General features: G+C 47.7%; 1 protein-coding gene across 5 annotated transcripts; it reads left to right on the forward strand.

Moving 5' to 3' along the window:
- Positions 1-11,801: 11,801 nt before the first annotated feature.
- Positions 11,802-55,001, forward strand: LOC120986229 (cAMP-dependent protein kinase catalytic subunit alpha). Of its 5 annotated transcripts, none has more exons than XM_040414676.1 (11): positions 11,802-11,949; positions 20,728-20,835; positions 38,956-39,017; positions 39,642-39,770; positions 42,268-42,366; positions 43,531-43,613; positions 43,710-43,836; positions 43,930-44,025; positions 48,070-48,192; positions 49,987-50,151; positions 51,263-53,503. In XM_040414676.1, the coding sequence occupies exons 2-11, from the start codon at positions 20,790-20,792 to the stop codon at positions 51,386-51,388; spliced, it is 1,056 nt and encodes a 351-aa protein (XP_040270610.1). In that variant the 5' UTR covers positions 11,802-11,949; positions 20,728-20,789; the 3' UTR covers positions 51,389-53,503. The 5 variants fall into 5 exon arrangements, 4 of the variants coding, with proteins under 4 accessions (XP_040270610.1, XP_040270611.1, XP_040270609.1 ...); XM_040414677.1 differs by having other exon boundaries at positions 11,803-11,968; XR_005775657.1 differs by lacking the exons at positions 11,802-11,949; positions 20,728-20,835 and adding exons at positions 38,542-38,860; positions 54,990-55,001 and having other exon boundaries at positions 51,263-52,181.
- Positions 55,002-72,089: the final 17,088 nt, after the last annotated feature.

The following is a 72,089-nucleotide window of genomic DNA, read 5'->3' on the forward strand; positions in this document are numbered from 1 at the left end:
CAGCAAATTACATATAACAGGCTTAGAAAATGCACATTTGTGAGGAATATTACATAAAATCACATTAGATGACAAGGCACATGTTACCAACAAATAGTAGCGGGGAAAAAGAGTTTAACATAACTCTGGGATGTTACACTTTTAGCTACCTTTACACTAAGCATGTTTTTGTGTCTTTCTGAAAGCAATATATTTTTTATTTTTCTGGCAATGGTCCTCAGTAGGGGCTCGTTTTTTGCAGGATGAATTGACTTTTTCATTGGTACCATTTTGGAGTACATAGTACTTTTTGATTGCTCGATATTACTCTTTTTGTGAGGCAGGATGACCAAAAAATGACTGTTCTAGCGCAGTTTTTATTTTTTTCATAGCGGTCTCCTGATGGGGTAAATCATGTGATATTTTTATTGATGTCACTGTTATGTGTAACCCCTGCAGTGAAAGCAGTGTGTAAGGGTGTTACATATGTACTGTATATACAGTATATATAGATACTGAGAAATACACCCAGTATATAGGACATCAGTAGTGTTGAGCAATTCCTCTTCACAGGATAAGAGCAGATACAGACACACATACATACATAGAGGCATATACACACATACATAGAGGCATACACACATACATACATAGACGCATACACACATACATACATTGAAGCACACACACACATACATAGAGGCATACATACATACATACATACATACATACATAAAGGCATACACATACATACATACATACATACATACATACATAGAAGCACACACACACACACACACACACACACACATAGAAAACATCTGTAAGTGGGTAAGTAACTGGCTCAATGATAGAAAACAGAGGGTGGTTATTAACGGTACACACTCAGATTGGGTCACTGTCACTAGTGGGGTACAGTACCTCAGGGGTCAGTATTGGGCCCTATTCTCTTCAATATATTTATTAATGATCTAGTAGAAGGCTTGCATAGTAAAATATCAATTTTCGCAGATGACAGTAAACTGTGTAAAGTAATATACACTGAAGAGGACAGTATACTGCTACAGAGGGATCTGGATAGATTGGAGGCTTGAGCAGATAAGTGGCAGATGAGGTTTAACACTGACAAATGTAAAGTTATGCACATGGGAAGGAATAATGCAAGTCACCCATACATACTAAATGGTAAAACACTGGGTAACACTGACATGGAAAAGGATCTAGGAATTTTAATAAGCAGCAAACTAAGCTGCAAAAACCAGTGTCAGGCAGCTGCTGCCAAGGCCAATAAGATAATGGGTTGCATCAAAAGGGCCATAGATGCCTGTGATGAGAATATATTCCTACTACTTTACAAATCACTAGTCAGACCACACATGGAGTACTGTGTACAGTTCTGGGCTCCTGTGAACAAGGCAGACATAGCAGAGCTGGAGAGGGTCCAGAGGAGGGCAACTAAAGTAATAACTGGAATGGGGCAACTACAATACCCTGAAAGATTAGCAACATTAGGGTTATTCACATTAGAAAAAAGACGACTGAAGGGAGATCTAATTACTATGTATGAATATATCAGGGGTCAGTACAGAGATCTATCCCATCATCTATTTATCCCCAGGACTGTGACTGTGACGAGGGGACATCCTCTGCGTCTGGAGGAAAGAAGGTTTGTACACAAACATAGAAAAGGATTCTTTACGGTAAGAGCAGTGAGACTATGGAACTCTCTGCCTGAGGAGGTGGTGATGGTGAGTACAATAAAGGAATTCAAGAGGGGCCTGGATGTATTTCTGGAGTGTAATAATATTACAGGCTATAGCTACTAGAGAGGGGTCGTTGATCCAGGGAGTTATTCTGATGCCTGATTGGAGTCGGGAAGGAAATTTTTATTTGCCTTCCTCTGGATCAACTTGCAGGATAACAGGCCGAACTGGATGGACAAATGTCTTTCTTCGGCCTTATGTACTATGTTACTATGTTACATATACATACATAGAGGCACACACACACACACACACACACATACATACATACATAGAGGCATACACACACACACATACATACATACATACATAGAGGCACACACATACATACATACATACATACATAATGGCACACACACATACATAGAGGCACACACACACACATACATACATACATATATACATACATACATACATAGAGGCACACACATACATACATACATACATAGATAGAGGCACACACACACACACATACATACATACATAGAGGCACACACATATATACATACATAATACATAGAGGCACACACACATACATAGAGGCACACACACACATACATACATACATACATACATACATACATAGAGGCACACACACATACATACATAGAAGCATATACATATACATACATACATAGAAGCACATACATACATTGAGGCACACACATACATACATAGAGGCACACACATACATACATAGAGGCACACACATACATACATACATACATAATACATAGAGGCATACATACACACATACATACAGTACAGACCAAAAGTTTGGACACACCTTCTCATTCAAAGAGTTTTCTTTATTTTCATGACTATGAAGGCATCAAAACTATGAATTAACACATGTGGAATTATATACATAACAACAAGTGTGAAACAACTGAAAATATGTCATATTCTAGGTTCTTCAAAGTAGCCACCTTTTGCTTTGATTACTGCTTTGCACACTCTTGGCATTCTCTTGATGAGCTATAAGAGGTAGTCCCCTGAAATGGTCTTCCAACAGTCTTGAAGGAGTTCCCAGAGATGCTTAGCACTTGTTGGCCCTTTTGCCTTGACTCTGCGGTCCAGCTCACCCCAAACCATCTTGATTGGGTTCAGGTCCGGTGACTGTGGAGGCCAGGTAATCTGGCGCAGCACCCCATCACTCTCCTTCATGGTCAAATAGACCTTACTTTCAAAGTTTTCCCAATTATTCGGCTGACTGACTGACCTTCATTTCTTAAAGTAATGGCCTTTTTCTTTACTTAGCTGCTTTTTTCTTGCCATAATACAAATTCTAACAGTCTATTCAGTAGGACTATCAGTTGTGTATCCACCTGACTTCTCCTCAACGCAACTGATGGTCCCAACCCCATTTATAAGGCAAGAAATCCCACTTATTAAACCTGACAGGGCACACCTGTGAAGTGAAAACCATTTCAGGGGACTACCTCTTGAAGCTCATCAAGAGAATGCCAAGAGTGTGCAAAGCAGTAATCAAAGCAAAAGGTGGCTACTTTGAAGAACCTAGAATATGACATATTTTCAGTTGTTTCACACTTGTTTGCTATGTATATAATTCCACATGTGTTAATTCTTAGTTTTGATGCCTTCAGTGTGAATCTACAATTTTCATAGTCATGAAAATAAAGAAAACTCTTTGAATGAGAAGGTGTGTCCAAACTTTTGGTCTGTACTGTATATATATATATATATATACATAGAGGCACACACACATACATACAAACATACATACATACATAGAGGCATACATACAAACATAGAGGCACACACATACATACATACATACATACATAGAGGCACACACATACATACATACAAACATAGAGGCACACACATACATACATACATACATAGAAGCACACACACATACATACATACATACATAGAAACACACACACACACATACATACATAGAGGCACACACACACACACACACACACATACATACATAGAGGCATACACACACACATACATACAAACATACATACAAACATAGAGGCACACACATACATACATACATACATACATAGAGGCACACACATACATACATACATACATACATACATACAAACATAGAGGCACACACATACATACATACATACATACATAGAAGCACACACACATACATACATACACACATACATACATAGAGGCACACACACACACACATACATACATACATAGAGGCCCACACACACACAGACATACATAGAGGCACACACACACACACACACACACACATACACATACATACACACACATACACACATACATACATACATACATACATACATAGAGGCACACACACACACACAGACATACATAGAGGCACACACACACACACAGACATACATAGAGGCACACACACACACACACACACACACATACATACACACATACATACATACATACATACATACATAGAAACACACAGACATACATAGAGGCACACACACACACACAGACATACATAGAAGCACACACACATACATACATAGAGGCACACACACACATACATACATAGAGGCACACACATACATACATAGAGGCACACACATACATACATACATACATAGAAGCACACACACATACATACATACATACATACATAGAAACACACACACACATACATACATACATACATAGAGGCACACACACACACACACACACATACATACATAGAGGCACACACACACATACATACATAGAAACACACACACACATACATACATAGAGGCACACACACACATACATACATAGAAACACACACACACATACATACATAGAGGCACACACACACACAGACATACATAGAGGCACACACACACAGACATACATAGAGGCACACACACACACACACACACACAGACATACATAGAGGCACACACACACACACACACACACACATACATAGAGGCATACACACACACATTTGTACACTTACAGACTGGTGCGGCCGCTTCTCCATGCTCTCCTCCCTTGAATCTTTTAGGTCTCTCAGCACTCCTGAATACAGCGTTGTCTAGGGACAATTGTGCATAGCGTTTTGTCATGTTTTTTGCGGCAAATTGCAAAAAAAAAAAAACACACGACAAAGCCACAATGTAGAATAAACCCCACAATTTATGTCACAATGTGACATAACTGTGTGCAGGAGTGCAGGGCTGAAGGCTAAATCCCTGCAGTCCTAGCAGAGCACCGCCTGAGGCCACCACCTTACATTGCCTCATCAGTGGTGCGCCTCTGGGTTTAGTAGGCACAGCAAGAACCCTGTGAGCCCCAGTGAGCTGAGCTGAGAGAAGAGGAACAAGGGTGCATTCACCCCTTTCTGCCCACCATACCCTCCACATACGTTACTGGAGATGCCACTTTTCATTTGAAGACTATGAAGAATGCAGCGGCCAGGAATCAGCAAACAGGAGTTCAGAAGATACCCCATTGCTCTGTAATATCGAACTCCAGCAGACAGCTCCAGATCTTTGATCAGGACAGCCAAGGAAGGAGATTCAGCCTGGATGAGAAATGGGCAGGCAACACATCTCCATTGTATGCACATATGTGCAGAGGCGGTTGAAAAATGAATTAAGGTTTTGTGATCCTGGTAGAGTATCCACGGTAGGTAGAGCATAAAGGAGCACAGGAGCATGCAGGCCGTAACTTCTGCTTTTGTTCCTCTGGTTCTCCTCTTTGGCCATTCTGGTATTTTTTGGAGCTGATTTTGAGGTGGAAATGCAGCGGACTACTGGTGACATGGGCCATAGGATCCCTTTAAGATGTGATACATGTAATTTTTCGTGACGCCAGTTGCATTTCAGCAACAAGGGACTGGGTCCCCCTAAGTAGATAGTAATGGTGAAACCCAGTGTAGGGATGCCAGAGTGGGGCAAGGGTTGCCTAAAATGGCTGTTTAGGTGTTGTGGCCTGCACTTGTCACGGTGCTCCTACCTGGATATCCTGGAAACGGCGTTGTAGTCTGAAGCAGTGCAAATAGGGTTGTGAAAGAAGTTGGTGAAATGAATTCAGACTTGTATTGAAGTAGTTAATGAATTCAGACTTGTATTGAAGTAGTTAACAGCTTTACTTGGCATAAACTCTCATCAGGGAACAATCTTCCAACTTTATCTTGGTTACCAGCAAGCTTTGCCATGAAGTTCTGGCAGGCAAACAGTCTCAGCTCTGCTACATCTGTACTTCTTCAGCTCTGCTATGTTGGCTGGATTAAATAGGAACTTTTCCTTTTGCTGCTTTCTGCTGCAACATCTCTCTAGCTTTATCTTGATCTGTATCTTGTCCAGGGAAATTTTCCTCCTGGCTTCTGAGGTCTGTAGAATGGGCCTCTATACCCAGCAGAGCAGAGCTAGACTGACTTTTGCAGGGCTCGTCCAGCAGAGACGAGGACCTGCTGCTTCCCCATACAGGGGCTACTCTGAACTAACTCTAACTTGCCGAACTCCTCCCTCTCTAGAGAGGGCTAGAATGGATAGGAGGCTCCACTCTAGGAAAACTAGCTCTGCCATAATTGCCGCCATCTGCTGGTAAACCAGGTACATTGCACTTTAACCATTACAAAATCATAAATACAGTTACACATTGAGTAGGACCTAGCAATAAATGCACATGATGATACAGGGTGCACCATTAAAGATAGTGATGGGGCAGAAAGAGTGGTAATGCCCCCTAGAGGGACGTTACAGAAATTATCGAAAATCAGCGGCAAAAAAAACTCTGTGTCAACTGGCCCTTAGAGTTAGATGCTACAGCAACGTCTCTGTGTGTTAGATATTCATGAGATGTGGGCAGCTCCCTCCCACCATCCATTGACTGCTTTTTCCCTGTGTGCAGCAACGGGGAGAAACTGTCAATCAGCGGTGGGAGAACAGGAGGGCCTGCAGCTCTGGCATTGCACTTACACAAAACCTACCTAGTAATCAGAGGTAACAGGCACAGCTGAAACCGCTGGGGCAGATATATTACTTTCTAAAACACAGGCAGCTTAAAGGGATTTTCCGAGAGATTTTTTATTAATGACCGATCCTCTAGATAGGTCATCAGTATTTGATCGTGGGGGTCAAACCCCCAGGACGCCCGCTGATCAGCTGTTTGAGAAAGCACCAGCGCTCACAGTAGCGCCACAGCCTTCCCTCAGCTCACCAAGCACAGCGCCGTACATTCACTGAGCTGTACACAGACCGCACTGCGCTCCATAGGCAGTAGACCGCTGCAGCCAATTACTGGCAGTACGATAGTGGCGGTCTATCCGTGAGGTGGGCATTGCTCTTTTATGTTTGGACAGCACCCTTAGCTTTAATAATTTGTAGATGCTGCTCAGAAGCTCTCTCAATACCTCTTTGCAGCAGCTGAGGTGTGTAATATGAGGTTCTGCAGCAACTGAGGTGTCTATCAGGAGGTTCTGCAGCAGCTGAGGTGTGTATCATGAGGTTCTGCAGCAGCTGAGGTGTGTAATATGAGGTTCTGCAGCAACTGAGGTGTCTATCAGGAGGTTCTGCAGCAGCTGAGGCGTGTATCATGAGGTTCTGCAGCAGCTGAGGCGTGTATCATGAGGTTCTGCAGCAGCTGAGGTGTGTATTATGAGGTTCTGCGGCAGCTGAGGTGTGTATTATGAGGTTCTGCGGCAGCTGAGGTGTGTATCATGAAGTTCTGCAGCAGCTGAGGTGTGTATTATGAGGTTCTGCGGCAGCTGAGGTGTGTATTATGAGGTTCTGCAGCAGCTGAGGTGTTTATTAGGAGGTTCTGCAGCAGCTGAGGTGTGTATTATGAGGTTCTGCGGCAGTTGAGGTGTGTATCATGAGGTTCTGCAGCAGCTGAGGTGTGTATTACGAGGTTCTGCAGCAGCTGAGGTGTTTATTAGGAGGTTCTGCGGCAGCTGAAGTGTGTATCATGAGGTTCTGCAGCAGCTGAGGTGTGTATTATGAGGTTCTGCGGCAGCTGAGGTGTGTATTATGAAGTTCTGCAGCAGCTGAGGTGTGTATTATGAAGTTCTGCAGCAGCTGAGGTGTGTACTATAAGGTTCTGCAGCAGCTGAGGTGTGTATCATGAGGTTCTGCAGCAGCTGAGGTGTGTATTATGAGGTTCTGCAGCAGCTGAGGTGTGTATTATGAGGTTCTGCAGCAGCTGAGGTGTGTATTATAAAGTTCTGCAGCAGCTGAGGTGTGTATCATGAGGTTCTGCAGCAACTGAGGTGTGTATTATGAGGTTCTGCAGCAGCTGAGGTGTGTATCATGAGGTTCTGCAGCAGCTGAGGTGTGTATTATGAGGTTCTGCAGCAACTGAGGTGTCTATCAGGAGGTTCTGCAGCAGCTGAGGCGTGTATCATGAGGTTCTGCAGCAGCTGAGGCGTGTATCATGAGGTTCTGCAGCAGCTGAGGTGTGTATTATGAGGTTCTGCGGCAGCTGAGGTGTGTATTATGAGGTTCTGCGGCAGCTGAGGTGTGTATCATGAGGTTCTGCAGCAGCTGAGGTGTGTATTATGAGGTTCTGCAGCAGCTGAGGTGTTTATTAGGAGGTTCTGCGGCAGCTGAAGTGTGTATCATGAGGTTCTGCAGCAGCTGAGGTGTGTATTTTGAAGTTCTGCAGCAGCTGAGGTGTGTATTATGAAGTTCTGCAGCAGCTGAGGTGTGTACTATAAGGTTCTGCAGCAGCTTAGGTGTGTATCATGAGGTTCTGCAGCAGCTGAGGTGTGTATTATGAGGTTCTGCAGCAGCTGAGGTGTGTATTATGAGGTTCTGCAGCAGCTGAGGTGTGTATTATGAAGTTCTGCAGCAGCTGAGGTGTGTATTATGAGGTTCTGCAGCAGCTGAGGTGTGTATCATGAGGTTCTGCAGCAGCTGAGGTGTGTATCATGAGGTTCTGCAGCAGCTGAGGTGTGTATCATGAGGTTCTGCAGCAACTGAGGTGTGTATTATGAGGTTCTGCAGCAGCTGAGGTGTGTATTATGAGGTTCTGCAGCAGCTGAGGTGTGTATCATGAGGTTCTGCAGCAGCTGAGGTGTGTATTACGATGTTCTGCAGCAGCTGAGGTGTGTATTATGAGGTTCTGCAGCAGCTGAGGTGTGTATTATGAAGTTCTGCAGCAGCTGAGGTGTGTATTATGAGGTTCTGCAGCAGCTGAGGTGTGTATTATGAGGTTCTGCGGCAGCTGAGGTGTGTATCATGAGGTTCTGCAGCAGCTGAGGTGTGTATTATGAGGTTCTGCAGCAGCTGAGGTGTTTATTAGGAGGTTCTGCAGCAGCTGAGGTGTGTATTATGAAGTTCTGCAGCAGCTGAGGTGTGTATTATGAAGTTCTGCAGCAGCTGAGGTGTGTACTATAAGGTTCTGCAGCAGCTGAGGTGTGTATTATGAGGTTCTGCAGCAGCTGAGGTGTGTATCATGAGGTTCTGCAGCAGCTGAGGTGTGTATTATGAGGTTCTGCAGCAACTGAGGTGTCTATCAGGAGGTTCTGCAGCAGCTGAGGCGTGTATCATGAGGTTCTGCAGCAGCTGAGGCGTGTATCATGAGGTTCTGCAGCAGCTGAGGTGTGTATTATGAGGTTCTGCGGCAGCTGAGGTGTGTATTATGAGGTTCTGCAGCAGCTGAGGTGTTTATTAGGAGGTTCTGCGGCAGCTGAAGTGTGTATCATGAGGTTCTGCAGCAGCTGAGGTGTGTATTATGAAGTTCTGCAGCAGCTGAGGTGTGTATTATGAAGTTCTGCAGCAGCTGAGGTGTGTACTATAAGGTTCTGCAGCAGCTGAGGTGTGTATCATGAGGTTCTGCAGCAGCTGAGGTGTGTATTATGAGGTTCTGCAGCAGCTGAGGTGTGTATTATGAGGTTCTGCAGCAGCTGAGGTGTGTATTATGAAGTTCTGCAGCAGCTGAGGTGTGTATCATGAGGTTCTGCAGCAGCTGTGGTGTGTATCATGAGGTTCTGCAGCAGCTGAGGTGTGTATCATGAGGTTCTGCAGCAACTGAGGTGTGTATTATGAGGTTCTGCAGCAGCTGAGGTGTGTATCATGAGGTTCTGCAGCAGCTGAGGTGTGTATTACGATGTTCTGCAGCAGCTGAGGTGTGTATTATGAGGTTCTGCAGCAGCTGAGGTGTGTATTATGAAGTTCTGCAGCAGCTGAGGTGTGTATTATGAGGTTCTGCAGCAGCTGAGGTGTGTATTATGAGGTTCTGCGGCAGCTGAGGTGTGTATCATGAGGTTCTGCAGCAGCTGAGGTGTGTATTATGAGGTTCTGCAGCAGCTGAGGTGTTTATTAGGAGGTTCTGCGGCAGCTGAAGTGTGTATCATGAGGTTCTGCAGCAGCTGAGGTGTGTATTATGAAGTTCTGCAGCAGCTGAGGTGTGTATTATGAAGTTTTGCAGCAGCTGAGGTGTGTACTATAAGGTTCTGCAGCAGCTGAGGTGTGTATTATGAGGTTCTGCAGCAGCTGAGGTGTGTATCATGAGGTTCTGCAGCAGCTGAGGTGTGTATTATGAGGTTCTGCAGCAACTGAGGTGTCTATCAGGAGGTTCTGCAGCAGCTGAGGCGTGTATCATGAGGTTCTGCAGCAGCTGAGGCGTGTATCATGAGGTTCTGCAGCAGCTGAGGTGTGTATTATGAGGTTCTGCGGCAGCTGAGGTGTGTATTATGAGGTTCTGCGGCAGCTGAGGTGTGTATTATGAGGTTCTGCAGCAGCTGAGGTGTTTATTAGGAGGTTCTGCAGCAGCTGAGGTGTGTATTATGAGGTTCTGCGGCAGTTGAGGTGTGTATCATGAGGTTCTGCAGCAGCTGAGGTGTTTATTAGGAGGTTCTGCGGCAGCTGAGGTGTGTATTATGAAGTTCTGCAGCAGCTGAGGTGTGTACTATAAGGTTCTGCAGCAGCTGAGGTGTGTATCATGAGGTTCTGCAGCAGCTGAGGTGTGTATTATGAGGTTCTGCAGCAGCTGAGGTGTGTATTATGAGGTTCTGCAGCAGCTGAGGTGTGTATTATGAAGTTCTGCAGCAGCTGAGGTGTGTATCATGAGGTTCTGCAGCAGCTGAGGTGTGTATTATGAGGTTCTGCAGCAACTGAGGTGTGTATTACGATGTTCTGCAGCAGCTGAGGTGTGTATTACGATGTTCTGCAGCAGCTGAGGCGTGTATTACGATGTTCTGCAGCAGCTGAGGTGTCCCAGATCCTCCCCATTAGCTCGGCCTGGTCGCTGCCCTCAGCACACAGGACATAGAGCTCGGCTGCCGCTCCGGGGAATCGCAGTGTAGTCCAGTGAACGGTACCGAGCTGCAGAACCCTGCACCGCCGCTGCTATATGTACCATGTAAGGTCGCTCCACTCAGTGCTGTTGTGGAACTACAAGTCCCAGCGTCCACACCAGATGCCTCTTTTGTGACAAGGTCATTGACGTATATTGTGTGTGACATCACAACCATACGTGACCCACATTTATCACAAGGGGTCGGTGATAATCCCAAAATACGGAACACTCTTACGTTCTGATCCTGCCATTATTACATCCCAATACAAACATGATGTCATCACTTCGGCACTCCTGCTTCTGTGAAACTACAACTCCCAGCATGCACACTTGCTCAGCTGTCCTTGTAACTCCCATAGAAGTGAACGAAGCATTCTGGGAAATGTCGTTTCGGAACAATGGGAACGCCTGAGGCTGCTGATCCCTGAGTTACAGGGTTAAACAGGAATGTCTCCTTTAAAAGGCGGGGAGTAACCGTTGCTATAAATAGACCGCTGACGTCCGCCACAGCTAAGCCCAATCAATGACACATCCGAACACCCCGCCCTCTCCCCTGTCACTCTCTCGCGCTCTCAGCCATTGACGATTTACGGGAGGCGGAGCTTTATGATTCCCACGCCCTCTCATTGGTTTCTACGCGGCGTGACGTCACGTTCGCCGTCTCCTGGGTGACAAGGGAGGAGGAGGAGGGACAGTGGGCCGGAAAGAGGTGTCAACAGTGGAGGGAAAGAAGTCCTTGCTGGTTGGGTGATTCTGCTGAGACCTGGGCGGGACCCTGGCGGCCATTGGTTGACGTCTGTTGAATGACGCCAAGTGGAGGCGTGGCCAGCAGGTGAGCGGGGGTTCCTAGAGGTATCGCATAGGAGGAGGAAAGAGGCTCCGCGGCCTGCGGGTCCTAGAGGTGACGGGGGAGTCTGCTTACGGCTCCGGACGTGTCAGCGCCCCAGGGAGAGACCGCGAGGTGCGGACGGTTAATTACGGTAAAGATAGGGGGAGGGAAGGCCTGGGTGCTACGTCCTAGCGGGGGGAGAGGCGGGAGGGGGATTTGGCTTCTAATGGGGCCTGAGTTGTGCGGCCTGACAGCGCCGAGGACTGGATGACAGGAGGCGGAGGCCTAGGCTGACAGCCGGGGGCGGGCGGCTCGGGCCTGTCCTCCATCCCCGACCGCTCTGGGCTGTGTGTATTATCGGGGATCGGCCCTTGCTGCCCCCCGTCCATTCTCCCAGGTGATGGCCTCTGCCGGCAGTCCTCTCCCATCCTCCTCTCCTCCAGTGACCAGATACATGGTGGGGGTCTCCGGAAACCGCCATATAACTGTCCTAGATGAGGCTGCCCTATAAGTGGGAGGCTTTAGATGGCAGACAGCACGGCGTGTGGGTATGGCGGTACTTTGTATGGCATTTGTATGATGGTACTGTGGGAATGGCGGTACAGTATGTCAATGACTGTATGGCGTGCGTACGATGGTACGGTGTGTGTATGGCGTGTATATGACGGTACGGTGTGTGTATGGCGTGTATATGACGGTACGGTGTGTGTATGGCGTGTATATGACGGTATGGCGTGTGTGTATGACGGTACGGTGTGTGTATGACGGTACGGTGTGTGTATGGCGTGTACGTGACGGAATGGTGTGTGTAAGGCATGTGTACGGTTTGTGTATAGTGTGTGTGTATGGCAGTCCGGTGTGTTAATGGTGTTCATATGACGGTACAGTGTGTGTATGACGGTACAGTGTGTGTATGGCGGTACAGTGTGTGTATGGCGGTACAGTGTGTGTATGGCGGTACAGTGTGTGTATGGCGGTACAGTGTGTGTATGGCGGTACAGTGTGTGTATGGCGGTACAGTGTGTGTATGGCGGTACAGTGTGTGTATGGCGGTACAGTGTGTGTATGACGGTACAGTGTGTGTATGGCGGTACAGTGTGTGTATGGCGGTACAGTGTCTGTATGACGGTAAGGCATGTGTATGATGTATGTATATGGTGTGTGTGACGACAGCAGCGCCTGATGCTTCATATAACACACCCGCGTTGCCCTCGGTTTTGGTAGGTTTCGATCATGGCGTCCATCATGCTGCTGAAAAAAAATGACGCTATTTTTGCCGACAGATGTGACAGAGGCTTCTAACGAAACCTCAGATGTAGAAGTGATTAGTGTTGAGCGAACTTGAGTTCGGGTTATCGAAGAATCGCGTTATGGATTCTAAATTCTATTATGGTCCGTGGTAGCGGAATCCATATCTGGTTTCTTCGATAACCCGAACTTTAGACGCCGAACTTAAAACACAAGCCGTGACCCCAGCCTAAGGCCTCATGCACACGGCCGTTGTTTGGGTCCACATCCGAGCCACAGTTTTGGCAGCTCGGATGTGCTGTGTCCGCATCCGTGGCTCCGTTCTGTGGACTGCAAAAAAAATATAACCTGCCCTATTCTTGTCCGCTCTTTGCGGACAAGAATAGGCAGTTATATTAAAGGCTGTCCGTGCCGTTCCGCAAATTGCGGAACGCACACGGACTCCATCCGTGTTTTGCGGATCCGCAAAACACACAATGGTCATGTGATCTAGCCTAACCCTGTAGTACATAACATATCACTGTACTGCAGAGCTGTATTCATAATTCTGCCACTTGTCCTTGGAAATGATGCCACTTTGTAGAATGTGTATCACTGGGCAGAACTCTGAAGTTTTTTGTGAATACAGCTCCGGGGGTTAAAGGGATTGTCCTATGAATCCAACTTATCCATAGCATAGGGGGGGGCGAGGGTCTGCTGTCCGCTGTGAGTGCCACCCTTTCATGCCCTGAACGCTCTCCAGCCCCGCCCCTCTACTCCTTGTGACAGCTCTATCAGTCTCCTGATTGGATTTCTGAGGGGAACTAAACAGGAAAGGGATCGCCCCTTACGGCACGGTGACCGCAGTGGGGGGGGGGGGGGGGGTGGTGTTCATGAATTGGGATTCTCAATCATGTGACCTGCTTTACCATAATCCCAGGTTTGAGGGGTCAAAACTGATGAGAAAGGTCAGACGGCGGCAGCATTCCGAATTTATCGCCGATTTCACCATATGCATTGCAAAGGACGAAATCTACAAAGGGATAGGCTCTCCGATCTGTCATCCACAACCCTCGTCCGTTCCGCGGCGAGTGGATGAGATTTTCAGCAAAACGGTAAAGGAGGGTCAGCTCTTCTGCCAATGCTGTCTTGCACTGCTTAAAGGGCTTGTCCAGTACTATCCTCAGGATATCTGATCGGCGGGGGTCCGACACCGATCGTCTGTTCTGCAGTAGCTCTGACACCCAGAACCATTCACTACAGAACACTGACGTGTAGGTTGTTAGACCTCCGTGTCTGTCCGTTCCGTTTTTTTTTTTTGTTTTTTTTGTGGCTCGTATGCGAAACCATTCGCTTCAATGGGGGCGCAAAAAACCCGGAAATGACTCGGTGTGATTTATGTCCACATGTCCTTTCTGCTAAAAGATAGAACATGTCCTATTATGGTCCGCGTTACGGACGAGGATAGGACTGTTCTATTAGGGGCCGGCCATTCCATTCCGTAAAAATACAGAATGCACACGGCCGGTATCCGTGTTTTGCGGACCCTCAATTTACGGACCGCGAAAAATCAAACAGTCGTGTGCATGAGCTTTAAAATAAATGGACAACCCCTTTAAAGAATACCTCTCCTGACGTGTGTATTTCAGTAACTACTTGCATTCCCCATGTAATATCAATTCTGGAGAAATCTATTCTTATGACTTATTTGTACTATTCCTCAATTATTCCTGCTAGAAGTTTGTTAACTGGGCATTTTGTTACCAGTTTGGGGGGGGGGGGGTGTCCCTGTCTGAGCGCTGATTGGAAAATGTCTGACTGTGCAGGGACACAACCTCACCGCTAAAAGAACACCCTTTTGGCAATTCATTCTTTAACTTCTAGCAGGCATAATAGAGGAATTGCACAACACAGAGTGATAGGAATAGATGATGCAGAATTATTATTACATGGAGAATACAAATAGTTAGTAAAACAGAGCTGTCAGTAGAGGGCAGACGCCCCCACAAGACGAGCCTCCGCTGTCAGATGCCGTCCATGGCAGGGTCACTAGTTGTCGACCACCGTGTAGGTACGAGGCGCGGTCCTGGCGATGGCGGGGGAAGGAGGTGACACGGTTTATTATGCAAACACAGATCATCCAAGCGGCTGTGACGACTGTCCTTGTTGGAGTGAGCGTCGTGTTGTCCTGTTTGTGGTATAAATAAAGCTTATTGATAGGCGTGTTAGACATGCTGACACTTAGGATTAGATCCTGGGGGGCAGCCGGGACCTAGAAGGATCAGCAGGAACTCCGGACCAAGCTGCTGCACAACTCTTTGTGATCTCTTCATTTAACTTTATTTATACTGCCCAAAGTGAACACCCCAGGCAGAAGTGATACTGCGTTGTGCCTAGTGCCGAGCTTGAGGAGGGCGGGGCATGACACATAGATTTAAAGAGCACCAGTGAGAGAGAGCTTTTGTTATGCCCCGCCTCTTCAGGCCCTGCACTAAGTATCACACACTACATCAGTTTTGCCCGGAGCGTTCCTCTAAGACGTCCAGCTGCCATTAGAACCACACTTAGAGCTGATTTTGGATGTGGGGGTCCTGGTGCCTAAGACTATTTGAGTAGGGGGACCAAACAGTGGGAACTGATGCTGGAATCCCATGGCAGCGGTGGCGGACCAGGCCAAGGGCAACCACTGCGGAGCAAACATCTGGCTGATCACCGCCGGGCCGACTTGTTCCAAAAAGGCTTAGCTTGATGAGACCTTTTTCTTAAAGGGAACCTATCAGCAGGATTAACCGTATAAAATGAGACATACTGCCTGGTAGGGTTGTTTCTGCTGATTAAAATGATGCCTATTTTGTGAAAATCGGTTGTGAACTTCCCTCCCAAAAAATAAATGTATTCTTTATGCCAAATGAGGGAGTCACTGGACCAAGGGGAGTGGCCAGCAGAGCGGATAGATCCCGCCCCTCAGTGTACCGAAGCCCTTAGTTACACAAAGAATAAAAGTCTTTTTCTCTTGGGAACGCCACAACCGATTTTCACAAGACCGGTCTCATTGTAATCAGCAGAATCAACCCCACTAGACAGTGTGTCTGGTTTAATAAGGTTAAAACTGCTGACAGCTGCTCTTTAAATTAACTATAGCGGAAGGCCCCAAAAGCCTCTAGTAGCCATCAGATTTTGACACTTGTGCTATACAGTATAGTGTTTATTTATCAGTGTAGTGCCCCTTTAGGCAAAGAGAGAGTATAGGCGTGCTCAGACCCCGTCACACCAAGCACGGACCACGCCAAGAACCACAGCGTAACTAAAGTAAAAAGAGAAAAAGGTCCAGATCGGTTAAAATGTTACCTTTATTTTTCAGTGCAGATAAAAGCCAGTTACAGTCCAGTCTACATGTTTCGGATCAGAGACAATAGCGATCCTTCCATAGTGCCCCTTTAAGGGCGGATGATTGTTTTAGGAGCAGGGTGCACATGTGTGGCAGCGCCTGATATATGACGGCTCCGTTCTGGGGACTGCTAATAAAGATATGTGCCCGGTCTCAGATCACGTCCTAGAGATGTTCGCAGCTTGAGGGGTTGTCAGATCTACTTCGTTATCTTCTGTAGATGTCTATGAAACTCCTATTGTCTGGAATTGGATTCTAGAGTGGTCAAGCCCCCCCCCCCCCCCCCCAAAGTGTATAATCTTGAGGTTTGGGAATTTCTTATCCCACGAGGTAGGTAGCCCTGCGACTATAAAAGCTCTTATTGCCGGCCTGTAAGAAGAAGTAGTGTGAATAATCTGGATATCTGGACAGCGAATACTCTGGATTGAATTATAGCCTCGTGAGAACCTGATTAGAAGATCCAAAAGTCAAATCCAATAAATAAAAAATGTGGCAGTGCTGCTAGTTGTGAGAGTAGGCCCGTGGAGAGTGCAAGGACAAGGAGCTTCACCAAGATGTGTATTACACTAGGCCAGTGATGGTGAACCTTTTACAGACAGAGTGCCCAAACTGCAACCAAACACCCACTTATTTATCGCTAAGGCCTCTTTCACACTTGCGTTGTCCGGATCCGGCGTGTACTCCATTTGCCGGAGGTGCCCGCCGGATCCGTAACAACGCAAGTGAACTGAAAGCATTTGAAGACGGATCCGTCTTCAAAATGCGTTCAGTGTTACTATGGCAGCCAGGACGCTATTAAAGTCCTGGTTGCCATAGTAGTAGTGGGGAGCGGGGGAGCAGTATACTTACAGTCCGTGCGGCTCCCGGGGCGCTCCAGAATGACGTCAGAGCGACTCATGTGCATGGATGACGTGATCCATGTGATCACGTCACCCATGCGCGTGGGGCGCCCTGACGTCACTCTGAAGCGCTCCGTCAGCCGCACGGACGGTAAGTATACTGCTCCCCCGCTCCCCACTACACTTTACCATGGCTGCCAGGACTTTAGCGTCCCGGCAGCCATGGTAACCATTCAGAAAAAGCTAAACGTCGCATCCGGTAATGCGCCGAAACGACGTTTAGCTTAAGGCCGGATCCGGATCAATGCTTTTCAATGGTCATTAATTCCGGATCCGGCCTTGCGTCAAGTGTTTAGGATTTTTGACCGGAGCAAAAAGCGCAGCATGCTGCAGTATTTTCTCCGGCCAAAAAACGTTCCGTTCCGGAACTGAAGACATCCTGATGCATCCTGAACGGATTACTCTCCATTCAGAATGCATGAGGATAATCCTGATCAGGATTCTTCCGGCATAGAGCCCCGACGACGGAACTCTATGCCGGAAGAAAAGAACGCAGGTGTGAAAGAGCCCTAAGTGCCAACACGGCAAATTGACCTGAATACTACAGTCCAATAGTATATCTTCCATGTACTTTATCATTTACCTATAATATCCTGCCTACATTCAGCGCGCTGCCTGTGCTGTTCAGAGTGCACCCTGCGCTGATGAATGGCAGGAAAAGTCTAAGGCATATTGGCACACCATAGACTTTTCCCAGGGAGCGGGTGCCCACAAAGAGGGCTCTGAGTGCCGCCTCTGGCACCCGTGCCATAGGTTCGCTACCACTGCACTAGGCGGTAGGGATCGACCGATTATCGGTTTTGCCGATATTATCGGCCGATATTGAGGATTTTGAACGTTATCGGTATCTATTTTGCCGATATACCGATAACATATTGGGAACACAGAAAGCGCTGCTCTCAGCGCTCTCTGTGTTCCCTCCGCAGCACAGGGGAGAAGGAAGCAGTGTCTCCTCCCCCTGTGCTGCTGCTGCTGCTGCTGCCGCTGCCGCCAATGAGAGGAGAGAACATAAGAGGAGGGGAGGGGCTGTGGCCACCGCTCCACCAATAAAGAGAAGTCTTTCATTAATTCATATACAGGAGGCGGGAGCTGGCTGCAGAATCACATAGCCGGCTCCCGACCTCTATGAGCTGTAGCTGCGGTCCGTGGTAGTTAACTCCTCAGGTGCCGCGGATCGCAGCTACCGCTCATAGAGGTCGGGAGCCGGCTATGTGATTCTGCAGCCAGCTCCCGCCTCCTGTATATGAATGATTGAGAGACTTATCTTCATTGGTGGCGCAGTGCGCCCCCCCAAGCCCCCCAGTATTATTCATTGGTGGCGCAGTGCGCCCCCCACCCCCGTATTAAAAACATTGGTGGCGCAGTGCACCCCCCCCCCCCAGTAATCATTGGTGGCAGTGGCCACAGGGTCCCCTCTCCCCTCCTCCGATCTGAGCCCCAGCTGTGTAAGCCTGGGGCTCCGATCGGTTACCATGGCAGCCAGGACGCTATTGAAGCCCTGGCTGCCATGGTAATCTCCATGCTGCTGTGTGCACAAAGCAGCAGGGACAGTGTGAGCTCCTATTCATCCTGATAGAGATCTATCAGGGTGAATAGGACAAGGGTTCTAGTCCCTAAGGGGGCTAAAAGTTAGTTAAAAAAAAAAAAAAATATTAATTATAAATGAAAAAGATAAAAAAAATAAATAAATACACATTAACAATAAACCAAAAAAATACACATTAACAATAAACATATAAATTTTCAGCAGATTTGTGTAGGAAATTTTTTTTTCTCAAAAATGAAAATTCCCAGAATATCGGTATAAATTATCGGCTTTCGGCCTGAAAGTTCACAAATTATCGGTATCGGCCCTAAAAAATCAATATCGGTCGATCCCTACTAGGCGGTGCCGGCGTTTACAGTGGACTGGGGTCTGGGCGGTGCCGGCGCTTACACTGGACTGGGGTCTGGGCGGTGCCGGCGCTTACACTGGACTGGGGTCTGGGCGGTGCCGGCGCTTACACTGGACTGGGGTCTGGGCGGTGCCGGCGCTTACACTGGACTGGGGTCTGGGCGGTGCCGGCGCTTACACTGGACTGGGGTCTGGGCGGTGCCGGCGCTTACACTGGACTGGGGTCTGGGCGGTGCCGGCGCTTACACTGGACTGGGGTCTGGGCGGTGCCGGCGCTTACACTGGACTGGGGTCTGGGCGGCGCCGGCGCTTACACTGGAATGGGGTCTGGGCGGCGCCGGCGCTTACACTGGACTGGGGTCTGGGCGGCGCCGGCGCTTACACTGGGGTCTGGGCGGCGCCGGCGCTTACACTGGCCTGGGGTCTGGGCGGCGCCGGCGCTTACACTGGCCTGGGGTCTGGGCGGCGCCGGCGCTTACACTGGCCTGGGGTCTGGGCGGCGCCGGCGCTTACACTGGCCTGGGGTCTGGGCGGCGCCGGCGCTTACACTGGCCTGGGGTCTGGGCGGCGCCGGCGCTTACACTGGCCTGGGGTCTGGGCGGCGCCGGCGCTTACACTGGCCTGGGGTCTGGGCGGTGCCGGCGCTTACACTGGCCTGGGGTCTGGGCGGTGCCGGCGCTTACACTGGCCTGGGGTCTGTTACTAGAAGGAGTGTTGGAGCTTATGGCATATAGTTACACATGGAACTCAACATTAACCCAGTATGCTCCCTCTAGTGGTGACTACAGGCAACCAGAATAATTTTTTTTTTTAAGGATGTTGGCTTCAGACAAAGAAAAAAAATCACTTGGACACCTTTGGTTCAAAACTCTGCCAATTTTAGGAGTCAAATGATCTTTTTGGCCTGCATTTATGACTTAGTCCCCCTCCGTAAGACACGTGGATGTCATAGTCGGGGCCACTACTCCATTACTCAGAGAACAGGTTCTACGCTGGAGGATTCGGCTTGACCACGTGTTACTTGGTTCCGTATGCATTTGAATGATGCCAGGTAATTCTACAGTGCAGGGGTAACGGACGTAAACCTGGACAGCTGTCACTGGTGCTGTCATTTACATGCGGGGTGCCAGTAAAGCTCTGGACATCAGAGTCTGGTCTCTGCAGGTGCTCTGGAGTCGCAGAGTCCTTATTGAGGGGTGTAAAGGGGTCCTCTGGAACTTTAACCAATCCTTAGCATAGGTTAGAAATGTTTGACTGTTGGGGACCAACCTTTGGGGACCCATAGGCGCAGCCACCAGTATAAACCATTCATTGTGCTTATTGATAGGTTGGCACCGCACTGATCACCCAAAGAATAGGACATCAGTCCCAGAGGACCCCTTGGGGTGCATGTGTCCCCTGCGAGGGTATTGATACGCTACCAGCCCCTTTGTGAATACATGTCGATGCAGAAAGGTTCATCTTGTTTTCACCATTGATGACCGTGCACTTTGTCTTTCTAGGTCCTACAAATATAGGTGGGGGGCGCCTGTCCTGATCCTAGAGGTCCTGCCCGCCCCCCACCATGGGCAACGCCGCTACGGCCAAGAAAGGTGGCGAGATTGAAAGTGGTGAGTACACCCTACATCTTTTAAGACCCAGCTGTCGCCTGGAAACGTCTGCTGTAGTTCTGCGGAAATGGCATCCGTAGGTGTTTCCATCTGACCGTCTTAAGTGAACTTGTGTTGGTGGAAGGCGTTTTTGTGTGAAATCGAAGATCAAACTGTCTGTCTGGTACCCAGCTGTAGACCAAGCTCTCCATCGATGTCTGGATCCACATGTTAAATAGTAATGATGACCTCAGGATAGATCATCATTATCACATCGGCTGGGTCTAGCAGTTGATATACGAGGGTCCCAGGAGTCGGACCCCAACCGATCTGATATTGATGACCTATTCTCAGGATTTCCAGGATATGGCCCATGAGACCATTGGGTTGATCCATATACTGAGAACAGAAATGAATGTGTGCTTGTTACCAGTAGACCATCTCCTGCTTTCAAGGCCAACCTCGGTGTAACCTTGTCTATGTTCGGCCATGTTGAGACTGTACATTTGGCTATTAATGTCTGTTTTTGGCCACGTGTGACGGTTTTACAGAGGACACCAACTGGTGGAGAGGAACAGGTTTTTTTTCACTTGTTTCATGATCAGGAGCCTTTAAAGGGGGTTTTCCAGGATTTTATTTTTTTTGATCAAATCTTTTTATTTGAAATCAATTTTTCATTTTCCGTATGAACATGGTGAACAACACAGAGAAACTCTTCCCAACATCCCCCACTCCTGCACTTGTATGGCATATCTCACTTGTAAGTATACATAGAAGAGAGATTTAGGCAGGCTAAACTCCTGTTGCAAAGCAGTAAATTCTTTAAGAGAAGTGCCTTCGAATAACTGACACAGGCTACTTTCACACTAGCGTTCGGAGCGGATCCGTCTGATGTTTCATCAGACGGATCCGCTCCGATAATGCAGACGTTTGCATCCGTTCAGAACGGATCCGTCTGCATTATTACTTAGAAAATTTTCTAAGTCTGAAAGTAGCCTGAGCGGATCCGTTCAGACTTTACATTGAAAGTCAATGGGGAACGGATCCGCTTGAAGATTGAGCCATATAGTGTCATCTTCAAGCGGATCCGTCCCCATTGACTTCCATTATAAGTCTGGACGGATCCGCTCGCCTCCGCACGGCCAGGCGGACACCCGAACGCTGCAAGCAGCGTTCAGGTGTCCGCTCACTGAGCGGAGCGGAGGCTGAGCGCTGGCAGGCGGATGCATTCTCAGTGGATCCGCCTCCACTGAGAATGCATTGGGGCCAGACGGATGCGTTCGGGGCCGCTCGTGAGCCCCTTCAAACGGAGCGCATGAGCGGACACCTGAACGCTAGTGTGAAAGTAGCCATAGTCTGTCCAGACCAAATTTCCTCCATGTCCTAGCGCTGGAGACCTTATTAAGTTCCTCATACATGATATTTGGCCATATTGGAGTAAATTTCGTATACCCCACAATACCTGCCATGTTTCTGGTCTTCCACCACACCATATGTATCATACCCAATATCCCGTATCTTCTCCCTACTCCTTTAAAAGTGCCATCCTCTAGCGCTGATAGGAGGCACTCTCAAATGTTTAACTATCCTACCTGTCTTATTAACCTGTTCCTCCTCACCCCAACACCTCATGTGCTGCATTTGGGCCGCCAAATAGTAAACCAGGGGATCAGGGACGCTCAGTCCTCCTTGAGTCTTGGGTCTACATAGGGTACTCAGTTTTATACGAGGAATCCCCTTCTTCCAAATCAGATCCCTAAAGATTGCATTGACAGTGTAGTACACCTTCAGTGGAATCCACATGGGAGCATTATGCAGCACATAGAGAAGCTGGGCCATAAGAATCATTTTAAGCAGGTTTGTTCGGCCAACAATAGATAGAGGTAACTTAGACCATGACTGTACTTTCTTCCTGAACTTATCCAGTAACGGCATCACGTTCAGGTCTATAAAGTCCCCATTATTTCTGGAGATTAGCATCCCCAAGTATTTGAAATTCAACACGATCTGTAGCCCCCCGGTCATGACAGGATCTACCGAACCATCCCCAGCAAGCGGCAACAGGATCGATTTTGTCCAGTTTATTCGTAGGCCCGATATGTGTCCATAACTGTTAATAATCTCCATTGCAGCTGGCAGGGATGTTTCCCAATCATCTAAAAACATGAGCAGATCATCTGCGTATAAAGCTACTTTTTCGGTTACCGACCCGTATCGAAATCCCTTAACCACCGCGGATGAGCGTATTGCCTCCGAGGGCTCTATTGCCACCGCAAACAATAACGGCGACAACGGGCAACCCTGTCGGGTACCCCTCTGCAGTTTAAATGAGTCAAAGATGTATCCGTTGACCTGTATTCTAGCCGTAGGGCATGCGTACAGCATTTTGACCCAATCAATAAAGACCGATCCCACCCCCATCTTTTCCAATACTAGGAACAAGTACTGCCATTCCACGCTGTCGAATGCTTTGGCCGCCTCGAGAGACACGACCGCCGCATTCAAGGCGTGAACCTGGCCCACCTGAACATTTAAGTATAGTCTCCGTATATTTTTTCCGCAGTCGACATGTTTGGCATAAATCCTGCCTGATCTTTGTTTATAATGACTGAGTTAAGTCGATTAGCCAATATCTTAGCCAACAACTTGACATCCACCTGTAACAATGAAACAGGCCTATATGATTCCGCCTCCTTCGGGTCCTTACCCGGTTTTGGTATAACAACTTTAATCGCCTCATTCATTGTGACAGGCAGCTTCCCCAACAGCCGAGCCTCATTAAATACTTCCAATAACTGAGGCAATAGGATTGGGGCAAATTGTTTATAAATTTCGGCAGGTAGGCCATCCCTCCCTGGGGCTTTATTGTTAGCCATATCTCCCAGTGCTACTTCCAATTCTTTTAAAGTAAAGGGGCTGTCTAGGAGTACTCTCTGATCCTGTTCTAGAGTGGGCATTCGTAGGGGCTGGAGGAAATTTTTGATGTCCGTTTCCATGGCTACAGTTTTAGAAGAATATAGGTCCTGATAAAATCCTGACAATACCTGGAATATTTTTTCAGTGGTTACTTGCACCGTACCATCCGTGTCACGCAGCGCCGCCAAGTAATTAGACTTCTGTTGCGCCCTAGTAATCAGAGCCAACAACCTGCCCGCCTTTTCCCCTTCCTCATAATACGTTTGTTTCAAGAAAAAACGTTTATTACGGGCATTACGGAGCAAGCGGTCATCCAACTGTTGCTGCGCCTCCCTCCACTGAGATTCATGCTCTGGTATAGGGTTTTCTACATAACTATACTCTGCTGCCTCTACCGCCAAAAGTAGCTTTCTGGTTAGAGCAGGTTTTCCAGGATTTTCATATTGATGGCCTATTCTCGGGATCGGTCATCAATATGAGATTGGCGGAGGTCCGACTCCGGGCACCCTGGACCTCTGGTGAGCAACATCCCCATTGACTTGAATGGGAATGGGCTACGCCTAGGCCACGTGACTGATGAACGTGATGTCACTGACCTAGGAAGAGAGCACTACGGCCTCTGCATACATGGGATCAGTAGGGTGGCCATCAATATTAAATTCTAATTCTTGGAGAGCCCCTTTAATCGGTCCCATACCACTACTTGCATGATGGTCAGACCAGGTGAGTTTTGCTCCCCCCCCCCCCCATGTTATAACATGGCCAATGCTAAATTACTTAAAGTTCCTCACCACTGGGTTTTACTTCAGGGGGTTGTCCTAGAATGAAAACGTATCACTTGTCCACAGACTCGGGTCTCATGCACATGGCCCTTGGCGTTTTTGCCGTCCGCAAACTGCAGATCCACAAAACACGGCCGTGGACGTTCCGCATTTTGCTGAATGTTACACCCTGGCCTCTGTTAGAACTGTCTGTTCTTGTCCCCAAAACGGACAAGAATAGGACATGTTCTAATTTTTTTTCTGCAGGGCCACAGAACGGGACGTGTGGATGCGGACAGCAGGCGGTGTACCGTCTGCATCTTTTGCAGCCCCATTGAAACTAATGGATCCGCATCCGATCGACAAAAAATGTCAAAGCCACGGCCGTGTGCATGAGCCCTCAGGTATAAGCTCTAGGTTGGTGGGAGTCTGCCTGTTGGGAGTGCCGAAAACGGCCGTGCGCAGTGCTCCACTATTCCTGCAGTCCCATAATTGGAGCATTAGTGTGCATGCGCGACCGCCGCTACTTGTCAATGGGAAACATGGGACACCTGTTCTCATGATCATGGCGGTTCCAGCAATCAGAGACCCACCAGTCAGACACCAGACGTCCTGGGCTCGCCACCACTATCAAACCTACAGCAACCAATCAGAAGGTAGTTTACGAATTTCCAGGGTAGTTTAGGAAATAAAAGCCGAGCTCCGATTGGCTGCGATTTTCTTTTCCGACCATTTATTGAGTCACAGCATGTCCTGAGCTTCCGTGCAACAGGACGGTGCCTGGTGCACCTCGTGTGCAATGTCCCCACATGGAGGGTCCAGTATTACACTGTGCGGGTGGCACTTCCTGCGCCCTCGCTTCCTGCCATTCACGTTTCTTTGTGTGGGAGTTGGGGGCGCTGCCCATCTGAGTCCTGGTTATCAGTGCGAGAATTAACGAGCGGTTAAGGTTCCATGCCGGCCATCGGGTCTGGGGAGTAATTGAGGGCGGTAGGCAGGATTTATGGTTAGGGTGCCGGAATGTAATGGGTTAAAAGCAGGGCCACTCGATGGAAGGTCCGGACGTTTACAGGTGAAGGGGAGAAAAAAAAAACAGCCAGGTCCTGCGTCAGGAATGGGTTAATGGCGCAGCAGGTCACTTGTAATGAGCTTTTATCCCGGGTTAATCCCCTTTAGCGGTTATAAATAGCTAGCCCGTCCCCTCATAACAGGGTCAGCGGTGGGCTGTTGCGTCTCTTCCTGCCCCCCTCTTCTTCCTCTCACCTCCTGTCCAGTGCTCTGCAGAGCGTTGCACCCAGTGCCAGCGGATGCTCCGTCTCCGTAGCCGATGCTCTCCTCCACCGCGGGCATCTTTCGGCGCTGGAAACTTTCCACGACGCTCAGCTGCTCGACCCCTGCCCTGGATCGAGAGAGCTGGGATCAATACGGTACTGCTCAAGCTTTAGGTGGAGGACCGGTCACTATGGGGGTCCTCTACAGCACAGGCCATGCTGAGGGGGGTAGTATTGTGGCACATCCTCTGATATCTACAGGGTTGAGATTGCAGACCTGCCCTGGGGTGGTCTCTGCCCACTGATACCAATTGCTTTAGTCTCTGGTCTTGAACGATAGGGTGGTCTCAGCCGTTACTAAGAAGGTCCATGGGTTGTAAGGACTATATGGGTCAGGATAGATCGTATATTTCAGAATGCAGGCCGACATTGCAGAGGACGCCCTGTGTGCCCTTCCTGCAGCCGAGCATGCAGGTGTTCTTCCGAGTGCGTGGGCTCTCAATAAGGAGGGGGATAAGCCAGTTTAAGACGCCTGTAGCGGCGACTTGTGTCTCTGTCGGGCAGAATAATTGATGCACATTGGATGGTCGATCAGAGTTCTCTGACTCCGTTTATGGTCGGGGATTCCTCGCTCTTTTTTTGGGGGGGGATCAGCAGATTTCTGCACTCATTGCCAGACCCTGTAGTATATTATAATCAGACATTGTCTGACAACCTAATACTAACTCCATGAGAGGGCAGATGGGCATCTGCCAGGCTCCTGGTGCCATGTATCTCCTCCAGGGGTTAAAGGCTAGGTCATCAGTATCTGATCGGTGGGGTTCGGACACCTGGGACCCCCGGCGATCGGCTGTTTGAGAAGGCAGCGACACTCACAGCAGCACAGCGGCCTTCTCTCAGCTTTTCCTAGGCCAGTGACGACACGTCCATCGGTCAGATGGCCTAGGAGCAGCTCAGCCCCGTTCAAGTGAATGGCGCTGAGCTGCGATACCAAGCACGGCCACTATACAATGTACGGCGCTGTGCTCGGTGAGCAGGGAGAAGGCAGCAGCGCTCACAGGAGCGTCGGTGCCTTCTCAAACAGCTGATCGGTGGGGGTACCAGGTGTCGGACCCCACACCAATCAGATACTGATGACCTATCCAGAGGAATCTTGGAAAACCCTATGTCCGATCCTTGTCCTTAGCCTCCCCCTAACATCTGGTGACTGTCTGGAGGGCCCCTTCCAATGGTTGATAATGGCCTCTCTTCCTCCTTGTCTAGGGCCCACGTACCTGTGCACTTCTGGCGTGATAACTTTTAATTTGCAGCGTGTGACTGGCCATGGACATGAGGTCATTGTCAGCCAAGGTGTACCGTGTTTTTGGCCCATGCTTGTAATTCGTAGTCGTCCACCAGAGGTTTCATTTTTGGATCCGGCTCACCCGGGGCCCCTGTGGGCACACGTCCATGAAGCTGTTTGCTTGTGTCCTGGTGGCAGGTAGACATACAAGACCTCTGTAAGATGTGGACCCAGCAGATGGTATGTGCAGAAGTCAGGGCGCCCTGCTTCTATCTACTGGTAGAGGGTCTGCCTGAGGGTGTAGGGCCCCTTGCAGGACTGAAGGCTGAGGACAACCTGTAGACAGCCCAGGTCCACCTCTGAGTGCGCACTGATAAATCTGAATGACAGGGTTTTTGTTGGGGTTTTTTTTTTTACCCTGCCCCACCTACCTGGTGAATTAATCTTATAGCTGGAAGTAATAGGATAAGGTGTGGTTTGTCCTGGGGCTGAAGGGGTTACGGCATCCGGTTGGTGCCAGGGGCTCTGCGTGTCCCGTGTGCGGCTCCGTCACTAGAGTCTGAGGAATGTCAAGGATTTTCTGTGTAATGTAAACTTCCCAATAATCCCAGGAATAGGGGTCAGCGGCTGCAAGACACATTGTACTTGTAGATAGCACATCAGATCTGGGGCGAGCCCCCCCCCCATCAGATCTGGGGCGAGCCCCCCCCCCCAACTCCCGGACGAAAGGCCAGCGGTGACAGATCTGACCTGCAACAATGGGTTTTAGGGAATCGTGGGGGCTGGATATATTCTGTATGTGGTTGAGGTGCCTCATGTTCTCATGTTAGATCCCATATCTTTATGGGGTTGTTCGGAAAACCAGACAGCCCTCTGGATCAGCCCGTAATAAGGAACTGGCAAGTACTTACCTCGTACGTGCCGCCACCGTGGTTCTCCCAGCTGGGCTCTATTAACTCTGCTGCCTCAGTGATGTCACATGGACAACACGTGATCACTGCAGCCAATCACTGGACTCTTTGGTGCACTGCTGAGGTCAGTGATTGGCTGCAGTGGTCACACGTTGTTGACGTGTCGTCACCTCTGCAGCCAAGCAAATAGAGCAGGGTGCACAAAAATAGAGCCTGGCTGGGAGAACTGGATCTGCCAGGTAAGTACTTGCCAGTTCTTTATTGCAGGCTGATCCTCAGAGTTGTCCCGTTTCCTCCTGAAACCGGACAACCACAACCAGTTGCCACTTAAAGGGGTTGTCCTGTCTGTATATTGGTCCCCGCTGTTCTGAGGCAGGATCGGCGTTCTCTCCTTACAGCGTGGTGTCGGCCACAAGCAATGGCGCGGTCACAGCTTCTGTGCGTCGTGGGAATTTATACTATTTTAGTAAATACTTGATTCCCTATGAAATAACATCCTCATCCGCATTTTTTTTGCAGACCCGTTGACTTCAATGGGTCTGCGGTCTGCCCTTTGCGGACAGCGTCTCTCTTTTTGTCTAAAACGGACACGCGGAGGCTAAAAACCCACAGATCATCCGTGTGCTTTTCACAATCGTGTGCCCTCAAGGTGTGGACAACAGACCCATTGAAAACAATGGGTCCACAAATAACAGGCAGAGGGCACACTGTCTGCATCCGTATTTTTCGGATCCACGATTTGTGGACTGCAAAATGGATAGTCATGAACGTGGGACCTCAGGCTGTTCCTCTGCGAATCTTCCTGGAAATGTACGGCTAGATGGAAAACAAGGTGTTCTGATTCCCCTTGTCGAGGGCCGTGTCCCTATTCCTACACAGCACTGATTGGACGATGTCAGGGTTAGGGATACATGCATTCATACATTTCCAGGGGGAGTAACAGGGGGACACAATGCAGATCTACAGAATTATTTCATGGCGAATACAGGCGTTTACTAAAACGGACGGGGATGACGGGAAAAGAGGCAGGATTGGAAGCGACAAGACATCACCTATGCTGTGGCGCTGTATGGCTTCTTTCTGCTGTGCTGGGCGACCGGATTTCTGTGATCCTGGGCAAGGGTGGCAGGCGGGCAGTGTGGGCATGTCGTAATCTGCAGGATAATACGAGGAACGAAATAGAGGAAGGCACAGGGCTGTTTGTGTGTACACAGTGCCTGACCTCAGCGCGGTAGATTACAGTTAACGCCAGCTATAAATCAAGCAGTCGGTAAGGTTGGAAATTTCCACAGGTAAGAGATCCTCTAGGTGGCGCTGTGGTATCAGTGTGATACACTCAGTTCTGTACAATGTGCACATTGTTAAAGGGGTTCTCCCACCTCAGGCAATGACATTTATCATGGAGAAGAAAGTTCATACAAGACACTTACTAATGTATTGTGATCCTGCATTACATTGGCAGTGGCCGTACCGGCTGATGTCCAGGGGTTACGACCACCGCCAGAGCAGATACGAGGTGGCATGGGATGCGCACGGGTGCCTATGTGCGCTCCCACGGTCCCGACCACCACAGAGACCCGCGCTTTTACCTATAGTGTATAAGCACGACCACCACTGCTGGATTGCAGGGTGGTCGTACCCATGGAAACAAGCGGTGTATCATGTAATGGGAAAATGAATCCAGCCAGCAAAGGAGGCAATATGGAGAATCACAATACAATAGTAAGGGCCTTGTATTCACTTTCTCTACATGATAAATGCCATTTGGTGAAGTGAGAGGACCCCTTTAATCCAGAAAAGCCCTTGGACACACCTATAACATAATGAAGGAGGACTTTTAACCCCACTTTCCCCATGTCATGCTTACTGGAGTCCAAGAAGCTGAGATTTGAGGTCCCATCTGGCCTATCCTAGAGATATACCATCAGTGTCCTAGATGGGCTAACCCCTCTAAGGGGACTGTTTTAGTCACTTTTACTTTATGTTCACTTTACGTTGGGGCCCGCAGCACAGCAAGGATTGATGGGAGTTGTAGTTTCACAACAGCTGGTGTGCGGCAGGTTGCAGAGCGCTGCATTACAGGGTGACCGCCCATAGGTGGCAGCGGAGGGCTGTATTACTGATTTACACAATGATAGACTTCCGAAAAGAAATTCCCCTCCTAGGGTACGGACACACGGGACTGCTCCGCCGTGGAGTTCATGGGGTAAATGCGGCAGGTTTCACCCTCTGAACAGTACAGCTTGAAATCCGCAGCATAAATTGATATGCGGAGGACGTTACATACGCGCTGCAGGTCAAGTCATGTGCAAAGTCCACATAGGGAATTTTCTGCAGCATGTGGATGAGATTTTTTTATTTTAATTTATTTTTAATTTCCTGATACTGTACCACACTGGGTTTTCTGCACGCAATTTACATGAAAAATCGCCAAACATATCCGCAAAGAACGGCCGAAACCACAGGGTTCACAAGAGATGTGAAATGTAGATTTTGCTGCAAACCCTCAGCGACTCTCCATGGGTTGCGCGTGGATTTCACCCTTTGCAGCGCAGCCTAAAACTGACATATTGTAAATTAAAACCCGTACATCCTGTGGCTGAGATTCAGTGAAATCCCATCAACTTGCTGCTTCTGTGAAAAGCTGTGGTATTTTTCACATTACTGAAAATCCACAGCATTTCCGCCACGTGTAGACTTCATGAAAAGATGCAGGCTTTGGGCCCATTCACACGTCCGTATGTGTTTTGCGGACCCGTAAATTGCGGATCTGCAAAACACGGACACCGGCAATGTGCGTTCCGCATTTTGCGGACCGCACATCGTCGGCACTTTCATAGAAAATACCTTTTCTTGTCTGCAATTGCGGACAAGAATAGGATATGTTCTATTTTTGTGCGGATCCGGAAATGCCGATCCAGACAGCACGTTCCGGCCCCATTGAAATTAAATCGGTCCACACCTGTTTTGCAAAATTGCAGAACGGATGCGGATCCATTTTGCGGACGTGTGAATGGACCCTTAGAGAGGACGGTACAGGTAAGTAAACGGATCCATCGTGCAGGTCTTGTGCGCTCAAATCTTTTTAAAGGACCTTGTCACTGGTGGGGACTAAAGGGGTTGCCCCATCTGGTGTTTCCGGGGTTGGTGCCACCTCTGGGAACTGCTCGTATGTCATGAATGGGGCCCCGTCTCAGTGAATGGTGAGGTGGCGGAGCATGTGTGGTTCTCTCCATTCCCTCTGTGGGGCTTCCGAAAGCGCTTATGTGGCTATTAGTGGAAGAGAATGACTTTTCCCATGTCGCAAGAGTCATAGCCCCACGTCGGACATTGTCTGATACCCTTTCAGGCTGTATAGCTCAGTTACATCTATAAATGACAACCGGGGAACCAGAAGAAACAAACTCTGGACCAACAGGAAAGGTCCAATGTGACCCCTTTTTACTCTACTAATTTGCCCAAGAGGGGCTCCCAGTGCACCTCAATAATCACTTCCCCCTTATGATTTCCTTCTGGCTGGATGTAAAGGAACGCTTACTTATCTAGTGACTCTGAACTAGTGTGAAGCAGAGGCGTGCCGGGAGTCAAAGTGAAAACCTGCCATAGCCCTTTGTTCCGCAAAGGGTAAAGGCAAAGGCTACGCGGTGACTTTGGTCACGTGACGCCAAGAACGCAAGGTCGCATTGCCAGTCGTGATTGTCAACGTGCGCAAGTTCTTACAGGATCGCAACACGTCGGTGGTGAAAGATCCAAAACTCTTGGATTTTTGCTTGCAGATCGAGCACGCCCCCGTGCTTCTCCAATCAAAGTCGCTGAGACGGACCAAGAGGGTGGAGTACAGCCCTGCAGATAAATGTCCATTGTGGGAAAACTCCTTAAAGGGAGTCTGTCCGCTCTGAAGCAGTCCTTAAACTACAGTAACGGGTGTATAGTGTATGTGACGCTGAGGCCGATTATGTCATTTTTATCTTCGTACTCTTAGATTCTGACGCTGCGCTCCATCAAACCAGCAGTAAAATGCATTGAGAGGACTCAAAGAGGAGTCCCGTAATGCATTTTACTGCTGGTTTATGGGAGCAGAGCATTAGAATGCAAATGATTGTGAAGATAAAAAAAGCCCATAATCTGCCTCAGCATTGCTTACATTCTAGTTTGGAGGACGTTTTGGAGCTGACTGTTTCCTTTGACATGTACCATAATGTAACTGTACGTCATGGGTTGCCCATGCATTAAAGGGGTATTGCTGTAATTTCAAGTTATCCCTTATCCACAGGCAGTGATGGCTAACATCCGGCACTCCAGCTGTGGTGAAACTACGACTCCCAGCATGCGCCATTCATTTGTATGAAGCTCTGACAATAGCCAAGCAAGTATGCATCTTGGGAGTTGTAGTTTTACCACAGCTGGAGTGCCGGAGGTTAGCCATCGCAGGGATAGGGGATAACTATTAGTTCATGGGGGTCCCATCAATTATGAGGAGGTGGCCTGGTTCCCTTCAGGGACTCCCAAAACAAACTGCCATTGGTTGGTCATAGCCACTGCTCAGTTATCTATGGTAATCCCATAGGATCCTCAACAATCTAATAGGTACCCCATATCCTATAGGGCAGTGATGGCTAACCTTGGCACTCCAGCTGTGGTGAAGCTACGACTCCCAGCATGCTCCATTTATTTCAATAGAGTTCTGAGAGCAGCCAAGCAAGCGGGGCATCTTGGGAGTTGTAGTTTTACCACAGCTGGAGTGCCAAGGTTAGCCATCACTGCTATAGGGGATAACTTGAAATGACCAAAATACTCCTTTTGAGACAATGTGGCGTTGGGAGCCAACGGTGATTGACAGCTGAGCACCTTCTATAATGGCCAGGATCAGAGAAACCTCCTATTCTAGGCCATTTAACCCCTTAGCCTCAATTGATATGAACATATTATTTATACCCGGCGGGTGCATGGCATAAAACAAAAAGGGAAAGGAAAAAAAAAAACTATGGATTTGCCTTTTTTTCATGAAAAACTAATTATAAAACTTACTCGAGATTTTGTGTGACCCAAAACTGTGGCAATAAAAACTACAACCCATCCACCGTTAAACAGGCCCTCTTAAATTAAAAAGTTCTGTCTTGTAGAATGCAGCGAGAAAAAAATACTCTGTCCCAGTAGTGATAAAACTCCTCCTTGGCCTGCAGGAAAGTGGTCATACCTGTTGTGTATCCACAGGGCACCTCCCGTGTGTCCTCCATATAAATGATGGGTTATGGTTATATAGTGTGTACGTGCTTGTTCACTTGTGCAAAGGCAGGGCCACTGACATTGAGAAGGTCATCAGAAGGTCCCATGTCAGCCCGTCATCCCCTCCAATTTGACCTGGGGGTCATATCTGGAGACTGTGCGGTACCTGAGCTGTATACCACCTGAAGTGGGGGAACATAGCGGGGTAATAAGGCTACGTCTACACGACGACATTTGTCGCCCGACAATTTTTATAATGGCAGTCTATGGTGTCGCACTGCAACATGCAACACACTGCGACGCAACAGTCGCAGAAAATCCATTGCATGTTGCAGAGCGACACCATAGACTGCCATTATAAAAATTGTCGGGCGACATTAGTGCAACAAAATGTTGCGCTACAAATTTTGCAGTGTAGTTGTGCGCTATCTGTCGCGCGACAAATGTCCGTCGTGTAGACGTAGCCTAAAACTGTCACATGATGAAATAAGCTGCGGCAGATATGAATTCATCCCCCAACCTGTGCATGGCAGTGCCAGGGTCTACTCACCTTTTGAAAAGACCAGTGTCGTTGGAGAACCCAAGCCTCAACGATGCCACACGACTGCCGACCAAGAAGCTATAGACCAGTGCTGTCTAATCCAGTGTAGTCATTATGGGAATCCACTGAGGTCCTCACATGCGTGTCTGTGTGTAGAACATGTAGTACCAGGCGGTACAGGGAGATAAGAAAGCAGATACCTGGCAGGGAGACAGCTGGCGGACCCTGGTCAATCCAAATACTCAGCTCAAGTGCACTTTCTTCATCTGATTTCTTATTTTTTTTCCCTCGGTCACTGATTTGTGCAGCTCTTCAGCTGTTGCAGGACTACAACTCCAAGCATACCCTGAGAGGCGCCTGATGTTGTAGTTTCACCATAGTCACCAGCTGGAGGCTTAGCTTTGCTTCTACATCCATCTCCCCTTCTCTTGCGACCATGCCTAAGACTTCTGCTGTGACACCTCACTTCCTATACATACATCTGGCTCCATGGGACCCCAGAGTCCTGTGCTTTTCTATCTGCATATGATGGAGATTCTGCTGGTTCCTCTCCCTTGACCGATTTGGACCTCCATCTACTGTGTGAAGCCACCCTTCTTTACTTTCCTGGCAAGCACTCTTCTTTCTGCAAGTATGGTCCTTCCCTCCTTCATAACCAAGACTGACCATTCCTCTTCTTCTCGCTTCCTCTAGTCATGGTGATTTATTATTTTTATCCCGACAATCCCTGACCTTTTGTCTTCTCCTTCATCTTTGACCTGCTCTTTCCTCCCTCCAGTCTCCATACCTCTGTCCAGTCCTTGGCCACTAACCTTCTCTCTGTCTTCATTCACCACTTTGCTTCTTCAAGTTGTCTCTCCCTCCTCTCTCTCTCTTTCCCAGGTCCTTCTCCTCTGCCCATTCTCCTCCCCTTTGTTTTTATCAGGACTGCCCCTCCACCCCCTGTCAACAGGAGAGACCTGCAGCCAGCTGATAAGAGGGCTAGCACTCTCTCGCTCTCTTTGCCTGGCACTCTGGTAGCACACTCTCTGAGCGGCAGTGGGTCTGTCTCTCCCCGTCCTGCCTTGTCTCCTCCTTAGTGCATTGCTCCTATATCGCTCACTTTGCCCTGCAGCTTCTTCATTGAAGTTCCCTCCTCCCTACCTCTCCCGAATTCTTGACATGATCTCTCTCTCTTCGTTCTCTCTTACTTGCTGTCCTCTTCTTCATTAACTTACTTTAAATTCCTTCCACCATGTCTGCCCACCACATCCCTCTCTTTAGACCCCTCTCCACCATCCTTCCCCAGCTCCCCGTTTTCTAACAAGTCTTCTTGCTCTACTGCTTTGCCTGAGAACCCGTCTCCCCGTCTGTCTACCTTTTTTCCCTCCCTCTCGTCTGGATGTCGGGGCACCTGTACTAGTCCTCGCTTGAGTTGTGGCCCACCAAGATGTCGGCTTTGCAGAAGTTGGAGAGCTTTGCCTCGCGGGTCTTCAGCCGTGGACCCCGCAGTCCAGCTTCGGGGAGGGATCCGGCGCCCCCCAGCGGTCCTCAGCCTCCCAGCCTGCCTAGCAACGTACTGAGCTGGGATCGGGAGAGTGAGTTTTCGCGATTCTCTGCGGGGTAGGGAGCCACCATTGACCGCGCAGTGCGCTTCTTGTAGAGTTTTGGAGCTTACTTCTTGTTTTTTTAATTTTATTTGCATAATGCTCTGCAAGATGCAATGCTCTGTCTGGACTGCTAGGCTCTAATGTTCTGCTTCTGGCAGCATGATACTGTTTTAATCACTTGTGACAGTCTGCGGAGTGCTTGGTGCACGCTTGTGTCATGCAATGTATATTGTCCTAGCATGCCTGCAGCTCCAGTACGCAATGCTCTGCATGCCGCTGTTATCTCACCCTCTTAATGTTTGGTTAAAATAACTTTTTCCGCTTGTGCAATGCTCTGCAATCTGCTGTCACACACTGCTCTGCGATGCTCTGAGGCTTAATCTTTCATTGCAGCTTCCTGTATTGCTCCACTAGGGTCTGTGACCGGTGTCGTGGTGTCACCCTTCGCAGCGAGTGCTGCCTTCATGTTACCTCGTAATACCCCCTCACGCCCTGACCCTGGACGGGCACAGCTGCCTTAACCGGTTTGCCTGTGTCGCTGCCAGGTGTGGCTCCAGCCTGTATGGATGGCTCTAAGGTTATGTAATGCAGTTGCTTAATATAGCGTTACCATCTTGCTGCTAGTATGAACAGGGCCCGGGTTGTCAGAGCTGCATGCCCCATGTTGGCACGCTCAATGAAGTTTGTATCACTGCAGGGGTTAAGCGGCTACAAAGCCAGCGTCACCTTGTAGGACCTTGTGGAAGGAATTTATAGAAGGTTCTTATCTCCAGGTACAAGGAGCCCAGGCTCTTTTAGCTTATGCCAGGGGCGGACATGTTTCTGGAGCCAAATAGACCCTTCCAGTAGCGCCTCAGATTTGGTGAAGTGGTTGGCAGTATGACTTCCATAGACATCAGCAGATGGCAACCCAGAAAAGTTAGGTGAACGTCATTTTTGAAGAAGGTGTGTAGAGACTTAGGCTATAGACTTCAATAGAAATAATCCTCCAAAGCTCCAGAATCTAGAGGAAGGCTCAGCGCCATTTACTGAGGAACAGTGCAGAGGAAATGGGCAAAGCTGTAGGATGCTTAAAAGGGTGGTCTCACCATGAGAGACACATGGGCAGAAGACTGTTAGTCAGAATGGAGAGTCACCATACCTGGTCCACCATCCATGGCTTTCATTTGAATGGCTGACGTGTAATACTACATTTCGCCTGCAGAGGTCGCTGGGCGTCTCCCAACTGTCCTGAAAATGCTCAGTCGGGCCTTGGCATAAATTGAGGACCCAAACATATTACTGTACGGGTGTTCCTCTAATTCTTCACTCTTCGGCCTATACATCCTGGGGACTCACACAGAGCCTAGAAGAACAGAACTTTATAGCTATAACCAAAGATATCGGTGCGGGTCCCATATCTGGGACCTATACCTATGTAGAGTGTGGATCCTTTGACCCTCCTGGTGAGTTGACCACCACATCCAGGCGGAGAATCGATGGAGAGACGGTTGAACATTCATTTCTATGAGCGTTACAAAATCAGGCATGGCTCCCCTTCCCCTTCTGGAATCAGCGGCGGGACACCCATTTTTCACGTGGGTACGGGTTCCAGAAGCGAGACCCACATCTGTCAGACGTTCATGGTATATCCTGTGGATGTCCAATATGGGCGTCTCTTATTTGGCTTGATTCAGTCCTAGAGACCATTAGTCCTGATGGTGATTTTGGAAGTGTTGATGAACGCTCCAGTCAGAAGCCATACTATTCCCCATGATGGACTCTCCGATATTGATCGGATCGGGGATTTCACACTATATTCACATTTCGGAATGTTGATGCGCTGAACCTCCGGTGATTTCTCCGCCATCCCCCTCACTGAGTTCAGGTATGATGTTCTGCAGATAAAGACGTCTCGTTGGCGGGTGCCATGTTTTTCTTGTACGTCTTTGCACAATCTGCTTACACTTCTCTTCTTTCAGGCCTCTCACAGTGGGTTCTGCACAATGTGAATGTATTGGTTGCCTAGCAACGACACAACTTCCTGCCCGGGTGTCTTTAAAGGGAGTCTGTCACCACATTTCAGCATATTAGACCGATCAAATAGGGTTATATGATCCACCCAGAACTTAAAAAACGGTACCTTTGTTGTAGAAAACTGACTTTTCTTTTAGCCGAAAATGAACTTATAAGGTTATGTTAATGAGCCCTCTCAAGTGCCCAGGGCGGTCTCTCAATCCTCGGAGCCCCAGGCAGCACCTCAACGGCTCATAACTCCGCCCTCCGTGCGCCTCTGCCCGCCCGTTTACTCCCCTCCCCTGTCCTTTTCCACTGCGGCTGTGCGGTCCAAATCGTAGCGGGCGCATGCGTAGTAGGTATTGCGATGCCCTGCAAGGAGCGGGCATTGCAATGCGCCTGCGCCCGCTACGATTTGGACCGCACAGCCGCAGTGGAAAAGGACAGGGGAGGGGAGTAAACGGGCGGGCAGAGGCGCACGGAGGGCGGAGTTATGAGCCGTTTAGGAGGTGCTGCCTGGGGCTCCGAGGATTGAGAGACCGCCCTGGGCACTTGAGAGGGCTCATTAACATAACCTTATAAGTTCATTTTCGGCTAAAAGAAAAGTCAGTTTTCTACAACAAAGGTACCGTTTTTTAAGTTCTGGGTGGATCATATAACCCTATTTGATCGGTCTAATATGCTGAAATGTGGTGACAGACTCCCTTTAATAGAGTGTATGTTACCATGTGTAATGAAGTGGGCACAGGATGTGCAGTATATTTTCTACTGCCATGCTGTACATCTCTAGGAGCTGTGTGTGCAGGGAAGCCGTACTAGACCAGTGCTGCGGCCCAGACATTCTCTGGGTCGGCGAGATCATAGTGATGGCCCATCCTAGAAATATAACTTGGGGATAACTTTTTAGGGTATGGGTACACATGGCATAAATGCTGTGGATGCCAACTTATGCTGCTACAAAGCAGTGGGAGACCGAACATGATTCTGGCAGCGATGCCGCCACAACAACCAGCGTATTATATTTTGCAATAGACTTAGCCATACCTGCTGTGGATGTTCTGCTGCATGTGGCCATATCCTTAAAGGGGTCGTCCAGGAGTAGAATTTTTTTTTTTTTTTGTGTGTGTAAAAACAACGCCCCTTTTGCCCATGGACTGTGTTGGGCCTTCCCCTTAATGACTTGTAGCTATAGATTTCATGGACGCTGTTGGTCAGGTTTGATCAGACGGCTGCCCGCAGCTTGCTAATGGATGAGTTTCACCGGTGCTCATGTAGTTGGATGTTGTCGCCTGCAGAGGGAGCTAGTGCTGCTGTCCAGGGAGAGGAGGGTCCCCTGCGAGGGGTCAGGCATAGAGATATTTTTCTTTGCCGAGGCCAAAGTCCCTATAACAGTGCCTGTCCTCTCTGGGGGAGAAAAACAACGAGGAATAGACCGGGAGATCTGTGGTCAGAGGAGCGAGCGGCTGGTGCAGCATGTGGGCGGCCAGGAGCGTGTAGGGGTAGTAGTAGGTGTATGGCCGGGATCTGCCTACCGGTGGGGGCTGATCATGGCAGGTAGGACGTTAACCCTGTGAGTGTCAGGACCACCGTGTATGCGACTGTGCCCTCAATGCCCTGACTTTCTCTAATCTATATTCATCTTCTTGCAGTGAAAGAATTCCTGGCCAAAGCGAAAGAAGACTTCCTGAAGAAATGGGAAAACCCAGCGCAGGTAGCGGAGCGTTCATTGTACAGAATCCGGCTGGCGGTGCATTGTATAGTGCGTGGGTGAAGGGCGCAGCGAGCACAGCAGGGATAAACAGGGCAGGCCATGGCTTACATGGTGGCACCGGTAACGGACAGTGTGGATAAGATGGATACATCGGCTGTATACTATGGTGTGCTTGGTGTAATCTAGTGACACCAGCAAAGTGGCATTCGTAACGTGGAGGCACTAGCAGGGTGCAGTGTGGCTGGCATGGAGCAGGCAGGCTTAGGTTTGGTCAAAGCAATGTGGTGCTAGCAGGGAATGGTATAACGAATGTGATGGCAAGGTACAGCATGGGTATAATGGTGCTGGTAGGGAACAGGACGGGTTACAGTGTGGTGCTACTTAGAGAACCTGGTGGGTATTACCGTGGTACTAACAGGGAACCAGATAGGTATTGTAGTGGTGCTTAGCAAGGAAAAGGATGAGCATTGGGTCGGTCCTGGCAGGAAACAGGATGGGTATTGTGCGGGTGCTTAGCAGGGGTACTGTGGTAGGTATAGTGTTGCTTAACAAGTGTAGTCTGTACTGTAGCATGGTTGGTGTAGTAGTGCTCTGCAGCCTCCTCACCTCTGCTCTACTCCACAGAACACTGCTCACCTGGACCAGTTTGAGCGCATTAAGACTCTGGGCACTGGCTCGTTTGGTCGCGTGATGCTCGTCAGACACAAGGAGAACGGCCATCACTATGCCATGAAGATCCTGGATAAGCAGAAGGTCAGTACAGTGTGCCAGTATCCTGACACTTTGGGATACATTTATTAAGACCGGCGTTTTAGACAGCGGTCTTAATAAATCCCTGTGCTGGCGGTGGATCCGCCAAAGTTATGAAGAGGCGCCGGCTCCACTTCTAAATGTAAGACAGCTTCCTGCCGGCCCGACCCCTTCTCCGCCCATGCCACGCCCACTTTTTCAGACCTGCCGTGAGCGGGGAGAAGTCGCAAATTGCACGGCAAAGGATCTTTGCGCCGCAATCTGCGCCAGAAATATGCCTAATTCAGGTGTTTTTCTGTTTTATAAATGACCCCCCCTTTTGATCACGGTGGCCCATTCTCGGTAGAGGCTGACATGCCGCGGGTCATGTGCTTTCTGCTTTGTGGCTATCCTGCCATCTTCATGCTCTGGCCATACAGGGATTGATTGTATCTGCTGATATCTTCCAGCGGAGGATTGGATTTTTACATAGGTTTTCCAATGTCATCCTTAAAGGGGGTACTCCCACAGGATATGCCATGAATGTCTGATAGGTGTGGTTCCCACCTCTGTGTCAAGAATGGGGCCCTGTCTGATGGCCGCTTGAATGGAGAGATGACCACATAACTGCCTTTTTCTCCATTCAGGTCTATGGGATTTCCAAAAATAGCTGAGTGAGCATGGTCTGCCATTTTCAGAGCGCGTATAAAAGGGTTATTCTCATCTCAGACATTGATGGCATATCGCTAGAATGTGCTGTCAGGTACAGGTCCCGCCATCTCCAGAATGGGGCACACTGTGCTAGGGCGGCCATCCTCCATTCACCACTGTGGGGGTTCTAAATGTAGGCAAGTGCTGGCTTGGCTACTTCCGGCATTCCTATAGCGGTGAATGGAGAGGTAACCGTGCAGTTCGCTGTAGGCTCTCCGTTCCCCGCTATGGGACTTCCGAAAGTAGCAGAGCACGCTCGCCCAGCTATTTTCAGAACTCCCATAGCAGTGAGTGGAGAGCATACAGCACATGCGCAGTTTGTTCCCCTTCACTTTGGGGGAGCCCCGTTCAGAGGTGACACCTAGCGATATGTTATCAATGTCTGCGACGGGCCAACCCCTTTTATAGAGAGATCTGCACCTGCTCCACAACACGGCGCCGCAAGATGAAGCGCCATTCTTGAGACACGACCGGGTCCCAGAGTCCAGACATTTATCGATATGCCTTAATTGCAAAGGAACATTACAAAAAAGGAATCCACTTTGTTATAAGAGATGCAAACGACACCAAAGTGAGAATACCTGTGTCATGCATTGCCCCCTCCGGGCCATAAATCATGAAATGAGTCTCCCCTAACGAGGGGGTCGCAATTCACCCTTTTACTACCCAGTTAGTCCATTTAAATGAATGAAATGAGTGGAGCCCCATTCATTTTATTACAGAGATTATGACACATTTGTGGTCCCCCCCAACTTCTCATGATCGGGATGGGGGGGGGGGTCCAAAAAATAAGAACAACCATTAAGGAATGATCGTTAGGTATTGAGATTTCATGACCATTCATAGAGGGCGGCCAAAAAATGCCCCGTGTTTCCAGCCCATTGGGGTTACTGCCCTGCACCGGCTCCACTAGCACTACAAGGGTGGAGACGTGGCAGGACGTTTCCTTCAACAGTTGTGTATGAGCAGAATTTTCATCACATCCAACAGGATGAAACCAGTAAGTTACATAATATAACGGCCGTGGGTACGCAGGTTCTGCTCATGCAATGACAGAAATAAACTGCCCAGGAGATGGCGCCATATTTCAATAAAAAGTTCTCATTACTGCACTTGTCGCCCACGGGATAGGGAATAAAAATGTATGATCGCTTGGGCGTCTAAATGAACACAAGAACATGGGTCCACCTTCTGTTTGGTGGGAGTCCCAGTGGTTGGTCCTATGCATAGGTGATACATACTGTTTGTACACCAATCCTTTTATTAGCAGATACCTGGTGTACCTTTTAAGGGCACGTTTTGGCGCTTCACTGCAGACAAGTGGAAAGTGGTGAGGAAAGTTTCCAGCTGCAGCGGTGGGGTAACAGAGAGCACCCTCCACCGATCAAACCACTTAAATGCCACAGTAAACATTGACTGCAACACCAAAGGGGGTTAAATGGTCGGGACTGGAGGTATCTCGCAGGCTGTATAATACGGCCAGGACCCACAAGTGATGCCATGGGCACCACCCCTGTGCTCGTACCATTACTATAACGTACTAGTAAGTCTGTCAGCAAGGAACTTTGGGTCTCCATGATGTACAAGTACATAGTGGTTCTTGTGGAGCTTGGATTGTGAAGTTGCTAGGTGAGCTATTGGGACATACAAGTCGTTCTCCTCCCCCACCGCCAGGAGCATAGTGTGACTTTGTGATGTATTAGGGGTACTATTACATTGTTCCTGAGGGCGCAGTACACATTATTACCAAGCTATCCAGCAGTGCCTGCCTCCGGTCATAAATCAGAACGGTCTGCTTTTTTCCTGTCAGGTGGTGAAGTTGAAGCAGATTGAGCACACGCTGAACGAGAAGCGCATCCTACAGGCTGTTAACTTCCCTTTTCTTGTGCGCTTGGAGTATTCATTTAAGGTGATTGTTGTGACCTCATCATTTTACATATTTTTAACTCCATAATGCTCTGTCAAGGTCCCGCAACTCTACTATGCACTAACTGTGGGGGGTTTTCTGCCTCCGTGTCCTCCCTGGTCTCGTCCTTGCTCCTCTCTGTCCCCCTTTGTCTCTTCCTTGTTCTTTTGTGTCCCCCCTCATCTTTTTTTTTGCTTCTCTGTGTTCTCGTCGTATCTTCCTTACTTATGTGCTCTCGTCATCTCTTCCTTCCTTCCTTCCTCTTCTGTGTCCCCCCTCATCTCTTCTATACTGCATATACCTTTCTCCTCTCTGCCCCCCCAATCTCTTCCTTGCTCCTCCCTGTCCTCCCTCGTCCCTTCCTTGCTCCTCTCTGTCCTCCCTCGTCCCTTCCTTGCTCCTCTCTGTCCTCCCTCGTCCCTTCCTTGCTCCTCTCTGTCCTCCCTCGTCCCTTCCTTGCTCCTCTCTGTCCTCCCTCGTCCCTTCCTTGCTCCTCTCTGTCCGCCTCGTCCCTTCCTTGCTCCTCTCTGTCCTCCCTCGTCCCTTCCTTGCTCCTCTCTGTCCTCCCTCGTCCCTTCCTTGCTCCTCTCTGTCCTCCCTCGTCCCTTCCTTGCTCCTCTCTGTCCTCCCTCGTCCCTTCCTTGCTCCTCTCTGTCCTCCCTCGTCCCTTCCTTGCTCCTCTCTGTCCTCCCTCGTCCCTTCCTTGCTCCTCTCTGTCCTCCCTCGTCCCTTCCTTGCTCCTCTCTGTCCTCCCCCGTCCCTTCCTTGCTCCTCTCTGTCCTCCCCCGTCCCTTCCTTGCTCCTCTCTGTCCTCCCCCGTCCCTTCCTTGCTCCTCTCTGTCCTCCCCCGTCCCTTCCTTGCTCCTCTCTGTCCTCCCCCGTCCCTTCCTTGCTCCTCTCTGTCCTCCCTCGTCCCTTCCTTGCTCCTCTCTGTCCTCCCCCGTCCCTTCCTTGCTCCTCTCTGTCCTCCCCCGTCCCTTCCTTGCTCCTCTCTGTCCTCCCCCGTCCCTTCCTTGCTCCTCTCTGTCCTCCCCCGTCCCTTCCTTGCTCCTCTCTGTCCTCCCCCGTCCCTTCCTTGCTCCTCTCTGTCCTCCCTCATCTAATGCTTTGTTTGTGGGTACAATTATTTTGGTGCCCCCTTTTAACCTCTTGCGCTTCTCTTCTCAGGACAACACTAATCTGTACATGGTGATGGAGTATGTAGCAGGGGGTGAGATGTTCTCTCACCTGCGTAGGATCGGCCGCTTCAGGTAGTGTGTGTGGATCTTGCTGCATGGGGTCACTTATTTTCCTTCTGTTGCGCTCAGTAATGTCTGAACGTTTATTTTTATTTTTTTGTCTTGCAGTGAACCTCACGCCCGCTTCTACGCGTCCCAGATTGTATTAACCTTTGAATACCTGCACTCCCTTGATCTTATATACAGAGACCTGAAACCAGAGAATCTGCTTATAGACCAGCAAGGCTACATACAGGTACCGTATGCCATACTGCATATACCTTGTGTCATTAGCGGGAATAAGGTGGCTCTTGAAGCTGAAAACTGCGTCCTGATCTTTTTCTCATAGGTGACAGATTTTGGCTTTGCCAAAAGAGTAAAGGGAAGAACTTGGACTCTGTGTGGGACCCCGGAGTACTTGGCCCCTGAAATAATCCTTAGCAAGGTGAGTAGACAATTCCAGCACATGGTTTTTATTCTATGCATGATTTGCCTTCCTTCTGCTTAGAAGTACAAGTGTTCCTGAATCCCGTAGACCAGGAGTAGGCAGCCTCCAGCACGCCAGCTGTTGTGAAACTACAACTCCCAGCATGTATGCTTGCTCTGCTCCTCTCTGAACTCGCACAGAAATGAATGGAGCTTGTTGGGAATTGTAGTTTCACAACAGATGGAGTGCTGAAGGTTGCTGACCCCAGCCAAAGACTATGAACATCTGCGAGGTCTGCAAGGATATTTCTGAAAGTGCCTGCAGATCGCGCAGGAACAGGAAGCCTGTTGTCAGCAACAGTCACACACCCCATAGATAAGGCAGAGATGTCTATTTAACGTCCCTTCCTTCCCCATCACTGTATGTACAGTGCTCGACAAGTACTGACTTATACAGAATCGGGAGCCTCAGTGCTATCCCAGATCAGCTCTGCAGTGCTTGTCAGTGTAATGTCTGCCCCCACTTGCTGAAGAAATAAGCAATGAAATTTAATGTTAAATGCCCCAAAAGGTCTTGTATAACCTTAATAGTGGCACAAATTGTAAAATAAAAATGGATAAAAACAGAATAAAAAAAAAAATTCTAGCCCTGCCCGTGCTGTCTATAAACTATATATCCCCTATATCAAAATGACTGTCACAGAATGGGAGCATAATTAATTTTTTTTATTTTAGATGCACTTTGTACGGTTTAAAGAAAAAACTGAAAAATTTTAAAAATCACTCCTCCCTTCCTTTTATTAACCCCTTCAGGACCTTGCCATTTTTCACCTTTAAAGAGGATCTTTCATGGGTCCAGACATTCTAAAATAAGTAGCACATTATGTAAGACGCATATCGCTTACTATTTTTCCTGGTCGCCGCTCCGTTCGCCTGCTGTGCCCCCTGTTAAATTCTCCCGCCTGGTATGCTACTTAATAGCATCGGTACAGGGAGGAGGAGACGCAAGGGTTTCTAAATGGGCGTCTCCTTCTCCCTGGCTGTAGTGCGGTCCAATCACAAAGGAGAGCGTCACAGCCAGGGAGAAGGTGTTTTTTTTTGTTTGTTTTTTTTCCTTTTCTTTTCTTCCTGGCTGTGACACTCACCTTGGAGATTGGACCGCTCTCTATATTACACTTTTTGTAAGGTAACAAAAAAAATAGCTGTTTTGGCACCATTTTTATTTTTTGTTTTTTACAATGTTCATCTGACAGGTTAGATCATGTGGTATTTTTATAGAGCAGGTTGTTACGGATGCGACAATACTAAATATGACAACTTTTTTTGGTTGTCTGTTTCAGTTTTACATAATAAAGCATTTTTGAAAAAAAATATTTTTTAGTGTCTCCATATTATAAAAGCCATTTTGTATTTTTTTGGGGGGAGACTGTCTTATGTAGGGTCTCATTTTTTTGCGGTATGAGGTGATTGTTTGGTACTATTTTGTGGGGCATACGCCTTTTTGATCGCTTGGTGTTGCACTTTTTGTGATGTAAGGTGACAAAAAAATTGTGTTAGCACAGTTTTTATTTATTTTTAATTTTTTACGGCCTTCAGGTGAGGGGGTGGATCATGTAATATTTTTATAGAGCGAGTTGTTAGGGATGTGGCAATACCCAATATGTCTTCTTTTTTTTTTTTGTCAATTTTATGTTTTATTTGGATATTTTTTTTATTTTTTTTTAACTTGAAACTTTTATTATGAAAAAAATAACCATTTTATTTTTATCCTCAGCAAACTTTCTGCTTGTCTCGGCCTCGGCTTTGACCGCGGCATACAAGGGGTTAATACGCCGGATGCTGGCGTATGCTGCAGGGACCCGGCTGTCAGTGACTGCCGGGTCCGGGCTGCTGATCGGGCAGGCGCAGTTCCTGCACCCGCCCGATTAGCCAGCCGTACATGTACGTCGCAGGTCCTTAAGTCACGTCAAGCTGTGATTTACATATACGGCAAGGGTCCTTAAGGGGTTAAAGGGATTGTTCCATCTCGCCATTTTATTGGGACAACCCCTTTAATACATTTTCCCATGTATAAAAAAAAAAAAAAAACACTAAAAACTGAAATAAAAATGGCATAAAATAAAACCCCATGTATCACCGGAAAAAGAAAAAAGGGGTTATCCAGGAATTTGATATTGACTGTTTATGCTCAGGATAGGTCATCAGTATCAGATCAGCGGGGTCTGAATCCCAGGACACCCACAGATCAGCTGTGCGGCTCTGGTGAGCGCTGTAGCCTCTCCGCAGCTCACCAAGCACAGCGCCGTACGGACGATATTGGCCGTGCTTGGTATGGCACTTGAATGTGACTGAGCTGCGTCTAGGCCACAAGACTGATGTGCGATGACATCACTGACCTAGAAAGAGGCCAGCTCATGGAGAGCCAAGGCCTCTTCGAACAGCTGATCATCATCTTACTTCCTGGATCCCCGCCCATCTGATATTGATGACCTGTCCTGAGGAAACGCCATCAATCAAATTCCCAGAGATTCCCTTTAAATAACCAAATGGTAAAAAAATTATGGTTTTTGAAGCAGGAACAAAAAAAGTCAGCGCAAGATGGTCCAGTCTTGAACTGGTTAACGCTTGCCCATTAGGATAACCTTTTGCTTGAAGGAATTGTATGGGATTAGAGACAAAAAGCCTGCGTTTTCTTTTTCCACAAATGGCGCCATTCTTTCCCACGGTTTGTATCTGGAATTGCAGCTCAGAGGATGGTTCAGTTTGTAAGGAAAAAAAAAAAGAAGCCGACCCTTGTTTGAGCCCATTCACACTGCCAGATAGTGTGTGTGTAAATGCGACATGATATCGCATACTTTGTACATTTAGATGATGCAATCATCATAGCGTATGGGGATGAACGATTGTTAAAACTGTCGTTCGACCCTTATGTTGGCAGCAGCTTTTTTTTGCCTACGTAGAAGAACTGATCAGCTGACAGCCTAGCATGTGATCATTTGTTGGCGGATTTCTGGGCATTTTTACACAGGGCAATAAATCTGTAAGAAGCGTTTACCAGTTTTTGTATGCATGAGTTCCAAAAAGGAGCAAATTTAAAGGGCTGTCCAGCAGGGGGCAGTCATTATCTGGGCAGGAGACTGTACGGCGTCGTCTCACCTTTCTTCAAGTGCTGCTGCAATAATTCACTGTTTAATTTTTTTTATTTTTTAAGGGAAACTAGGTCACTCATCTTAGATTTTTCCTGTATTTGGATTTTGGATATTATTCCCTATCCATTTTTTATTATGTATTTTATTCATTTATATAGCGCCATCATATTCCTCAGCGCTGTCCCTTTTGGGCCTGTTAATCTAAATTTCATATTAGCCTATTGCGTTCAGAGGGCGGGAGAAAATAGCCGTTCAAGGAGGAAACTCGCGAGAACATTGAGAGATTATTCAAAGTCCATGCAGATGTTGTCCATGGCTGGATTCGAATCCAGGGCTGCAAGGTTGACAATATGTCCATTCGTTGGCTTGTGTGTGCTTATATTTTTATCCAGCCGTCGATATTGTGATCCCGGTCCTCTCGGATTTGGGGTGACCATAACCTTGTTGATATCTGTGGTCCATTTTGGTGGATGGACATGATGAAGGGCAGTCTACTCAGATCGTTCTTCAAGAAACCAACTAGTTCTGGGGTTCTTAGTCTTTACAGAAGGCAACGAGGACTTCTCATGAATAAGCAGCTGCAGTGTCTCAAGAGGTACCATGCAGCTTCATAAACCAAAATTATACAGAAGCTAAGCTTAGAATTATAAGGGGTGAAACTAAAATAATATCTTTTATGGTCCGAATGTTTAGAATTAGTTACTTAATTTTTAATAATTTTTTATTTTTTTTCTACAAAAAGAAAAAAAAAGTCCATGACCGCCTGCTTATACTGTGTATGCGGCTGACAGCATCCAGTACCTTGTGTGTACTGCCCTCTTGTGGTGGTCAGGGTGGTGGTGTCTTTGCCTGGTAAATGAGAGAATTCTGTGCTAACACACCATACAATAATTTTTCTCTTCCATGTTTCCTAGGGGTACAATAAAGCCGTGGACTGGTGGGCTCTTGGGGTCCTGATTTATGAAATGGCCGCCGGTTATCCTCCATTCTTTGCTGACCAGCCCATTCAGATCTATGAAAAGATTGTATCTGGGAAGGTGAGTGTGCAGGGTCATCTTTTTATAATAATTTTTTTATTTTATTTTTTTGCTCCTTTTCCCACCTAACTACTTAGGCGTGACAGATTGTGGTATTGGGACATATCGGTTGTCACAGGTCCGTCCTACCTCGTCTGGGAGCAGGGCCCCCAGCTTTACCATGCAGTTTCTGAACTTGTACCAGATCTGTGTGTTGTAGCAGATGAGGGATCTGAGGGGGTTGGTAAGAAACCTGGTGCTTTTGTTTACAAGCAGCTGATTGGTTGGTTGTCTGTAATGCAGCTGCTGATTGGTGCCTCAGGTCATGCTGGGATTTCTTGCTTTGCATGAGACAGATAGAGCTGCTTCTTTCAGTGTTTGGGCGGAGAGCTGTTCACATGACTGCTGAGGGAATGAAATGTGTGGGCGGAGAGTAGTTCCCATAGACATTTTGGGATAATGTCTGGTGTTTTCAAAGCATTGTTGTCTAAGGGGGGGGGGGGGGGAGAGATTTAAAGAGGTAATCCCTTGACAAACCCTTATTGCCTACCTACAGCATAAGGGATAAGTGTCTGATCAGTGGGAGTCCAGCTGCTGGGGCCCCTGTTAGTCACGAGAACAAGGGCCCCATATGAATAAACTGTTACTTCGTTCAATTCTATGGGACTGCTGGAGATGGCCAAGCGCTTGTACTCTGCTATCCCTGGCAGTCCCATATAGTTAAATGGAGCAACACAAACATGAATGACCGCTGTTCTATTAAAACAACGGCGTACAGGGCCCCATTCTCGTAATTTGCAGGAGCCACAGTGGTCGGAACCACACAGATTGGACAATTATCCCCTACCTGTGGATAGAGGAAAAATTGGATCTTTTGAGAGTAGTAGTTCTGCGGGGTGAAGCAGTGGCACTCCTGGTAGCAGGAAATATGTCTGAGATAAAATACAAATGTGATCGCACTCTGCGTCCAGCACTCTGCCCTGCCTCCATGCTGGATGTTGAATGGGGCATTGGTGTACATTTTGGCCAAAGCGTAATAAGCCACTCACCACGTCAAGGTCGTGTCTGAGATAACCTTTAGGCTTTTGGGCCTAAGGAAGATGTAGGGTCTCGCCAATAAAGTATCTCCTGTTGGCAGAGTATAGGTTATTCACCAGTAGTCATAGTCACATGGTTGATAAGGTTTACAAAAACATAAATATATCAACTTCAACCTATAATCCCACTTATATGTCAGATAAACCCATGTGAGGCCCATACTAGAGGAAAAAAAATCCTGCTCGGTCCTGCATTAATGTCCCATATCCAGAAATCTAGTGCCCACAGTCTGAAATAATTTTACTTTCAGGAAATACATCCAGGCCCCTCTTGAACTCTTTTAGTGAATCCACCGTCACCACCTCCTCAGGCAGAGAGTCTCATAGTCTCACTGCTCTTATGCTAGAGAATCCCGTCTATCACGACATAGAGGGATGTCCCCTTAGGTTTACAGGCCTCAGTGAAAACCGCCTACTGTCTTACCTACCTTGGTCACCCCACCTGTAGTTCAGCTATGTCCTTCTTTTACACAGGTGCCCAGTACTGCACACCATGTGTGGTCTGACTAGTGATTTGTATAGAGGCAGAACTACTTTGTTCTTCACCTGGTTGTGATCGATGATCGCATAGTACGATAATGTATTCCAGCTACCAAAGTGTCAAACAGTGACAAGCGCAAATAACACAGCAGCTTTATTTTCTTTCTGTTTTCTGTAGCTTTTGTAGATATATATTTTATTTAAACCTTTTAACTCTTTGCTGACCTCACGTTCACAGGTCCGTTTCCCCTCACACTTCAGTTCTGATCTGAAGGATCTTCTCAGAAACCTCTTGCAGGTTGACCTTACTAAGAGATTTGGAAACCTTAAGAACGGCGTGACAGACATCAAGGGTCATAAATGGTTCAGCACCACAGATTGGATCGCAGTCTATCAGAAGAAGGTACTGACCGTCATCATAAATGGTTCATAGGTCCATGTAATCATGTAGCACATTCCAAAATCAGAAGGGCAATGGAAGCCGGGTGAAGAAAGGCCTCCGCTACTGAAAACTTAAATGGGTTTTTCACAGCTTTGTATTCCTGCAGGATCCCTCATCACCTTTTTGCCGTCGTGTTGGTTTGCCTGCTGGTTTACACATTGGCATGATGATGTCACATGGGTAGGCCAATCACAGCCTGCTTGGTGAGGTCATTGTGAATTTAAACATGTCATTGTAGTAGGCTGTGATTGGATGTCCCACCCTGTGCCTGGGGTACATCAGCTCATACAGAACTTCAGGTGAATGAGACTGAACTGCAGTACCAGTTACAGCCGCATATACGAAAAAGCTGACGTGTCTGGCACAACTGTGGGGCAGGGATCAGACCCCCACTGATTACTTTGATGGCCATAGGTCAATAATGTAAGATCCTGAAGAACCCTTTTAAAGCTACTCTTCGGTTCCCCACTATAATTTGACATTGTAGCTCCCTTGGGGTATTACATACCTATATTTTCTGCATTTCCAATGCCTTTCTTTTTTCGGGCCTCTGTTGTGCCAAGTATTATGGCCGATGGAGCACTCGGACTACCATGGTGTGCTTAGTGTGGCAGTAGCCTGTGCCTATTCCCTTACAAGCAGCAGGGCATGACGCTGATGACGTCAGTGCTGTGCTCAGCCTGAAGAGCACAGAAGGAAAGCTGAAGAATGGAAATGTTCTTCACATACACTGTGTGCATTCAGGGGATACCAGGATATTTAAAGAGTGGGCGGTGAGAAACGCACTCTTTTGAGGAGTCTCACTATCCACTTTGCTCTTACCTGCCCCGTTCCATCCACCATCTTTTCTCCATGCAGCAATCTTTTGAGGGGCTACTGCAAGTAAAAAACTAAGGGCTGAGATGTTTTTCGCTGTACACACCATCCCTTCTCTCTGTTTTGGACCCAGATCCTGGAGGGTCACCTTAACTGGATCTACCCAAACATCCCTTGAATGTTGAATGTATATTTTAATATGTGAATGTGATGGAGACCTCATTCTTCACTGAACTGATTCTTCTTTGTGTCTCAGGTGGAGGCTCCCTTCATACCGAAGTGCAAGGGCCCAGGTGACACCAGTAATTTCGATGATTACGAAGAGGAGGAAATCAGAGTCTCCATTACAGATAAGTGCGCCAAAGAATTCTCTGAGTTCTGAAGAGCGCATTGAGAGGAGGAACCATTACCCAAGACCTCCCTGAGATCAAGCGAGACCGATGGAGAGAACGCCGTTGACTGGCACACAAACTTCTCCTTCCCTTTCACACTTCCCACCTCTCTAGCTTTTATTAGTGGTGCAGAATCGACTTGGCGGCCATCTTATTTTATCCTGGATCTGGTGGTGCTGGTTTCGATTGGTCCTGGAGATTCTCCCCAGTCTCTGTCATCCCCACTTCCCTCACACTTTTGCTTCTCTCCTTGACAGATCAGAGGGGCCAAGAAAGTTATTTAAATGTGACTGGTTCCTCTAGGGTGGAGTCAGAACCTTAGGGGCATGGCCTGTATCCTTCAGGATGTGGCCTATGTTAATTTTCTTTTTCTTTTGTTTATTTTTTTTTTAACCATTTTCATCCGAAGAGCTTGGCTACTGGTTTTTAATCCTTTAGTTTACATAGTGTATAAATATTGAACTGTTTTAATCTGAATTCTCTTCCCTGCCAATCACTGTCCTGTTACCCGGCTTTCCTTGTTCTAGAATGACTTTTAAACTGAAGTGCCAGTTTTTACCCCTTCCCTTACCTCACACTACCGTTTAGTTCACATACCCACGTTTTTGCCTCTGGTTAACCCTCTTATCCCATCATTAAAGCCATAACCTTCTTCTGGTAGGTAGGTAGGTCCAATCATATCTTTATTGGCTGCCTCCTGTCTACTTTAATCTAGTGTGGAAGAAGTGGTGGTGGTTATAGGTGAGGAACCTCTCACTCGCCTCTTTTTTAATGCAGCTGGCCGTTACTGCGTGTTTGTTTGGGGGACTATGGTTCATCTACATTATACAGAGAGAACTTGCTTCCTACTTGCCACGACAGTGGACCGAAGGCAATAAGGCCCTATGGTTGTCATTAGCATGAGCCGCCTGGTTGTCATCTGTTTTGGTGACCTGCTTACAGTTGACACAGGTATTGAGAGATTTTAGGCTATTACTCTTTGAAATTCACACGCCATCAACTTTTATTAGGCTACTTTAGTCCGTGGACACGGAGCCTAGACAACATGGCCTTCGAGGGCCCAGATAATACAAGGGGGCTTCAACTATACACTAGGTCTAAGCATTGTTGTCAGCTACTCTCTGCTATGAGTGTTAGGCCAAGAGTTGAGTCTGAATGTGCTCCGTCCTGTTACATACCTTACATGGTTCTTGATTTTGTTATTAAGGAGACCGCCTTGGTGACGGTCCCGCCAATCCATCACACACTAGCGGTACAGTCTTAGATGTTACCCACAATAATGTAGTGGACATAGTTACATGTTTGCCATGCGTAGGTCACCTTTTAGTGAGAAAATCACAGTGTATGTATTTATTTTTTATCTTATCTATGGACTTTTTGTCCCGGAGCGTTCATACAGGACGCTATATCCTTCATGAACCTGACTGCTTGTTCCTCAGCTCTCTCCTTCCAAATAAACGTCTGAAGGGGTTGTACAAGAATAGAAAAACGTGGCTGCTTTCGTCCAGAAACGGCACCACCCTTGTTCATGAGTTGTGTCCAGACACATAGCCCATGGATGCAGGTGGCGTGGTTTATGGTGGAAAGCAGCCATGTTTTTCTAATCTCAAATAAGCTCAGAGACTTGAGGAGAAAGGGTTCAGTTTTGGATTTGGGGACCCTGCAGCTAGAAACCGACTTAGACTCCTGTCTACAAGAGTATTCTATAATCAAATGCCAAATCTTGACATGTTCCATGGATCATCTCTGGTTCTCCTCATGCCCAGTAGACTAGGGATTTGGGTCAGTAGTTGGCACCCAAGTTGGAGGCACAACTATTATTATTATTTTTTATTCTCCAGCATGAAGTTGGTTGAGACCTGAATGTTCGGCCGCTCCTTTTTCAACCTGTTACATTATGGCAAATGAATGGGGGTTTGGCTTGGGAGCAGTCATTGATGTTGAGGGAAGTGGGATAATTTGGGGGCAGATCTGTGAATTTCTATTGCGTTTTCACTTAAATAAATTCTATATATATATATAAATATATATATACACACACACATTCACTTCTTACATGTGTTATACTGTAAACATTTGAGACAAAATTACCAATAAAGTTTTGTTTAAAAAAAAAAATGCTCATTTTTATTGTCCATTTTTCTTGCAGTCCCTGATCTTATTTTGGTTAATGCAATGGTATCCAATATTATTTTCCTGTATTTTAACCCAGGCTAGAAAGTTGGCTTTTAGATTAAATATAAAAAAAAAAATATAAGACATTTTTTGGTGAGTACAATGGTAGAAGATATGTATTTGTTTTCAGTCCTGAAATTCTCTTCACAGGTCAAAGAAAAATCACATTGCTTTTCATGGGTTTGACCACAAGGGGGAGCCCTGATTGGCGTGTGTTGGGTTAAAGTAGATTTTGCAAGTGTTTTCTGTAGTCAGAACACCATCGATCTGATATTGATGACCTACAGCCAGGTCTATAAATTTTGGGACATCGACCCAATTCTAACATTTTTGGCTCTATACACCATCACAATGGATTTGAAATGAAACGAACAAGATGTGCTTTAACTGCAGACTGTCAGCTTTAATTTGAGGGTATTTACATCCAAATCAGGTGAACGGTGTAGGAATTACAACAGTTTACATATGTGCCTCCCACTTGTTAAGGGACCAAAAGTAATGGGACAGAATAATAATCATAAATCAAACTTTCACTTTTTAATACTTGGTTGCAAATCCTTTGCAGTCAATTACAGCCTGAAGTCTGGAACGCATAGAAATCACCAGACGCTGGGTTTCATCCCTGGTGATGCTCTGCCAGGCCTCTACTGCAACTGTCTTCTGTTCCTGCATGTTCTTGGGGCATTTTCCCTTCAGTTTTGTCTTCAGCAAGTGAAATGCATGCTCAATCGGATTCAGGTCCGGTGATTGACTTGGCTATTGCATAACATTCCACTTCTTTCCCTTAAAAAGCTCTTTGGTTGCTTTTGCAGTATGCTTTGGGTCATTGTCCATCTGCACTTTGAAGCGCCGTCCAATGAGTTCTGAAGCATTTGGCTGAATATGAGCAGATAATATTGCCCGAAACACTTCAGAATTCATCCTGCTACTTTTGTCAGCAGTCACATCATCACTAAATACACGAGAACCAGTTCCATTGGCAGCCATACATGCCCACGCCATGACACTACTACCACCATACTTCACTGATGAGGTGGTATGCTTTGGATCATGAGAAGTTCCTTTCCTTCTCCATACTCTTCTCTTCCCATTACTCTGGTACAAGTTGATCTTGGTCTCATCTGTCCATAGGATGTTGTTCCAGAACTGTGAAGGCTTTTTTAGATGTCGTTTGGCAAACTCTAATCTGGCCTTCCTGTTTAAGACTCACCAATGGTTTACATCTTGTGGTGAACCCTCTGTATTCACTCTGGTGAAGTCTTCTCTTGATTGTTGACTTTGACACACATACACCTACCTCCTGGAGAGTGTTCTTGATCTGGCCAACTGTTGTGAAGGGTGTTTTCTTCACCAGGGAACCTTTCACTAGATTAAAAAATCTAAACTAAGTATACAGACATGGAGAGCGGCGCCCAGGGATATATTTATAGAGCTGGTCGTTACAGACGCGGCGATACCTAATGTGTGTGTGTGTGTGTGCTTTTTTTTTTTTTTCTTAAAATCAGGGGAAAGGGGCTTTTTTTTTTTTTTTTTTTTTTCTTTTTTTACTTGAAACGTTTTTTTTTTTTTATTATTAAAGACTCTTTTTGACTTTTTTTTTTTTTTTATTTCTGTCGGGTCTGATCCCCTCTGCAATGCATTACAATACATCTTCATTGCCTAGAGTAATACACTAACAGGTTGCCTAGGAGACCCAGCCTGAGGCTAGATCTCCTCGGCACCCGTAGAAGGCAGGTCCCGATGCAAGACATTGGGCAGCCTCTGCACAGCATCGGGCTGCCTTCTCACCCATCGGGTCCCCGCCACAGTAGCGCGGAGACCTGATGGGCTCCCTCACCCGCCGCAAATCCCTTCTATGCCGCGGTCAGCGCTGATCGCGGCATAGAAGGGGTTAATCTGCCGGCATCTGCTTTTACAGCGATGCCGGAGGATACAGCAGGGGCCCGGCTATCAGGGACTGCCGGGCCCCTGCAGTGATCGGGCGCGCACCGATCACCATGACGTAATAGTACGTCAAAATGCGGGAACGCACTTGCCACCATGACGTACTATTACGTCATATGACGAGAAGGGGTTAAACAATCTCCCTGCATCCACCTAAAAACAAAAGCTGTAAAGTCATGACCACTAGGGTTCTCACTTCCACCTAACTTGCAGTCCAGTGCCTGTTGTCAGGCAAGATCTGTCCCTAGTAACAGGAACACAAAAAACGGTTCACAGCAAGTGGGGGCGTGTCAGAGCTAGCTGAGCTCCTGAGCCTGATAAAAGAACTTCTTCTACAGTGCTTTTGAAGATTACTAGAGAGTCCTGTGTGTCTGCAAGTGTGTTTTTGCCCCTCCTTATCCGTACTGTGAGCTTCGGAACTGAAAACAAACATACTGGGCATAGATGCCCCTGCTTGTGAGAGAAATGCCGCTAGCTGTGCAGCTTAAACGGGGAATAATATAGCTGAAAAAGACTTATGATTGTACAAAGAAGCACACAGCTATTATGCAAACTTCTTTTAAAAATGTAGGTTCACTTTAACCCATGAATGACCAGCCTGATTTTTTTCATTGTCTCCTTTCAAGAGGTGTAACTATTTTTTTTTTTTTTTTATCTATGTAGCCGTTTGAGGGTTTGTTTTTCGTGAGACAAACTGTAGTTTTTAATGGTGGCATTTTGGGCTACACATAACTACTGATTAAGGGCTAATGCAAACAGCCGTTGTGTGGCCGTTCCGTGCATTGGGGACTGCAATTTGTGGTCCCCAATGTACGGGCAACATCCGTGCGGTGGCCGGGACGGATCGAGACCTATTCAACTTGAATGGGTCCATGATCCGTCCGCACCGTAAAAAAATAGAACATGTTCTATTTTTCTGCGGTGCGGAGGCACGGACAAACACCACCGAAGCACTCCGTAGTGCTTTGTGGGCTTCCGATCCGTGCTTCCGTTACGCACCGCATCTCCCGGATTTCAGGTGAATGGGTCCGCATCCGTGATGCGGCGTGCACACGGCCGGTGCCAATGTATTGCAGACCCTCTGTATGCGGGCCGCAATACGGCCACAACCGGGCAACGGCCGTGTGCATGAGCCCTAACTTTTATTAAAAGGGTTGTTTCACTTCAGTAAGTTGCATTTATCATGTAGAGAAGGTTAATACAAGGCACCTACTATTGTATTGTGATTGTCCATATTGCCTCCTTTGCTGGTTAGATTCATTTTTCACATTATACAATGCTCGTTTCCATGGTTACAGAACACCCTGCAATCCATCAGTGGTGGTCGTGCTTGCACACTATAGGAAAAAGCATCAGCCTCTCTGGTGGCCGGGACCATGGAAGCACACATAGGCTAGTGATTTTTCTGCATTACGGACAAGGATAGAACTGTTCTATTAGAGGTCAGTTGTTTCGTTTTTCAAAATACGTAATCCACACGGACCCCATACGTATATGCGGATCCGTGTTTTGCAGACCGCGAAATACATACGGTCGTGTGCATGAGCCCTCACACTGGTTTTCTGCCATAGATTAGCATAAATATTCTGGGCCTCTTTTTTTTTTTTTTTAAGTCGCAATCCTGGCACAAAACTCCCAAAAAGTCACAAATGTTTGTGGGTCTAGTGGCTTGTAGGCCAGGGTTCTTGCAGGAGCCCAGTGATAACTCCGAGGGAAATGGAAAACTTTTTTTTTTTTATTTGGGTCCTGTTGGATCAAAAGTGAGAAATACTGGAACAGACGGGTGTCTGCCTGATCAAATCTCACCATGTCAAACTTTAGGTGCTGCCTTGTCAGGGGGATCGTCCTGTCTCTTACTAAAATACAAAGCGTTCCGTAAGAGTGTAGAGCGGTATAAAATATACTTCTATCTAGTTAGGACCTATTTGCTTCTCTGCCTCAGGAGGAGAACGAAAGCAATATACAGTCGTGGCCAAAAGTTTTGAGAATTGCATAAATATTGGAAATTGCTGCTTAAGTTTTTATAATAGCAATTTGCATATACTGCAGAATGTTATGAGGAGGGGTGATGCTTGAAATTATTGTTCTTCCATTGATAACCATGGTGACCTGCAAAAAAAAAGACGTGTGCAGCCATCATTGCGTTTGCATAAAAATGGCTTTACAGGCAAGGATATTGTGGCTACTAGGGCTGCACGATATATCGCAAAAGTAATCGAATCGCGATAATCGGCAAATGCGGTTTGGCGATTCGGCCGAGCCGAAAATGCCGCGATTATTATATATGAAGGGGCCCCTATTGATAAAAAAAGTCCTCTGTCCTATTACAGTCTCTGTACTTACTTTCACAATGAATGCATGCACTGCAGCGACGAGCGGGAGCGAGCGAGGCAGCCGGCCGGCGCGGGACTGACGTCACTTAGTCACGCTCCTGCTTCCTGAATTAAGTGGGAGGAGCGTGCCAGTGACGTCAGTCACGCGCCGGCCGGCTCGCTCTCTGCCGCTCTCTGCAGTGTGAGTGCATTCATAGTGAAAGTACAGAGGCTGGCCATTTTATGAATAGGAGAGTTAACACATGAAGGGACACATGGGGCCATGAGGGGGACCAGCATAAGATGCTATATGTGTGTCTTATGCTGGCCCCCCTCGTGGCCCCATGTGTCATAGCACACATCCCCCATAACAGTGCCCTCCGCAGGTCCCCCATAACAGTGCCCTCCGCAGGTCCCCCATAACAGTGCCCTCCGCAGGTCCCCCATAACAGTGCCCTCCGCAGGTCCCCCATAACAGTGCCCTCCGCAGGTCCCCCATAACAGTGCCCTCCGCAGGTCCCCCATAACAGTGCCCTCCGCAGGTCCCCCATAACAGTGCCCTCCGCAGGTCCCCCATAACAGTGCCCTCCGCAGGTCCCCCATAACAGTGCCCTCCGCAGGTCCCCCATAACAGTGCCCTCCGCAGGTCCCCCATAACAGTGCCCTCCGCAGGTCCCCCATAACAGTGCCCTCCGCAGGTCCCCCATAACAGTGCCCTCCGCAGGTCCCCCATAACAGTGCCCTCCGCAGGTCCCCCATAACAGTGCCCTCCGCAGGTCCCCCATAACAGTGCCCTCCGCAGGTCCCCCATAACAGTGCCCTCCGCAGGTCCCCCATAACAGTGCCCTCCGCAGGTCCCCCATAACAGTGCCCTCCGCAGGTCCCCCATAACAGTGCCCTCCGCAGGTCCCCCATAACAGTGCCCTCCACAGATCTCCCACATAACAGCGTCCTCCGCAAATCCCCCGTAATAGCGTCATCCACAGATCTACACCTCCACAGATTTCCCACATAACAGCGTCATCCACAGATCCCCCACATAACAGCGTCCTCCACAGATCTCCCACATAACAGCGTCCTCCGCAAATCCCCCGTAATAGCGTCATCCACAGATCTACACCTCCACAGATTTCCCACATAACAGCGTCATCCACAGATCCCCCACATAACAGCGTCATCCACAGATCCCCCACATAACAGCGTCCTCCACAGATCTCCCACATAACAGCGTCCTCCGCAAATCCCCCGTAATAGCGTCATCCACAGATCTACACCTCCACAGATTTCCCACATAACAGCGCCATCCACAGATCCCCCACATAACAGTGCGTCATCCACAGATCCCCCACATAACAGTGCGTCATCCACAGATCCCCCACATAACAGTGCGTCATCCACAGATCCCCCACATAACAGTGCGTCATCCACAGATCCCCCACATAACAGCGTCATCCACAGATCCCCCACATAACAGCGTCATCAACAGATCTCCCACATAACAGCGCCATCCACAGATCCCCCACATAACAGCGCCATCCACAGATCCCCCACATAACAGCGCCATCCACAGATCCCCCACATAACAGCGCCATCCACAGATCCCCCACATAACAGCGTCATCCACAGATCCCCCACATAACAGCGTCATCCACAGATCCCCCACATAACAGCGTCATCCACAGATCCCCCACATAACAGCGTCATCCACAGATCCCCCACATAACAGCGTCATCCACAGATCTCCCACATAACAGCGTCCTCCACAGATCTCCCACATAACAGCGTCACCCACAGATCCCCCACATAACAGCGCCATCCACAGATCCCCCATAACTATGTCATACCCAGCCGCGTCAGCGGCTCTTATGGGAAAATCCAAGCAAATAGACCTCTAGCACAATTCCCTTAAAATATCGCATCGCACATCGTTATCGCAATTTTTAGGGCCCTAATCGCAATCGCACAAAATTCCCATATCGTGCAGCCCTAGTGGCTACTAAGATTGCACCTCAATCAACAATTCATAGGATCATTAAGAACCACAAGGAAAGAGGTTCAATTCTTGTTAAGAAGGCTTTAGGGCGTCCAAGAAAGTCCAGCAAGCGCCAGGATCGTCTCCTAAAAAGGATTCAGCTGCGGGATCGGAGTGCCACCAGTGCAGAGCTTGCTTAGGAATGGCAGCAGGCAGGTGTGAGCGCATCTGCACGCACAGTGAGGCGAAGACTTTTGGAAGATGGCCTGGTGTCAAGAAGGGCAGCAAAGAAGCCACTTCTCTCCAAAAAAAAACATCAGGGACAGATTGATCTTCTGCAGAAAGTATGGTGAATGGACTGCTGAGAACTGGGGCAAAGTCATATTCTCCGATGAAGCCTCTTTCCGATTGTTTGGGGCATCTGGAAAAAGGCTTGTCTGGAGAAGAAAAGGTGAGCGCTACCATCAGTCCTGTGTCATGCCAACAGTAAAGCATCCTGAGACCATTCATGTGTGGGGTTGCTTCTCATCCAAGGGAGTCAGGGCCGGTACAAGGCAGGGGCCGAAGGAGCGGGTGCCCTGGGCGCTACCATTTGCGGACAGGAGGGGGGCGCAGGTGAAGTGCCAGCAGCAGCAGTGGCGTCGCCAGGGGGGGGCCAGAGGGGGCCACGGCCCCCCCTACATCATGCTGTGCCCCCCCATGTGCCCCCCCAACTAAAATGACCCCCCCCCCAAGTGAGCAGCCGCCGCCGGGCACAGGGAGATGAGCGCTTCCATTGCGCTCATCTCCATTGTAAACTGTCTGTGCCAGCGGAGGTGCAGGGGAGGGAGAGGCATGTCCCTTCCCTTTCCTCTGATAGGCTGCAGGCAGGCACCGAAGTGGAGGAGAGGCCCCGCCCCCTAATTACTCCTGTTTACCTTTCTAAAGCTAAAGGACCTTTGATGATGTCATCACAGGTCCTGTAAGGGAACTGCACAGTGTAAAGTGTAGTTCCCAGGTTAGAACAGTGCATCTGCCAGGACCTGTGATGACATCATCTTCAACATCACAGGTCCTGCAGAATCTAGCAAAGGAACTGCACCAAAAATGGTGTAGTTCCTAGGTTTCAAAGGTACATCTGCCAGGACCTGTGATGACATCATCACAGGTCCTTCAACCCCTAACAGCAAGTATTAAAAGTTCACAAGCAGCTCTGTATTGATCCATACAGACTGGAATGGAGAGGTAAGAGGAGGTCCTCCACTTTTCATCATTTACCCCCCCCCCCCCCCTCCATGCCCTGTTTTTACTCATTGCTCACTCATGTATACTACTTCAGACAGTTACCACTACCTCATGTACCTCACAGTGACTATAATGCATAACTGACCACATATTTCTATAAACACTGCATCTACAGTATTATACCTTCTATGTGTCACATCAATACACTGCTCTGTATATATATATATATATATATATATACACACACACATACATGCACACACACTGCATATATTACACAGTATTATACATGCAATATGTACAGATATATAGTATATACCGCAGTGCACTGATATGTGAGGTATGAGGTATAATAGATGCTGTGTGTACAGATATCAGTACACTTCTGTATATACTATATATGTGAGGTACGAGGTATAATAGATGCAGTGTGTACAGATATATAGTATATACAGCAGTGTACTGATATGTGAGGTACGAGGTGTCAATACACTGCTGTATTTACTATATACCTGTACACACTGCATCTATTATACCTCGTACCTCACATATTACACTACTGTATATACTGTATACACTGCATATATTATACCCCGTACCTCACATATCAGTACACTGCTGTATATACTATATACCTGTACACACTGCATCTATTATACCCTGTACCTCACATATCAGAACACTAGGGAATATACTATATACCTGTACACACTGCATCTATTATACCGCGTACCTCACATAACTGTACACTGCTGTATATAATATACATCTGCATCTATTATACCTCTTTTGTGTGCCAGGGCTGTTTTGTAATCCCATTCCGGCCCTGATGGCATAAATTATAAAACGCAGCAGCAAGAATAGTTCATGGAACAAAGGGAGGGGCTATAAAAGGGGAATGGGGGCCCAATTTAGATTCCTGCTATGGGGCCCAGTGATTTTTATGTACGCCCCTGGCTGCAGGCACTAGGCCGGCAGCCTATCAGAGGCCGGCGCAATGACGTCATCGTGCCGCCTGAGCCTTACATTACAGCGTGGGACACAGGAAGAGGCTGCATCGCATCGCTGACACTTAGGTAAGTATAAGTGTTTTTTTTTTGTTTTTTTTTACAATAGTGTTACTGGCACATTGGGGGGGCTTATTACAAAACTGGCACATGATGATGGGGGGGACTTTATACTGGCACATGATGATGGGGGGGAACTTTATAGTGTCTGTGACTTTCAAAGTCCCACAGTCCTTTGTTCTATTGCTTTAAGTATATTCTTGTTTTGAAACAACATTGATTCTTTCTTAAAAACGGGGGGGGGGGGGGGGGCGCAGTTTGCCATCTTCGCCCTGGGCACCAAATGGCCTTGTCCCAGCCCTGAAGGGAGTGGGCTCACTCACAATTTTTCCTAAAAACACAGCCATGAATAAAGAATGGTACCAAAACACCCTCCAACAGCAACTTCTTCCAACAATCCGAAAACAGTTTGGTGAAGAACAATGCATTTTCCAGCACGATGGAGCACCGTGCCATAAGGCAAAAGTGATAACTAAGTGGCTCGGGGACCAAAACGTTGACATTTTGGGTCCATGGCCTGGAAACTCCAGAGATCTTAATCCCATTGAGAACTTGTGGTCAATCCTCAAGAGGCGGGTGGACAAACAAAAACCCACTAATTCTGACAAACTCCAAGAAGTGATTATGAAAGAATGGGTTGCTATCAGTCAGGAATTGGCCCAGTAGTTGATTGAGAGCATGCCCAGTCGAATTGCAGAGGTCCTGAAAAAGAAGGGCCAACACTGCAAATACTGACTCTTTGCATAAATGTCATGTAATTGTCGATAAAGGCCTTTGAAACGTATGAAGTGCGTGTAATTATATTTCACTACATCACAGAAACAACTGAAACAAAGATCTAAAAGCAGTTTAGCAGCAAACTTTGTGAAAACTAATATTTGTGTCATTCTCAAAACTTTTGGCCACGACTGTACAGTAAAGACTGACACAGGAACGGTGCATGATCCCAAAACTTTGCAACCTTGCATGTGAACACGCTACCTTTCCACCTCGGATTGAACATGCTCTTATTTATGGACTAATATTTATTCAGATTCTGCATTTTGGTCACGTGTGATTTACAGTATGTGGCTATTTGTCAGTAGTTTGTGGGAAATGTAAAGAAAATTTACTTTACATTGTGTCCTATGTTTTATGCATACTATTGGGATCATCCTCATGTCGTTTCATAAATCTTTTCTGACATGTCAGAAGTTTTCGTTGGCTGCAATCAGCTCTGCCTTTTTGTTTCAGCAACTTCCTCCCTTTTCTCTGTTGAGGACACATGCATGCTTGGCCAAGTGTTCATGTGTATGGTTGGTTTGCGAGAGATAGCTGTCAGCCCAACGAGCTTTCAGATCACACCTTTATAATGTGTATGACCAACCTGAACTCCTTAAAGGGAGTCTGTCACCTAATTTTCTCGCTTGTATCACTGTGGGACACAGGACTGTGGGTATAGGTGTAGAGATGAGCGAATTTCCGCTTATGAAATTCGTTCACACTTCGTTTGGTGGTAAAAGGTGAATTACGTTATGGATAACATTACCACGGACCATAACGCAATTCTATGACTGAATGCATAACGGAATGCCTTTAGAGGCATTCAGTTATTCATTCCATCATAATAGAAGAGGATGAAGATGGGGTGAGTAGTTGGGAATGGGTGAGAATTCCCCCAAGTGCCCATTCCCTTATCTCCTGCGTTTCCCTCCCTTCCTTCGGCTGTTCCAAGGTCCCTTCTGCGGTCCAGGCTTTGCTTTCCTCTTCCTAGCTAGCATCCGACTCTGGGGTCCCCCCGTGGAACTCTTACCACTGGCACAGATTTCCCGGGCTGCCCGGAAGTGCTTTCTGGCTGGCCTTCACACTCTGATTTAGGTCCTGGCTTTTACACCCTACCTCCTTTCTGCCCCAGCCCTGGTGCTATCGGGCAGAAAGCCCATACCTTCTGGTGGGCCCTCCAACCCACTGGCTCCCTCCGCTGTGCCCTGGCACTTGATTTCGAACCTTTTCTTCCATGCCAGCTGGAAGTGCTCACAGACGACCAGTGGTACTGTTATAGCCCCTTGTCTCTGCTTGACCTCAGTTCTCTGGTACTCCCCCTCCCCTCTCCATCCCTAAAGGCAGGATCTTTCTTCCCGCCTGAACTTTCCCAGGGGGGTGGAGCTTCTACTGCCTTGTTGTGATCACCTCCATTAGACGAGTCTCGGAATTGGCAGCGCTTTACTGCAGAGAGAACTACCTTGTCCTGCACCAGAATAAGGCGGTGCTCCATCCCTGGCCTTCGTTCCTCCTGATGGTAGTCTCAGCCCTTCTCAATGAGGACATCATCCTTCCCTCTTTTTGTCCCTCGCCATCCCCGTCTTCGGGAACAGGCTCTCCACCAGCTGGATATGGTTTCGCCATACTGACTCCTTGTGTGTCATTCCAGAGGGTGGTTGCACGGGTTTGGAAGCCTCCAAGGTTAGGATTGCCAGGTGGATCCAGTTAGCCATTGCTAAGGCTTCTCACTGCAAGGGCAAGGCACCACCTCTCCGTATCATGGCCCTCTTGACCAGGGCCATGGGGGCTTCTTGGGCTTGTTATCACCAGGCTTCTGCATTGCAGTTGTGGAGGGCAGCTATGTGGCCTTTGTTGCACACCTTTACCAACCAATTACATACCTTTGCTTCGGCTGACGCTGCCCTGGGTCGAAAGGTTTTGCGGGCCACAGTGTGTTAGGCTCCTGCGGCTGTGACTTCCATGGGCATGTGGTTTTTCCCTCCCGTGGACTGCCTTGAAATGTCCCATGGTCCTGTGTCCCCCAATAATACGAGCGAGAAAACAAGATTTTTGTGGGCTCACCTGTAAAATTCCTTTCTCGTGGAGTTCACTGGGGGACTATGATTGTTGTTGGCCGGTTGGGTCCTCTTGACTTGTTCTTTCTGATTTTCACATCCGTTTCTCCTACTGCTAGCGCACAAACTGATCAGCTCTCTCCAGGGTGGAGGGGTATAGCTGGCAGGAGGAGCTAACACTTTTCTTTGTAGCTTAGTGTCGCCTCCTAGTGGCAGCAGCTATATCCCCAATCCTGTATAAGTGGTTTAATAGGTACAAATTAGGTGACAGACTCGCTCACAAGCTAAGCCCACTCCATACACTGCAGGTGCCAGCTGTGTAATGCAACAGACGACGCTTACAATGACTGGGATAGGAGATAAATCCGTCCCTGATCATTTAATGTCTTAGATGCCACGATCAATAGTGACCATGCCATCTGTGCAGTTAGACAGATCGTCGGCCCCCGCAACTACATCATGTGGCTCATGTCAGTTGCTGTGACAGCCTGAGGCTGTGAAAGTTCACAGGCCTGTCATAGTAAGCTGCCTGTTAAGCCCTGCTGGTGGCAGGGCTTAACAGGCAGCCTGTGAAAGTTGGAACAGAAGAAACGTCCAGCACGTAGTATGTTAAAACGCTGTATCATCTTTATTCCATCGTAGATACAATCGGTGTACAAAAGCAGTCGTCATCACCTCCCGTCAGACTGACATGTTTCGAACCAGACGGTTGTTAATCATGATCTGTAAATGTCCAGAACTCAAACGAACTTGTGAAACCCATCCTCCAATCAGATGCGGGGAGAAAAAAAAAAAAAGTTTGATTTCTGGCCATTTACAGATCATGATTAAGAACAGTCTGGTTCGAAACATGTCGGTCTGATGGGAGGGGATGACTGCTTTTGTACACTGATTGTATCTACGATGCAATAAAGATGATGCAGCGTTTTAACATACTACGTGCTGGAGTGTGTCTATATTAAGCCAGCCTTGGCTTGTTCCGTGCACTGTGAATTATTGGTGAGCTGGACTTTTACTCCAGCCTGTGAAAGTCCCATAACCTGCAGTAGTATTCTATTGTACAAGCGAACAGAAGATTGCATGTTCAAGTTCCCTAAGGGGCTAAGAATTACAGTAAAAAAGAAAAAATGATGAAGTTTAAAAAAAAAAGCACAAATATTAAAAATGCAAATCGCCCTCTTTTGCAATTTTACATGTCACAATAAACATACAGTAATTGGTATTGCCACATTAAAAAAATGCCTGTACGGTTGAAATATAAAAGGCTTTTTCCTGCATGGTAAATGCCATAATGGGGGGAAAAAAATTGAAATGTGTGATTTGCCAGTCAGTTACCAATAAACACTATAGCTCGCCCTGCGGAAAAAAAAAAAAACCCTCACGCAGCTCTGTAGACGAAAGTTACGAGGGTCAAAATATGGAGATGCAAAATAAATAATTTTTTCAAAGGTTTTTCTTTTTTTTTTTAAGTATCGCCAGGCAGGGAGGAGAAAATAAAATTGGCCCAAACTTTAAGGGGTTAAAACCAGAAGTTGCCGCAGCTACTGGAATCAGAAGGGACAGATAGCAGAAGAATTAAAGGGAAGCTCCATGTTTCCCAAATTTACAGCACTTCAAATATATATTTTAAGGGGGTCGCAGTCACAGACAACCAAATTTATTGTGGCCCTTCTGCACCCGCACGAACATAAGCATCAAAATGAAACAAACACCTGCCCGTCTGGGCTCTAACGAATACACAATAGTTTCCCTGACTCACCTCTAAGCACAGGGTCTCAGGCTCCAAGCCTTAGCAGGTCTGCTCATCAGACACATGTCCATACGGAAAGAGATCCGGCTTCACATAGCCTCGTTGCCCCTCAGCCACATACGGTCCAGCAGCCTTCAGGCTGTGACCACACCAGCACCCTTGGGGGGAGATGGTCCAGAAGTCCTCCTGACTCTGACCGTGCGACCCTCTTTCTGGCATCGCTGGGCCCCCCAAAGTTCAGGCTTTACAAAGCCTTGTGGCCCCTCAGCCCTCCTCGCTGAGACCACACAGAGCCTCTGTTTCCAAGTTTTCTCTCACCTGCAATGACCTCAGATAAGACCATACCCGGACTGGAAGGGTGTGGACGGGCAGATCCCACTACCAAACCTATCTACAGTCCAAATGAGATCCCGCCCAGAACAAAATGTAAACAAAACTGTCTCCGCAAACTACGGTACGCTTTGCTGAAACCCCTGCAGCTTTCTGGATTTTATTTATCTCACCCAGCTAAGGTATCTGGGTGGGATATACACTCCTTTCAGCACTCCTACCGTGCACATCACCACAATATATAACATAATGCAAAATTATGTAAGTATCACTGCCTTCAAATTTTTGAGTTGCCTAATGTAGTGTGGTTGTATTGTCCTCCCATATAGATGTATAGTGCAGTTGTATTGTCCTCCTCTATAGTCGTGTAGTGTGGCTGTATTGTCCTTCTGTATAGTCGAGTAGAGCTGTTGTATTGTCCTCCTCTATAGTCGTGTTGTGCGGTTGTATTGTCCTCCCGTATAGACGTGTAGTTCGGTTGTATTATCCTCCTGTATAGATGTGTTGTGCGGTTGTATTATCCTCCTGTATAGATGTGTTGTGCGGTTGTATTATCCTCCCGTATAGACGTGCAGTGCGGTTGTATTGTCCTCCCGTATAGACGTGCAGTGCGGTTGTATTGTCCTCCCGTATAGACGTGCAGTGCGGTTGTATTGTCCTCCCGTATAGACGTGCAGTGCGGTTGTATTGTCCTCCCGTATAGACGTGCAGTGCGGTTGTATTGTCCTCCCGTATAGACGTGCAGTGCGGTTGTATTGTCCTCCCGTATAGACGTGCAGTGCGGTTGTATTGTCCTCCTGTATATAGATTTACAGTGAGGTTGTTTTGTTACTGTATATTTAGACTTGTAAAAAAAAATATCTAGCATCCTCATATGTGTTGGGTTGTTTTTTCATCCCGTATAGATATCTAGTGCGGTTGTATTGCCCTCCTGTATAGAAGTGTAGTACAATTGTATTGTCCTCCCTTATAGACATGTAGTGCGGTTGTATTTTCCACTTGTATATAGTGCCTAGCAAAAGTATTCACCCCCCTTGACTTTTTTCTTATTTTTTATTACATTACAGACTTAATGTTTTTGTTAATTTGAATTGTATGTGATGGATCAGAACACAATAGTCTAAGGGTACTTTCACACTTGCGGTTTTCTTTTCCGGCATAGAGTTCCGTCCTAGGGGCTCTATACCGGAAAAGAACTGATCAGTTTTATCCTAATGCATTCTGAATGGAGAGTAATCCGTTCAGGATGCATCAGGATGTCTTCAGTTCAGATTTTTGACTGATCAGGTAAAAGATAAAATTGCAGCATGCTACGGTTTTATCTCCGGCCAAAAAAACTGAAGACTTGCCTGAATGCCGGATCCGGCATTCAAAATACCGGAATGCCGCATGCGGATCCGTTTGTCCGTATGACAAACGGAGAGACGGATTCGTTCTTGCAATGCATTTGTAAGACTGATCATGATCCTGATCAGTCTTAAAATGCAATCAGTTGGCGATTCCTCTGCTGCGAGTGTGAAAGTAGCCTAAGTTGGTGATGTGAAATGAGAAAAATATATAAATAAAACTATTGTTTAGAAATAAAAAACAGAAAATTGGCCTGTATTCATCCCCTTTGTTAGGAAGCCCATACAAATCTCTGGTGCAACCAATTACCTTCAAAAGTCACATAATTAGTGAACTGATGTCCACATGTGTGCAATCTAAGTGTCACATGATCTGTCATTACACATGCACACCTTTTTTTGAATGGCCCTGAAGTCTGCAACACCTAAGCAAGAGGCATCACTAACCAAACACTGCCATGAAGACCAAGGAACTCTCCAAACAAGTAAGGGACAATGTTGTTGAGAAATACAAGACAGGGTTAGGTTATAAAAAATATCCAAATCTTTGATGATCTCCAGAAGCACCATCAAATCTATCATAACCAAATGGAAAGAACATGGCACAACAGCAAACCTGTGTGCTGTTCCTTTCATATTGAATTTCTGCACTGTATTATTTTTTGTTTTAGGCCTCTTTCACACTTGCGTTGTCCGGATCCGGCGTGTACTCCACTTGCCGGAATTACACGCCGGATCCGGAAAAACGCAAGTGTACTGAAAGCATTTGAAGACGGAACCGTCTTCAAAATGCTTTCAGTGTTACTATGGCACCCAGGACGCTATTAAAGTCCTGGTTGCCATAGTAGGAGCGGGGGAGCGGTATACTTACAGTCCGTGCGGCTCCCGGGGCGCTCCAGAATGACGTCAGAGCGCCCCATGCGCATGGATGACGTGATCCATGCGATCATGTGATCCATGCGCTTGGGGCGCCCTGACGTCACTCTGGAGCGCCCGGGGAGCCGCACGGACGGTAAGTACACTGCTCCCCCGCTCCCCGCTACACTCTACCATGGCTGCCAGGACTTTAGCGTCCCGGCAGCCATGGTAACCATTCAGAAAAAGCTAAACGTCGGATGCGGCAATGCGCCGAAACGACGTTTAGCTTAAGGCCGGATCCGGATCAATGCCTTTCAATGGGCATTAATTCCGGATCCGGCCTTGCGGCAAGTGTTCAGGATTTTTGGCCGGAGCAAAAAGCGCAGCATGCTGCGGTATTTTCTCCGGCCAAAAAACGTTCCGTTCCGGAACTGAAGACATCCTAATGCATCCTGAACGGATTTCACTCCATTCAGAATGCATTGGGATAATCCTGATCAGGATTCTTCCGGCATAGAGCCCCGACGACGGAACTCTATGCCGGAAGAAAAGAACGCAGGTGTGAAAGAGCCCTTACCTATGTTGTTTAAGTCTATTGTTCTCTGCTGCCATCTGCTGGCCGGAATTCGTATGCTGCACGCCTCGTTCGTTGTCTATAAAGTTTTATCTCTGGGCGTGGTTTTGCAGCCTTGGGCCTGGTCACTTCCTGTAGCCTTTTTCAGTGCTGCATCCTTTGTGACTGGAGACACACACCTTGGCTTGTGAAGGCATCAGTTTTTGACCAGCAGTTGCCTCAGCAGTTAGCCTCAGGAAAGACATCCACATCACAGCATCTACTGCATTCCTGTATTCCATCACTGTATGTCTGGATCAAATAAACCCACGTTTGATTGCATCCTTATGTCCACGTCTGGATCCATCTAACCTGAGCATCTGCCGGTCCGGTCTGCTCCACTGCTTGGATACGAAGGTAAGCCAGTCACAAAGTCATTATCAGTTACACCTTCATTCGCCTTCATGTGGGGACAGAACAGTCAAAAACTGCCTTAAAGCCAAATACCCGTCTCAATGTCCAATGCCCGGCTACAGGTTCCCTCAGAGCCCAGTGCCACACTCAGGAACCTCCCCTGCAACAGGCCCACTCGCAGCAAATCTGCCCGGCAACAGTGCACGTCCCATAGCCTAAGGGGAAGCACGGCGTGTCCGCAGTAGATATACTCTCGCCTGGAAGTCCTCCACTACTCGCCAAGCCACTTTCTACATCCGATGTTAACCCTTGCTCGCATGATATAAGAACTGTTCACGCACGCGGGGCCTCCCTTATACCAAAACCCCGCAATTCACTAAAAGGACTTTGGGAAGCTCATCGGGGTGCCTCATCTGCGCCGCACTGCAATTTTCAGCCCCCAATTCAAAAGTTTGATTTCTTAAAGAGACAGCGCACCTTAAATCAAAATGGCCGAAAAGGACCTCGTACAGTTCCCCAGTGATGAAACAAAGCAAATGCAACCCGATACTGATCATTATGAAGAGCTGGAGGTAGAACCCACACTTCCAGCAGACCAAGTCACGCGACCAAGGCGCTCTCTCAAACCAACTATAAAGATCACAGAAAATTATCACACCAGGAAAGATGAGCTATGTGACAACCTGGAAGAGCTATGGGAACGAGTTTCCTCCCTCATATCAGGACTTAAGTCCTCCTCAGGCGATGCCACCAGTTTACAAGTTGCCGTCGGGCGGCTGGACGCAGCCCATGAAAGGTACAAGAAACTGTCCACAAGGTATATAACCTTTCTAAAAGACTCTAATATTGAAGAAGCCCCGTCAGAATTGTGCAAGGCAGAATCAATAGACAGACAAAGAGACGCCATGGTGCTGGACGCTAAAGATAAAGTGGAACTCCGCATCTCTCATTTACAAGAAACCAGATCACACAGATCGCATTCATCAAAACATTCCTCGCGGTCCTATAGATCATCATGCTCTAGAAGCTCCACCCTGAGCGACAGATTACTAGAGGCTCGCATAAATGCAGAGCAATCCAAAGTGAGGCGTTCCTTCACCGAAAAAGAAGTCCTTGCGAGGGCAGAAGCACAGACTGCGGCCAAGAGGGCTGAAGCGGAGGCAGAAGCCAAGAAGGCAGAAGCAGAGGCGGCGGCCAAGAGGGCTGAAGCGGAGGCGGCAGCCAAGAGGGCAGAAGCGGAGGCGGCGGCCAAGTGGGCTGAAGCAGAGGCAGAAGCCAAGAGGGCAGAAGCGGAGGCGGCGGCCAAGAGGGCTGAAGCAGAGGCAGAAGACAAGAGGGCAGAAGCCAAGAGGGCAGAAGCAGAGGCTCGAATAAAGATCCTTGAATCAGAGAGGGAAGAGGAAATTGCATTAGCAAAAGTAAGACTACTTGAGCAAGCATTGAGCCAAGGCCTTGATTCAGTCTGCTTACCACCAGAGGAGATAGATGATCCAGTTGATCGCACCAGCGACTACGTACTGAAACAGTTACCTGCACCACCCCCAGTGTGCAGTACTGTCCAAGCCAACAACACTGAAACCTCCAAGTCAGCTCTACCCGCAGTGCCAGTGACACCCACAGCACCCGAGCAATCCAATAACAGTCGCCCAGACGCGCCCTCTCAAGGGCAGTTATTACAGCAAGATGGCTACCAGGTGTTTCCTGGCCTACCTCCACAGCTCAAGCAGCAGTCATTAGAATCTACAGAGGCTAGACCACAGCTCAACCCTGCAGCAACATCATTCTACCCGGAAGCATCTCACCCTTTCACGCCACGCAGCCTATACGCCCCAGGAGCATCACAAGTTGTCATGGCAACAAGCAGTGAGAAATCAGATATGTCTGAGTTTGCCAGGTTTATGGTGAGCAGAGAGCTAATTAACACCAGTCT

Source organism: Bufo bufo, chromosome 1 (genome assembly GCF_905171765.1).
Source record: "Bufo bufo chromosome 1, aBufBuf1.1, whole genome shotgun sequence".
Lineage (NCBI taxonomy): Eukaryota > Metazoa > Chordata > Amphibia > Anura > Bufonidae > Bufo > Bufo bufo.

Bases quoted from the DNA above. Each gene is read 5' to 3' on its own strand.
- LOC120986229 (XM_040414674.1), top strand. From the start codon at position 38,557: ATGAGTTTCACCGGTGCTCATGTAGTTGGATGTTGTCGCCTGCAGAGG. The intron at 38,861-38,955 runs GTAGGACGTTAA...ATCTTCTTGCAG, and splicing joins GTGGGGGCTGATCATGGCAG to TGAAAGAATTCCTGGCCAAA. The intron at 43,837-43,929 runs GTACCGTATGCC...TTTTTCTCATAG, and splicing joins ACCAGCAAGGCTACATACAG to GTGACAGATTTTGGCTTTGC.